Source organism: Tasmannia lanceolata, unplaced genomic scaffold (genome assembly GCF_043159265.1).
Source record: "Tasmannia lanceolata isolate RefF3 unplaced genomic scaffold, GAP_Taslan_0.1 ptg000007l, whole genome shotgun sequence".
NCBI classification, from domain to species: domain Eukaryota; kingdom Viridiplantae; phylum Streptophyta; class Magnoliopsida; order Canellales; family Winteraceae; genus Tasmannia; species Tasmannia lanceolata.
In genome coordinates this window covers 2,658,481-2,720,088 of record NW_027518684.1, presented here as the reverse complement: position 1 = coordinate 2,720,088, position 61,608 = coordinate 2,658,481, and the positions used below count along the sequence as shown (strand labels likewise).

General features: G+C 38.4%; 6 protein-coding genes and 1 pseudogene across 11 annotated transcripts in view; all 7 read right to left on the bottom strand.

Annotated features, from left to right (window-relative positions):
- Positions 1 to 875: 875 nt before the first annotated feature.
- On the bottom strand, positions 876 to 4,833 carry LOC143881249 (monoterpene synthase TPS4, chloroplastic-like; annotated as a pseudogene).
- Positions 4,834 to 9,517: 4,684 nt separating this feature from the next.
- Positions 9,518 to 15,500, bottom strand: LOC143880793 (putative terpene synthase 11). The gene is made up of 7 exons (XM_077383775.1): positions 15,339 to 15,500; positions 14,847 to 15,111; positions 12,548 to 12,917; positions 11,727 to 11,945; positions 10,915 to 11,053; positions 10,576 to 10,824; positions 9,518 to 10,231 (listed from the first exon to the last, which is right to left on the bottom strand). Exons 1-7 carry the CDS (start codon positions 15,474 to 15,476, stop codon positions 9,887 to 9,889), a joined length of 1,725 nt encoding a protein of 574 aa, XP_077239890.1. The 5' UTR covers positions 15,477 to 15,500; the 3' UTR covers positions 9,518 to 9,886.
- Positions 15,501 to 19,113: 3,613 nt separating this feature from the next.
- Positions 19,114 to 21,463, bottom strand: LOC143880792 (Nucleic acid-binding, OB-fold-like protein). The gene is made up of 2 exons (XM_077383774.1): positions 21,212 to 21,463; positions 19,114 to 20,038 (listed from the first exon to the last, which is right to left on the bottom strand). The coding sequence occupies exon 2, from the start codon at positions 20,021 to 20,023 to the stop codon at positions 19,610 to 19,612; it is 414 nt and encodes a 137-aa protein (XP_077239889.1). The 5' UTR covers positions 20,024 to 20,038; positions 21,212 to 21,463; the 3' UTR covers positions 19,114 to 19,609.
- A 746-nt stretch (positions 21,464 to 22,209) lies between these two features.
- Positions 22,210 to 30,086, bottom strand: LOC143881417 (NADH dehydrogenase [ubiquinone] 1 alpha subcomplex subunit 8-A-like). 2 transcript variants are annotated; one of them, XM_077384472.1, is made up of 3 exons: positions 29,930 to 30,086; positions 29,637 to 29,852; positions 22,210 to 22,624 (listed from the first exon to the last, which is right to left on the bottom strand). In XM_077384472.1, the coding sequence occupies exons 2-3, from the start codon at positions 29,825 to 29,827 to the stop codon at positions 22,489 to 22,491; spliced, it is 327 nt and encodes a 108-aa protein (XP_077240587.1). In that variant the 5' UTR covers positions 29,828 to 29,852; positions 29,930 to 30,086; the 3' UTR covers positions 22,210 to 22,488. The 2 variants fall into 2 exon arrangements, with proteins under 2 accessions (XP_077240587.1, XP_077240588.1); XM_077384473.1 differs by having other exon boundaries at positions 29,637 to 29,845; positions 29,930 to 30,073.
- A 685-nt stretch (positions 30,087 to 30,771) lies between these two features.
- Positions 30,772 to 37,543, bottom strand: LOC143881416 (NPL4-like protein 2). The gene is made up of 2 exons (XM_077384471.1): positions 36,394 to 37,543; positions 30,772 to 31,300 (listed from the first exon to the last, which is right to left on the bottom strand). Exons 1-2 carry the CDS (start codon positions 37,378 to 37,380, stop codon positions 31,046 to 31,048), a joined length of 1,242 nt encoding a protein of 413 aa, XP_077240586.1. The 5' UTR covers positions 37,381 to 37,543; the 3' UTR covers positions 30,772 to 31,045.
- Positions 37,544 to 39,999: 2,456 nt separating this feature from the next.
- On the bottom strand, positions 40,000 to 55,736 carry RBP-DR1 (RNA-binding protein-defense related 1). 5 transcript variants are annotated; one of them, XR_013251939.1, is made up of 14 exons: positions 55,434 to 55,736; positions 55,146 to 55,228; positions 52,363 to 52,414; positions 52,001 to 52,126; positions 51,775 to 51,857; positions 47,909 to 48,091; positions 44,391 to 44,736; positions 43,931 to 44,074; positions 43,607 to 43,849; positions 42,677 to 42,780; positions 42,460 to 42,529; positions 40,954 to 41,421; positions 40,719 to 40,854; positions 40,000 to 40,289 (listed from the first exon to the last, which is right to left on the bottom strand). XR_013251939.1 is itself a non-coding variant. In XM_077384468.1 (9 exons), exons 1-9 carry the CDS (start codon positions 55,600 to 55,602, stop codon positions 43,722 to 43,724), a joined length of 1,314 nt encoding a protein of 437 aa, XP_077240583.1. In that variant the 5' UTR covers positions 55,603 to 55,736; the 3' UTR covers positions 43,461 to 43,721. The 5 variants fall into 5 exon arrangements, 2 of the variants coding, with proteins under 2 accessions (XP_077240583.1, XP_077240585.1); XR_013251940.1 differs by having other exon boundaries at positions 42,701 to 42,780; XR_013251938.1 differs by having other exon boundaries at positions 42,460 to 42,780.
- Positions 55,737 to 61,362: 5,626 nt separating this feature from the next.
- LOC143881414 (Mitochondrial substrate carrier family protein) overlaps positions 61,363 to 61,608 on the bottom strand; it is a 14,925-nt gene continuing 14,679 nt past the window's right edge. Inside the window, exon 10 of the transcript XR_013251937.1 lies at positions 61,363 to 61,564. The gene's annotated coding sequence lies outside the window, so the exon portion shown is untranslated. The remainder of the gene's footprint in view (positions 61,565 to 61,608) is intronic.

The following is a 61,608-nucleotide window of genomic DNA, read 5'->3' as shown; positions in this document are numbered from 1 at the left end:
CTTCTATAGATCGGATGGTTGGGATCATCCTATGGAAATGATTTTTGGGGCACAACCTATTTATGTTGTGGCCCATCAAATGGACGGTTTGGATCATCCTATGGTGTACGTTGTACCGTCCATTTTGAAAAATAGAAGGTGAATTCATACATAGAAGGGGGTGAATTTATCACCGCCAAAAAAAAGTGGCAAAAAATGCAGGTAACCCACGGATAGACCCAACTCACCCGCACTGGGTGTGGGTCAACTAGTTGCTGACCCATAGGAATGCGTTCATTTTTTACCCAACCCGTTAGACCCGCACCCGCAGGCAACCCAACCCGCCCGTTTGCCAAGTCTATTCAAACCTCCTTGATAGCAAAATTTCACGGCCAACCCTGAAAGAGAGGGGCCACATGTGCCACGTGTAGGCCAATCTCGAAAAAGGAGGGCCACACGTGAGGGGGAATTAGGGGTGGCAAAATTGGCCGAACCGAACCAGAACCGAGCCGAAACCGAACCGAAAATTCTGTTTAGGTTTGGTTAAACCAAACCGATTCAAATTTCGGTTTGGGTATCAAACCGAACCGAAACCGAATATTTGCAATTATTATGAGTAAAGGGTGGCAAAATTGGCGGAACCGAACCGAAACCGAACCGAAAATTCAGTTTTGGTTCGGTTTTGGTTTGGTAAAACCAAACCGATTCAAATTTCGGTTCGGTTCGGTTTGGGGGTCAAACCGAACCGAAACCGAACCATTGCCACCCCTAGGGGGAATGTTAAAGTATAAAAAAATTAATAATACCTTCTCCAAAAGCTTTTGGAATTTGGAGTAAGTGGTTGTTTCACATGGGGTCAAGCAAATTATTCTATTATTTCCCACGATATAAGAGTGTCAATAAAATAACAATCCATAGATATCGAAGATATCATCAATGACCAGTAAAATAGCGATGGCTTCGGTCAATTCAATCCGGCACTGTGAGAAGAAAGGCTCCCAAAATATCCAAACCATCAACAAATGACACTCTAATGGCCGATCTCGAGCAAAGCTTAGCTTCTTAGCAAGACCCAATTCCTTCCGCCACCTAAATTGTCAAATACCGAAGCCAGAGTCATAAAATCAATGCAATTTTACAAGCAAAAGACACTCATGATATGCATTTAAAATATAATTTATTAAACCTTGCGATTATGGGATAAATATTAGGAGTGCATCTCGGGTTGCGTTGGGTGTGGTTGAGGCCAACCCAAACCCAAGCTGCCTCTAAATCTCTCAACCGTAATCCAACCATTCTAAACCAATATTTTCAAATTGCGTTGGGTTAGCCTAGGGAAAAAATAAAATAAAATACTAAAAAAAATCAGAACCTTTAGATTTTGGAAAGGGAAATGATATATTCGTCCGTTTTTTTTACTTGGGACACTATATTCTCCTTTTTTTACCTGCGGGAGCTCCCTCTTTTTAGGGTTGGCATCCCAACCCTAACCCAACCTGAGCTCCCTCTTTTTAGGGTTGGCATCCCAACCCTATCGTCAATTCTGGAGCCCTTCCTTCATCAATAACTTTCAAGCTGCTGCTTCTTGCTCTTCCACGATATAGAGCTATCTCCAATGACAATACAATATATTTCCAGTGATGGATTCCCCTTCCTCCGTTAATTCAATATCTGCCTCGCCCGTGAATCCTTATCCCTATCCCTTTGTTGATGAATCGCATCAGTTACTCCAAAAGCTTAAACTGTTGGAGAAGGTGTTATTTAATCTTTTATACTTTTAACACTCTCCCTCACGTATGGCCCCTTTTTTTAGGGTTGGCCTACACGTGACACACGTGGCCCCTCTTTTGGGTTGGCCATTCCATGTGGATTTTTAATATTGAGGATGTTTGAACTCAGTACCTTTGCTTTGATATATGTGAAACAACAATTACTTTAATAGCTTAAGCTGTTGGAGAAGGTGTTATTTAATCTTTTATACTTTTAACCCAACCCAACCCAACGCAACCTAACCTTAGGAAATGCCAGCCCAACTCAAGCCGAAATTGGATTGAACCCGACCCAAGTTGTGTAAATGGCTCACCTTAAAATCTCCACCATCTCTCTTTGGTAGAGGGATCGAACCATGTTAAAATCCAAGGTTGCTAGCTCTGGGAAAACAGAGCTTCTTGATTTTTCCTTGCCACACTCCTCTATGTAGTTCTTAGCTTCCAACCTCGCCATCCTCATGTACCTTGGAAGCTCTAGGGCACGGCTAATTTCTCTAGCAAGATGACCATAAGAACTTTGTATTAAAGTTTTATGGTGAATTCTGGAGAATTACATGGCTTGTGTTTGTATATCTTCCTTGGTTGCGTCCAAGGATGAAGCTTCATATAAACTTAGCATCCCCTATGCATATCTGCTCAAGGACTCCTTGAATTTTCCCTTCTTGTCCATGAATTTGTGGAATACGTCTGTTTAATAACCAAAAACCGATATAGTGGTTAGTATACTCACAAAGTGCTGATTGGGGACAAATTTGGCAAGGCAAATGTCAAGGGAATAATCGGTAAGTGCATGAAATGCTTGATGGTAAATTTAGATTTAGTTTGAAAATGCGAGATTTTTTAGTTATTTGGTAATCTTTATAAGGTGGTTTTTGGGAAAAAATTATGAAAAATCTGTTTTCCATAGGAAGTAATATTCCATGGAAAAATTGCAGGGGTCGAGTGCTTTTGCATTTTTCCTTGAAAACAGGGGGGAATTTTTAATTTGGAAAGTATTGCCCATGGAAAATAAGTTTACCAAACGCAGAAAAATTATTTTTTCTTTGAATTTTTTTTTCTTACCACCAAACAGCCCCTATGTTTAAAAAAGAGCTTAAAAGATCAATGGTATGGTCGTGGTTCCTGTGAATGCATTATGAAGCAAAAATCACATTGAGGCAAGCTGTTCTTCTAGTAAGTAATTAAGATTACTAGTGTTAAGATAAGTTTTGTATTTAGATAAATGCCAAGAACAAGTTTTCTACTAGGTAATTAAGATTATAAGTTTAAATGTTACTTTTGCCTTTAGATAAATCGCTCTGATTGGATGGCATGTACTGTTTATCACCTTGAAGGATTAAATATGTAACCCTTAAAAATTAACCTTTCTTATTGTAGTAATATTATAAAATGGAAGGGGAAATTATCACGTACCAGGCGGTACAGGGTAGCCATGTTGCCTGAGCAATCTAAACGAAGAGGGGTGAGGAAGAGGTCTTCGTCGTTATTGTCATCTTTTATTGTAGAAAACTGATCCAAAATATCATTAATCTCCTCTTCGAAATGATAAGCAATTCCCAGCCGTTGAAGGTTGTCTATCAGCTTCATGATATCAGTTGGATCATTTTCTCTAGTTAATTTCCCTTTGGCTTGTTCTTTTAGTTCTTCTACTCTTTTTGCGTAATAATCAGGTTCTGAAGCTAACATCTTAACAGTGAAAAAGGACCATAAGAGAGATAGAGAGAAAGATACCTAATTAAAAACTGGTGCGTCCATGTGTACAATATTGCGCCATGCTCGGTCCCTGTAACTGTTGCCTATCGAGAATTGCATTAGGCATCGTTGTGTGACAGCCACCTCGTTCCCCTTTTTAGCCACGCCAACTTGTACGGGCTGGGGTGTTTCTCAGTCTTCAAAGTAAGTTTGGTAACGGCCTATTTACCACATTCTCACATGAGCCACTATCAATCACCATCTGACAAGCCTTTCCTCCAATCATGCAAGTGATGTGGAAGATGTTGTTGCGGAGCCAGTCATCTCCAGACTCATTTCTCTGCTTCAAAAACAACTTTATGGTAACAAGTGCCTCCCCAACATCGCCGTGTAAGACATCCTCTTCAATGTCATCACCATAAGAATCAAACACTGGTGGCACCGAGTGATCAACAAGGTCGCCAATATCATCATCATATTTGGCTTCATCAATGAGCAATTGTTTCTCATCTTGGCCACCTTTTCTGCATTCATTGGCCCGATGCTCTGTCTCACCACATTTAAAACAATGAGGTCATGTTGCTCCTCCCTAGGTGGGATTTGCGGCTCGGAATGGTGGGGCTGTCTGGGTTGGTTGTGGTGGAGTCAGTTTGTATGCCGGAACGCCCACTTGTGGAGTTCGGGTAGGAGGTCGAGTGGTGGCAGTGGGAACGATCCCTCCATATTGCCTGTTGCGTCCTGCCTATTTCTCCAAGATGACCGCCCTCTAGTGTGCTTCAAAAACACTCCAACAATCAAATAGGTCTAGCGAATCCTGCAAATCCTGCCTCAGACCTCCAATATATTTAGAAACCAATTGCTCATCCTATTCTGCCAAATCATTCCGGGCAACTAGTTGATGGAATTTCTTCGTATACTCATCCACCGAATCAACCCCTTGTTTCAATTTCTGCAACTGTTTAAACAGTAGACGAGTATAATTATAAGGAAGAAACTCCGACATCATCTTCTTCTTCAATTTCTCCCACGCAGCAATCTTCTCCTTACCCTGCCTATGTAGCGGCTTTCCCATGAAGTCGAGCAGTGATCAAAGGAATCACCCGATCCTCTGGAACCTCCTTGAACTCAAGTATCTCTTTTATGGTGAAAACCCAGTCCATAAAATCTACGGGTGTTAACCCTCCATTGAACCTGATTCCCAACGCCTGGAATCACCTCCGGTAACCTCAGCCCTCGCTGGTCGCCGTGGTGGATATCCCTGACGCTGGCTCACGGTGTCTACGTCAAATCCGTCATCTCCTGCTTGAGAAGAAGCACGCATCGATGTCAACTGCTCTGTGAGTTCCTCCACTTGCCTCCTCAGCGCTAGGATCTCCTCTTGGGATTCCTCCATCGCATCATGGGCCGCCGCTCGAGTCATCTACCTCCTTCTTGGTGCCATCGATGAACGTCATGATCATGGAACGTAAGCTCTGATACCATATGTGGACCCCGATCCGAGAGAGATGAGGAAACGAGTCCCTACATCCTCTGGATCTCCACATGAAAGAGAGCTCTGCCAAGGAACTCTCGAAACGGATGCCACTATCATAGTATAGCACGAGTGGCGATATAAATGAGATACCTCTCGATTCGGGAGCAAGTCCAGATTCGAGACGTATCTAAATAAACTCAAAGTCGCCATCCATGGATAGGCTATGGAACCCAAAAACCAAATCCTCTGTGCAATGGATAACCAGAAATATATATGGGTTCGTGCCTGATTAAGAATGGAGAAGGTCCGAAGAGCACCCCAAATTTTCGTCCGAGTGCAAACACTTGGTCTCTTATGCCATTTATTATTAAATCCAAAGAGTTTTGGGCAAAATCATGTCAAATGAGAACAAATATTCCCGAGTGGACGTCTACCTAATCATGCATGACTCGGGGATGAAATAATAAACACATACAAAATAAAATAAAAGATGTGTCACCTAAGCACAGCTAGGTTATGAGTGACATGCCTAACTGGTGTCTAAGTTCTGATGGACAAATACACGCATGCTACAGCTAAAGGTATAAAGTCTGTACAAGAAAGTAAGAAAATACAACAAACATACAATATAATAACACAACAAATCCTAAACTCTAAACGATTTAACCCGAGTCTTTAAATGATCTGATATTCATCTAAAGAAGCCTACGTATCCCCGCCTCCACAAGAATCAGAGTCACGTAGTTCTTTGCACCTATTCTAAGCTATGATGCCTAAGACATCTAGACCTTTATCCTATACTTGATCTAAAAGACCAGACTGATTATTAAAGCTTCTTATGCAATTATTTAAATTCCAGTGGATTGTGGATTTTAGGACACCCTATATGTCCTAACTAGATGTAGGTTAGCCCTAAACTAATGCAGGTGGTTCTTACAACCTATGTGTAACTAGGCTGTGCGTCCTAAGAAAAACAAAGGGTAGACTAGCGCATCTTATTCTAGTCATCAGTCAGCAATGTGGATCGCCAACTGACCAGACGAAGGCGTTCATATAATTCTAGGACAAACCCCTAACTCTAAAGCAAACACACAACAAATCAAGGATAAATTCCTAACTCTCAAACTCTCTATCTAGAACACTCCTAACTCTAGAGGAAGAGCTTTTCGAAAACATGTTGTATAAAAGATTTTTATCTTTTTAAAATGTTTAAATGGTTTATTTTACAAAATTTGGCTAGACTTGGGATGTGGATCCCAAGCTGCACTACGTACCTCGTGGAAGATGATCAAGCCAACGTAGTTCGAATGAAACTTCCTAATTACGCCCACGAAAACTTAACTTCTCCAAATGATTTAAGGGTTTTAATATTTTTTAAATGTTTTTGATATTTTTAAAGTTTTCAAATGTTTTTGAGTTTCAAATTTCTAATGTTTTTGGATTTTAAAATATTCCAATGTTTTTGGATCTTTAGATGTTTTCACCCTTCAAGTGAACACTCAAGCATAACCACAAACTAGGGCAAAGCCCTAAATCTAAAGGGGAAACCCTGAACAAACAACAAGCGTCTCAAAAAGACGAACCACAACACGCAAACAAGTGCTCCAGGAGCAGCGAAAACAATCTAAGATCCCTAGCACTGAAGATTCTATATGACTAAGATAGTCTCTAACAAAGAAAAGTGCTAACAGCCCTAATGGATAAACTCCTATCTAACAGGCAAACCATAAAGCTACGAGACGAACCCCTAACATAAAGAATAACCAACTCTAAATGGGAAGCAAATGAGTCTAAGACTCTCTATTGCTCTATAAGAGAGGGCAAATGAGTCAAAGGCTCGCTCTAGAAAGGAGGGTTCTAACATGAGGCTAGGTAAGCCTCCTAAAGGGAAACTCTCTAAACGAGACAAGGCTTAGCTCCTATGGGCGGACTCCTGTAAATGAGGCCAGGCATGCCTCCTATGGGTAAACTCTCTACCAGACTAATACAGACTCTCAAAGGGGGAGGCTCTAAACAATAAGGCTTGGCCCCGAGGGAGAAACACCTTAATGAGACAAAGCATGTCTCCTAGTGGGGGCTCCAGATATCTCTTTCATTGCCCTTGCAATGAGGAAAAAATTCTATCTAAGGAAGTGTTTAAAAGACTACTTTAATCTACTATATAAAGGAGGGGAGCGCTACTTGGACTAAGCAAGTCCCCTAAGGATGAGCTTGGGCTAGCGCCTTCATCGTTTTTTCACAATGAATGGGGTTAAGGTCTAAAGGTATCTAAAATGCTAAGAAGGTTTCTTCCTAAAGAAAGAGAAAAGAAGAGGGAATAATGTACTACCATATCCAAGTAGGTCCCTCTAAGGATTGGCTTGGGCTAACGCCTTCATTGCCAACTAGGCTAAGCATGAATCAAGCATCAAAAGCACGCATTTGCATTCTATATGGAAGCTGAAAATTTCTATTTAAAATTACACTATCCAAATGGCAAACCTAGTAAAAGTGATACACATTAAAGTTGTATGGGACACATCGGGGAACATTTGATTAGTTATGCAATTCATCCGGTTTTCACCGTAAGGGGCCGAAAAACGACCATCTCCGGGCAAATTTCAGATTTCAATTCTGTAGTTTTGCTTTTCAGAAGTTCTGATTTGATTTTGCAAAACAGAGGATCAAAAATACATTTTCAAGAAAAGTGTTCAACTACAAAGTTTTATAACATTGATCAAATAAACTTTTCTCAGCTAAGATTTTGTCTGGATCTTGCCGGAAGTGAATAGAAAAGGGTCATCTTTGGGCTGATTTCAGATTTTATTTAGGCAGTTTTGCTTTTCAAAAGTTCTGATTTGGTTTTGCAAAACAAAGGATCAAAAATACATTTTTAAGAAAAGTGTTCAACTACAAAATTTTCGTAAATTGATCCAATAAACTTTTCTCTGTTGACAAAATCGGGTGGATCTTGCCGGAAGTGGCCGGGAAACGACTATCTCCGATCAAGTCCAAATCTGAAAATGTAGTGTTTTTGGCTGATATCTTAAAAGTAGCATAACTTTTTCATTTTTCATCATTACGAGGCTCAAAAGATGTCAAATCGAAGATCTCGGAAAAATCTACGACTTTCATGTGTATCACTTTTGCTATATCTAACCGAATTTTAGTGAAAAATTAAAAATAAAATCTGGACAGCATGTAATTCAACACAATTTCATGACATTTCAAATCAAAATTTCATTCAAACACAAGATCTATGGGAATTTGACACAAATATATGATAATACATGCTGATTAGGCTTAGATCTAACCATGTTAGTTTCAGTTTTGAAGATCTTTAAGGAATTTTCACAAAAACACACGTAGATTCACCATTTTGCAAAGATTTTGAGCTGAAATCTTAAAACAGCCATAACTTCTTCGTTTCTTGGCCAATTTTGGGCCTTTATACGCCAAATCGAAGATCTCAACGGGTACTACACCTTCGCGCGAGAAATTATCACGAATTGTAACAGAAAATTAACGAAAAATGGTAAAAATGAGCATGGACGACACTTTATTTTGCCATTTTCACATCAAAATTCAACTAGAACTCAAAATTTGAGGTTAATTGCTTTAGATCTTCAAATGAGAAATATTTTTAAATATATTTTGGTAAATTTTAGCCCTAGGTTGCTAGATCTAACCATTTTAAAGCATTTTCCACTTAGATTTTCCATTTTAGGCTCGATTTTCAAAGAAAACTCAAAATCAAACTTAAAATCTACTAACCTTGTGCTCTTCTTCTTGGATCTCTCATTGAAAGCTTCTTTCTCTCTCTAGATCTCCTTCTTTATCTCTCTAGATCTCCTTATTTATCTTTCTAGATCTCCTTTCTCTCTCTAGACTTCCTTCTTTTCCTTTCTAGATCTCATTTCTCTCTCTAGATGTCATTCTTTCTTTCTCTAGAAAGCTCTATCTCTCCCTCTCTCTAAAATTAGATTAAGAGCCATAATCCTTTTCAAATGAGAGCCAAAATGCTCTATTTATAGAGTTTTTCCTTAATTTTTGTCCCCCATTAGTTTATAGGACAACCCATTTTCAAAAAGTTTGCTTTGGTTTTTGTTGTAAAACGGTGGCCATTTGAAAAAAGTTTAATAAAAAATTAAGCAAATAAATTTCGGCCCTTTCCATTGCCCAGGAACACCCCTCACTATAAATTACACACGTTTTATTTCTCCCAGGCAACCCCCTGGCCGTGATAAAACACTCTCTTCTGCTACACTATACCACACAACGCTACAAACTACACTCGTCTTATTTGTCATTTCTTGGCGGATTTCGACAAAATTTTAAAGGGACCTAAATGGGATCCTAACCTACTATATGGACAATTTTAGGACTCTAATGCACCAATTTATTATGATTTTTATTCAAAATGACAGGTTAAGGGTTCGGTCAAAATGGGGTGTCTACACCATATAATGTAATCCGATATGGCGGTAAGCGAAAATTAATCACAAGAATATGAAATCGTAGTCCTATGTTAGCAAAATAGAGATAAAAGAAGAAAACTCCAAAAGTGGATGTCTTCTCTCTGAATTCATTAATTGATAATCAAAACAGAAGTGTCATTACATGTTTCATCCACCCTCTTTTATAGATTAGGAGGGATTCTAAAAATAGAATCTTATACAAGCAAAAAGAAACATTTAAAATTGGCACCTTCATATTAAAGGCAACCTAAATATAAAAAGTAAACTCAATCCTAAATGACCTTATTTAGCTATGCTTGGAATTGACATATTCCTTATTTGGCCATGCACAAAATAGAAATAAATCTATCCTAATTAGCATGCAGTAAAGTAGAAAGAAATATGTCCTAATTGATATGCAAGATAATGGAATAAATCGGTCTCCATTGGCAGGCATGGAAATGGAAAGTCTCAAGGTTGTTTGCCTTTGCGCCTAAGCTTGCTCCTTAGCGCTTTGGGGTGGGCCCACATCCTGTTCATGCCATCGTGGATGGCATGGGCCTCATCAGAAGGTGTGGAAGCCTCTCACTTTCATGGATGATGGGTTTGACGAGCAACGACTGCACATGATCATCAACCCCTGCAACCTTTTCATCATCTCCATGTTGATAAATGACTTGGACAGTTCTTGCAAGGTTCAAAGAAGCCTTGATGATAGCAGGAGGCAATGGAGATGAAAAAAGCATTTCACCATTGAGTTCTTTCCACAAGCTACGAATGAGTTGCTTTATATGGTGTTTTGCATCTTCCTCGGAAGAAGTTCCATTTTCTCTCATGCAGCATTCTATGCTTGAAGCTACATCTCCTCTTTCTATTTCTTCCTGCATCATTTTATCAAAACAAATTCATATTTGTTGTTTATTTCCTTTGAAAAACTGCAATGAATAAGCATGGGATCTGTTAGAATATATAGATCAGATCTCGAACGATATGACTGTTGGATCATTAGGGTGATAGATTAGGCAACTTAATGGTTATTTAATTTATAGTTATCTTTAGTTATGTTTTCGAATTTGAAATATCAGTAGTTTTGCCTACATGATTTTGCACATGTATTTCATTTCTTCCATGTAAAGCCTCTATAAATAAAATGCAAAGACACCCAGGACATTAATGGGTTCGCTTCATATTTTCCCTTCAATTTTAAACTCTTTGATCAACATACCTTGGATGTCCCTAAATCATCCCAGAGTCGAAGAATCCCTCCAGCGCAAGAGAAGAGCTTGGGATATGGCTCTAAGAATCCTATAGTTTCATTTGTGACTTTTTGTCCCATAAGAAAGAAAGCATGAACTAGAGCCATGTATGTTCCTCCCGAGGTAACCGCATTGCTGAGATATGTTTCCAGGCTCGGAACGTATCCTCGGCGAAACCATTTCGCTTCAACTAGATAGGATTCAATTAAATCTACCCACTGCAACCAAAATGAATTAAACCTTCCAGTTTTAGATTGCTTTTGCCTGGCCCAAACAAAATAAAGGGAAAGCATGAGAACTTGAGATACCGTTCTCCGTAGGTGGGGGATGATATTCCAACCATGTTCTTTGAGGAACTTGTAACTGATCTCATTGATGGTGTTGTATAAAGCCATGTAACATATCTTCATGTATTCAGGAAGCTGCTCCATTGGACCAAGGTCCCATCTGTAAATTGCGCCAAAGAAGTTGAGCATGGGAAAAATATTTGTAAAAGTTCCTACTATTTCTACACACTAAAATGGGATTTGCTAGCGTCCATCACAAAAGGCATTTTGCATATGGTCTGTTGTATGTCACAGCAGCCACAGAGGCTTACTTTCCAGCAGACTTTGTCATCATTCACGAGGTGGCTGCTCAGGCATGCGACAGGCCATCTGCGAAATGCCTTTTGCCATTGTCGCTAGCAAATCCCCACTAAAATAAATAATTTGAACCAAACCTATTCAATGTTTGCAAAATTTTGGAAAGGGAAAATATTTGTAAAAGTTCCTACTTTTTCTACACGCTAGAATAAATAATTTGAACCAAACCTATACAATGTTTATTGGGTGTGACATTCAACTTATGATAATATCCCTCTAAATTAACCATTATCCTATCATTTCCTTCTAAATGGTGGAAAGAAAGAAAAAAATTTCTGTCAGAAAAGTTTTTCTTGGAATCCAAACAGGTAAGAAAAACGGTTTACGTATCTAATCACCACAATTTTCTTCAATAGCCTGTCCAGGTGGTGGCCCACCACATCAAAAGTCACACATGCATGTACAAAGAAGACAAGGGGTCAACCAAATCATTCTATTATTTCCCATGACAAGAGACTGTCAGTAAAATAACATACCTATGAATTGCTTTGGTGAAGAGGACAAGTTCATCCAACGATCCATACTTATCAAAGATATCATCAATGGCAGTTAAAAGAGCAATGGCTTTGGTGAGTTCAATCCGGCACTGTGAGAAGCAAGGCTCCCAAAATATCCCAACCGTCCACAAGTGGCACTCTAATGGCTCATCTCGAGCAAAGCTTAGCTTTTCAGCAAGACCCAATTCCTTCCACCACCTAAATAGCCATATATCGTAGCCAATGTCATAAAATCAATGCAAATTTTCGAGCTAAAGACACTCAAGACATTTATTTGAAATATCATAGCTAAGAATTAAACCTTGTGATTACGGGATAAATACCGGGGATGCAACTCGGGCCTGGTTGGGTCAGGTTGAAGCCAACCCTAGCCCAACCCAAGACAGCATTCCCTCAGCCCTAACCCCACTCAACCCAAGCCTTGGACCGAGTTGGGTCGAGGATGGTCAATCCTAACCCAACCCCGTATACCCCACCTGTCTAACCTGATTTTTCCAAATGGGGTCGGGCTGGGCTTGAGTTAATGTAGGTAAAAACAGAAAAAAATACAAAAAAGAAAAGAAAAGAAAAGAAAAGAAAAGAAAAAGAAACATAAGCTTAAGATTTTAAAAATACAACAAAATTAGAGGACTGAGGGGTTGGATTCAGGTTGGGCCGGGTTGCCCAAGGCCTCAACCCTAATCCAACCCGAAATTAAATGGGGTTGGCTTTTCGCAGCCCTAACACAAGCCAACCCGAGCAGAAATTGGGTTGAACCTGATGCATGTTGCACGCCTAATAAATACTTATAAATGAATCACCTTAAAATCTCCACCATCTCTCTTTGGTGCAGGGATTGAACCATGTTAAAATCCAAGGTTGCTAGCTCTAGGAGAACAGAGCTACTTGATTCCTTGCCACATTCCTCGATGTACTTCTTAGCTTCCAACCTCACCATCCTCATGTGCCTTGGAAGCTCTAGGGCACGGCCTATATCTCGAACAAGATGACCATCAGAAATTTGTATTAATGTTTTAAGGTGATTTGTGGAGAATTCCATGGCGTGTGATAGTATATCTTCTCCAGCTGCCCCCAAGTAAGAAGCTTCATATAAACTTAGCATTCCCCAGGCGTCTCTGCTCAATGATTCCTTGAACTTCCCCTTCTTGTCCATGAATTTGTAGAATATGTCTGTTTAATACTCCAAAACTTTGTGACTACGTGAGCAAGGCAAATGTCTGGAAAATTTGGAAAACTTGGGGAAAATTAAACATTATTTTGGGTCCAATAATCAGTTTGGGACTCACAATCGGATATCGAAATCCAAAACAAACAGAGCCATCAAAAAGCACGGAACGATGGGTAAGTGCTTGCGATTTCTTGATTAGGATGTGACTGTCACTTCAGTTTTCACCACAGTATGATTTTTATTCATTTGAATTTCGAGGGAGATATACAAATACGTAAAAGAGAAAAATACACTTAGACCCCCTGTGGTTTCTGACACATTCAACTTAACTCCTAATGTTTAAAAAGTTACAAGTAGACCTCCCGTGGTTTCAATTTGTGTAAGGTAGACCCCCTCAGTTGATGGTTTGTCCACAGATTGGAGGGTTTGGATGATCCTATGGAGCTGATTTTTTGGGCACACCCTATCTATGTCAGGGCCCATCAAATGAACTCTTTGGATCATCCAAACAATGTGGGCCCACTGTGTTTTTGGTAGTGTTTGGATTCGGGTATGGGGTTTGGAGGGGTGTATGGGTCTTCATTAGCATTGATAGTGTTTCGAAAGAGGGGGCCTACGTTATACAAATTGAAACCACCGGGGGTCTACTTGTAACTTTTTAAACATTATGGGTTAAGTTGAATGTGTCAAAAACCACAGGGGTCTAAGTGTATTTTTTCCTACTTAAAATTGATGGATTACTTGCCAAATTCGCTTTTAATTCGGAAAATTTTGGTTATTTTATGTAATTCACTTTTGTTTTGAAAATGCCAAAATTTTCAGTTATTTGGTATTACAAGAAAAAAACTTCTAAATGGAAAAATTTGTCTCATCAAACAATTTATCTCTACGCAATTTAGAGGGAAATGATATGATTATGCTTAATTTAGAGGGATATTATCATAACTTAAAGGTCCCTCTAAGTAAAAAGTTGTAAGCAATAAAGAAATTTTAGATATATTTTTCCTTTCCAGACTTTCTTAGAAAATTCCTGCATTCCAAAACCGTGATGATGGAGGTAGATCTTATGGCCTTTATGTGACATGTGTTTCAGGTCTAATGAATTCTTATCTTCCCAATATTATTATTGGGTCCCATTTGTAAGCCAGGTTTCGATCCTAGGACCTGGCTTTGATACCACTTTGTTACAAACCTGATCCGGATCGTAACGTGATTGATCTTCTTAGAAGGAAGATAGGCCTCTTGATCCACTTTGAGGGAAGGATCAATCCTCCTTTGTGCACAAGACACGTTTAGAAACAATTTTCTTCATTCATCCCCTACTACAAGATTTAAATAATATTGTTTACAATCGTGATACTCCCATGAAAATAGGCGCAATCCCCCAAAATAAGCAATTCACCTATTAAATAGTTAACTCCCTTACCAAATCCCTATTAAATAGCAATTACTCCTATCAACTATCTTAACTTCTAATCAATATCCTAGCATAATAAAAAAAGATAAACACAAGGCAATCCACACACACCCAACCTTTCCTAATTATTAGTGATGATGTGGCCATATATGTGGGCCCATATTCAAGGACGTAACACTCTGATATGGACAGTCGATCAAGTGACTCCTGTGAATGCATTATGAAGCAAAAATCACATTGATCGGACAATCTGGGTCATCTAATCAGAATGATTTATCTAAATACAAAGCTAAGATTAACACTTGTAATCTTAATTATCTACTAGAACAACTTGCTCATACATTAATCTGAATATAAAGCTAATATCTTAATATACACTTTTAATTTTAATTATCTAATAGAAGAACAACTTGCTTCTATCCCCTTCAAGGATTAAGTGAATGACGCTTAAAAATTAACCTGTTTAATTGTTGCTAATTTTATAAAAAAAGAAGAAGGGAAAATTGTCACATACCAGGCCGTACATTGTAGCCATGTTGTCTGAGCAATCTAAATCGTAGAGAGGTGAGGAAGAGGTCGTTGTCATCTTTTCTGGTAGAAAACTGATCCAAAATAGCATCGATCTCCTCTTCGAAATGATAAGCAATTCCCAGCCGTTGAAGGTTGTCTATAAGCTTCATGATATCCGTTGGATCATTTCCTCTAGTCAATTTCCTTTTGGTTTGTTCTTTTAGTTCTTCTACCCTTTTTGTGTTGTATTCAGGTTCTGATGCTAACACCTTAAACAATGAAAAAGGGCCATGAGAGAGAGACCAAATCTATACTATTTGTAATTAAAAACAAGATTGCCATGACTAACCCCACAATATTTAAATTTTCACAATAATGATGGGCATCTGTTTGAAAATTCAACCCTCAGTTTTCATAGCGAGAGCAAAAGATAACGAGATAATTGTTGAGAGAGGTGTTTGGGTAAGTTGTAATCTTGGAACAAGGGGCTATATACCTGAGGCGAGCTATATGAACCCTCTTGAGCACGTATTGAGAGCTTTCTCCATGAAGTGGAAACACCTTTCCTTCCACAAACACCCAGTTGCTGTAACAGAGAGGGAGAAGAAATACAACATCCTGTCAACCCTGCCATTGTTTCCACTACTCACCAATCTAGTTTTTGAGTTTTTTTGTTGTTAGTAACTTAGTATAGGGTGGTATATATATGTTGGTGTGGTTCCCTCCCATTTGGGGGTACAGACACCTTCTTGTGGCAATGTGTGTGCCTTAAATGATAATGTTGAAAGTTTGAAAGTGATGGTGTGTGGTTGTAAAAGCTTTTGTTGAAAAAGCTTTGGACGGTGCATGACGAAAGTCAAAAGTAGGTGCAGAAAATGCATGAAGACTTGGCTTATTCGGCGATTGCATGTGAGAACTCGCCTTTACGTACCTATAAATATGGGCAAAGGCCGAGGAAGAAAAACACAACAAACACATCAGCAGAAGCACAAGTGAAGTGCACTGCACACACACACACACACACACACACACACACACACACACACACACACAGAGAAACAGTTCTCTGATAGCTGTGTAGTAAGAGCTAGTGTGTGAGAAGGTATTAGCTACTCATAGCCATACACTGAAGGCACAACTCTTGTATGCACTCTGTAAGATATCTCACCCTACATGTGATGTTGTAATCCATTATTTACTATAGTGGAAGTTTTCAAGTGGACTACGGTCCCGTGGTTTTTCCCTTAACCCCAGAGGGTTTTTCACGTAAAATTTCTGGTGTTATTTGTCATTTATTTTTCGCTTCCATATTTATTTCATCCCATTTAATTTCACAGTTCAGATTTGAAAAAAAACATTATCTGGGCCTGTAATTCTCTAATAGTAACCTTTTTTTCCAACAAAGTGGTATCAGAGCCCTGGTTGCTCTATATTATTTTTCTGTGCAGAATTAAATGGAGAAGAGCTCAGGCAACATGATTAAATTGACCGCATCTAATTATGCGATCTGGAAGCCAAAGATAGATGATCTTTTATACATTAAAGATATGTGGAAGCCTATTACAATCGTAAAACCGACAACCTCGACCGACGGCAAATCGACAACGCCGACAGGCGGTAAACCGGTGACCATGTCCGAAGGAGATTGGACAGTGCTCAGCCGGAAGTGTGCCGCTCAGATCCGACAGTGGATCGACAAAAGCATTTTCCAAAATTTTGCCAATCAGCACGATGCTTACGTTCTTCGGCAGAAATTGGAGAAAATATATGCGATGACAACCGCCCAAAAGAAAGCAAATCTGATACGCAGACTTGTAAATTTGAAGTATAAGGACGGGACTAGCGTCTCAGAACCCATGAGCGAGTTCCAAGGCAGGGTGGATCAACTCAATTCTATGAAGATGATATTAGAAGATGAGTTGCATGCATTGCTCCTATTAAGCTCATTGCAAAAGAGCTGGGACACACTAGTTGTGTCAGTCAATAACTCAGCACGTGACAGAACGCTGATCATGGAGATGGTAAAAGACCGAATGCTAAATGAAGAATCCGGACGAAAAGACGAGGGATATAATCCTGAGTCAGAGGCACTTGTCACTAATAGGCAAGAAAAGAAAAACAGGCGCGGGAGGAGCAAAATTTGAAATCCCTACAGCCAAAACCAGCAAAGAGGACGATCAAAGTTCAATTTCAGACGAGAAGAAAAGTGCCACCATTGTGGCTGATGAGCATATTTATGTGTGAATGATAAGAGTTAAAAGCATGTATTTTTCTCATTTAAAGCGGTGCTACTAAGGTATTTTTATTGTTTTTGGTGTTTCAGATTATTTTCTAGATGTCCACAAAAAATATAGCTAATGAGATGGTGTTCCACAGAAAATATCATTTTGCAGGTACAAGTAAAAATTCTGAGGATTCGACGCTAACCGAATGAGAGAAGGGTTCACCGAGTGAATGATTCAGATGATCCCAATTTAATTTTGAACTTTCCATTTGGCCCATTGCTAAGATTTCGAATTCGATGAGTAATACAACGGGCGAATCAGCTTATGAAGAAAGGATTAGAGAAATGATCAGTTGATATCTTGGCCATTAAAATGGATGATCCAAAGTAAGCATGTGATATGCTACAATTTTGATGAATTTGATCATCCTATGGTCTAATTATATGGATGGTCTGGATCGGTTCTAAATGAAGTAGCTTCCAAGACTATTTGTAATCTTGATTGGGATTTCCTTGTTAAACTAGGTAAATTTGAATTTATTTTGAAAATGTGAGATTTTTGAGTTATTTGGGATTTTTTAAGGGGGTGTTTAGGGAAAATTTATGAAAAATCTGTTTTCCGTAGCAAGTAATATTCCATGGACAAATTGCAGGGGTCTGGTAGGTTTGTAATTTGTTTTTCTAGAAAACACGGAAAAAAAAAATTATTTTGGAATTTTTTTCTGCATTTATCTAAAATCCAGAAAAAATTACTTTTTCTTCGAATTTTTTTCTTCTTACCACCAAACAGCACCTATGTTTAAAACAGGGCATAAAAGACTGTGGATCAGCCATCCAATCAGAGCGTTTAATCTAAATACAAAGCTAAAATTAACACTTCTAATCTTAATTATCTAGCTACTAGAAAAACTTGCTCATGGCATTTGTCTAAATACAAAGGTAATCTTAACACTTGTAATCTTAATTACTAGGGGTGCAACTCGGATCTGGCGGGTCGGGTTTTCCAAAACCCTACGCTACACGAGAAGTATCTCGGGTTGGGTCGGGTCTAATTTTTTACAAGGAAACCCGAGATTCCGAAACCCAACCCTACCCAAGATAGTTTCTCAGGTGTATAACCAATTTTAAAGATTGTAGAAAAAAAAAACAAATCTTCACACCAAAAATTTCAAAATTTATATCATCAAGTGTATAACTTTAAGAAGGACACTATATTTTCACATAACAAACATGATGACCTTAATCAAAACAATTGTATCAATATATTATTGGAAAATATAGTGTCCTTCTTAAAGTTATAACCCTCTTTTTAGAGTTTGATAACCCCATTTCATCCCTCTCTAATAATTTTTCAAAGGTGTGTCCCCCGTTGGCAATTCTCGTATTTTGATGTCCCCATTGGCAATTTTTCCAAAAAAAACAAAAAAGAAGAGAGCACGGGATCCTCAACTACATTTTCACCTGTTTTTTATTGGGTCTTGCTAATGACATTTTACCCATCTTTTGATAATAAAGTCACGGAATATGAGTATTTTTATCAAACAATGTGAAAAATGATGGTAAAACATCATTTCCAATGCACCCGTTTTGCCCTCACCCATTAGCCAAAAAAACATTAGCTTGATGTTGAGTTTATCTAGAATACTAGTTTGTTTTAGGGAAGTGATAAATGCGCCCCTATTTAGTACTTGGGACACCCAGCTACATTGTATTTGTGACTGCAGAGGGGCTGATGTACTTCACATGGGAAGGATTCAACCGACCTGATTGCCACGTACACTGCATCTGAGTGTCCGGAGTAATGAAAAGCGGCGCTTTTATCATTTCCCTTGTTTTATCTAGTCTAGACGAGTTTGTTTGTAGGAGAAACTAGAGTTTGATTTTATCTAAACTTGGTTGAAGTCATCCAACCGAGCTATCAGACTTGATGTATATAAGAAAGTCCATGTGAATAAAAAATTTATTATCCAAAATTAAAGTCTTAACCCCATAAATTCAAGAAAAAGAGAAATATAGTTTTAAAAAGAGAAGTAGATGTGGGAGAAGAAAAATACATAAGATCTTGCTTAAGATTTTCACCGAAATTTCCACCGAAACTGAAATTGCCACCGAAATTATGTTTTCAGCTGAAGCTGAAACCAAAACAGAAACCGAAATTTCAAACCTTGATCATGATATGATTTCAAAGTAACTAGTTATACATGAGCTCTACAATATCTTGTTTGTAACTGTAATATTGTTCTACTACTTGAGAAGAATTCCACTCCTTTATGTTCAGTGTTTTTGCATTAGTCTAAGCCACTCCCAGTCCATGCCTTTTCATTTTCTTCCCATATTAACATTCCACTTTCTAATAGACCGGCAGTACAGTTCACATTCAGTTTGAAATAAACTCCTTCCTCTGTTTTTTTTTTTTTGAAAGGTTAAACTCCTCCCTCTGTTACGACTTGCAAAAACTGAAACTGAACTATAGTGAGCAATTTGTATCTAAATGATGAGAATGAGACAAGCAAAGAAACATGCCATAGCAATACATGATATGCTCAAGGCATTGGTGGGAATAGACGGGAGTAGGGTGCAATGACGGCCTCTTGCACAAGTTTCTTAGAGTTATTAGGATCAGGAGCCCAACGGATCTCGCTCATGTTAGGTGTCTCAACAAATGACATGGTGAACTCTCCCACCTTCTCAGCTTTCCCTCTCTTTCCTGCTCTTAGAATAAGATTATTCCTATGATAAGAGAAAATACCATTACTAAGACGAATTATGTCACCCGGCTCAAAGGCATTGCATTCACTCCCCCAGAGTTGGAAGTGAACAGCCGCAGTTTCATCCGCAACCAGTGCGAAGCAAGTTCTTTCTTGCCCTTCTTTGCTTGCAACCTCTTTGTCCAACAATATGAATTGCGTGTTTACAGTGTTTACAGCCGCCGGGACTATATCTTTTAAGGAGATCATTTTTGCTAGATACGGCTGAAAAGCGAGCAAAGAAAAGAGCAATGACATGAATATTCTAAGCTTCAAGCATTTGAATTGAACTATCGAGAAAATTTTCAACTCGAAAACTCATGACTTCAGCTAATGGAGTGTGCTATAGTGATCAAACCTTCATCTTTTGACAATTTATTTGAAAACACAGATAAGAAATACCATGAAGCATGAGGATCTTTAGGCTATGTTTGGGTGTAGGTTTTGATAAAACTACAATTTATCACCTTTAGTATCCTTAAAAAGGTTTCAATTTAATACACTTTCGCTACTGGGTTGTTTGTCTGGCCTCAATTCAATCACGGTTTGAGTTCATCAAACTTGTGCATGTGTGGTTGGTGCTTCAAACATTGTAATTTGACAAAAAAAATATCAAAATCAAACTGTGAATAAGCACCATGTCCATTTTCTCCATAGTGTTAAACGAATGAACTTGATTAGCTCTTTAAGAGCGTGGTTTTGGTTTCAAAAGCAGAGGCAAAGTGTGGGTTATGTTCATGTGGGCTGTTGATATGTCACAGACTGGGTTTGCCTCTCCTCACTTTGTTGTTTCCAAAATATCTACTAAGAGCAAACTTGTTTCTGTTGCAATGGCAATCTCCCCTCTCCATATTTGCACTTTTCTAACTAGCTGTTGAAGGCTGTTACAAAATTCCAAATCAAACTAACAACAGCCAATCACTGAAGTGTTTAAACTTTAATGAGAGTGCCATTATCAAACTAAAAACTAGTTGTTAATTGAACTATAACATACAATTGAATGTTTCATGATTCATGGTTCAATCAAAGGTTACATTTGCATTAACTACGCACAAACAGGGGAGAAAACACACTTCCATGATGAGTAAAATCGTTGAAACAGTGAGAGCAAGCTTTCGAGTAATTTAACTAATTATAAAGAAGAATAATCTGAAGACACCCATGATGTTAAAATCGTTTCATGTTTATCAAGGCGTAGTGTTTCAGCATATAAACCAGATTAGTCTAATGTAAACGGGATTTGAAGTCCAATGACGAATTAAAAACTAGTAGGACTCGTTGAGTCATTTCGTCGAACATGTGGTGGGGTGCATGAAGAAAGCAGTTAAAGATAAACAGAGCAAAAAGAAACGAATAGAAAAGGAATAATAACCTAGAGAACCCTGAATTTATTCTTACCTACTGTCTAATGATGAGACACGCTAGGGTTTTGGAGCGGAAGTAGTTAAATGGAAAACGATAAAGACACATTTGCGTCAGGGTCGTCGTCTCGTAAACAGCTAATGTTGTCCCACTTATCAAAATTGATTTTATATGGTGGACGGCCGTGCACGCCCAAAATAGGCCCACATTTTCATTTGTTAGGCGCTGATGTAGAAAGGGTGTGCCCAGAAAATCTTCTCATTAGAATGATCATGAGTTCATAACCCTCCGATGTGTGTAGGTTTAAAGTTTATGGCACAGTATAGAAAGCTCATGGGATCAGAGGGTTCGGATCATCCTGTTGAGAAGATTTTCCGGGCACACCCTCCATCTACGTCAGGGCCCAACAGATGAATGGTTTGGATCAGCCCAACAAGCTGGGTCCCACTGTATTTTTTGGGCATGAGAAGTCAATTTTTCGACATATAAAGTGTACTTTTTAAAGAAGACCACCTTGTTCGAAGATCCAAACCGTTCATTTGTTGGGTCCCAACCCAAAAAATCATCACCGTAGGATGATCCGCATTGAAAGTATTATCATTATCCCATTCATTTTCCCAACAATTTGGCCGCTGATATTTGCAGGCCATGATCAAGCATACAGGACCTTAGACCACTGCGGGGCAAACATAGCATGTTAAATATAGACTCTAAACACAGCACATTAATATCTGCAGTCTGCCGTTTTGATATTGGCACCCATCTCTTCAGTTTACTTTTTCTCTAATTGGATGCTGACGATGATTAGATTATAGGAATTACAATGGCCTCATTAGACACCTAATAAATTATTTGCATGCAACCTAAGAATATGCGAATGATTTTGAAGTTGCATGTAATTATTTTCAAATAACATTAGATCAATGTGATTTTATTTGCAAATAAAGACTGATTTCGTTGGCATCTTAAGCTTGAGACCATTATTTACATTATGGCTCTCTGCAATTAAAAAGACAGCACCATGACAATGATCATGCTACAGTACAGCATCAACACCTAATAGGAAATTAAGGGCTTTCAAGGTTAGAATCACCTTTGGAACAGAGTGATATTGGGTAGCTCAGAATTTTATGTATTGACAGCTACATTAATAAGAACAATGGCAGTAAATGGTCAGAAACAAATTCTCCACAATATGAATCCTACAAAATGTATTTCAACATCACAAACAGTTGAGACAAGAGTGCAAGGAGGGTTCCCTCACCGCAGGATTTTCAGGATTTATTCATAAGAGTAAGAGCATTCTCCACAATTCATTCCGACAATGGGCACGCGCTTTCAAATTCCCGTTGCTCCTTGCGGCACAGTTCAAACTCATTAGTGTGATAATACATACAACCTGCATAAGAATCCATCTCTTTTGAGCACCTTTGGTGAAGCCCTTTCAGCCTGCAGTGAGAAAGAAAGTAATTTGTAAATGTAATGACAGATGAGTTCCAAAACTTCTTGGAAGGGATTCATTCTAGAAGATTTAGGATCATCTAGGGAGCTTTATTTTTTACATACGACTGGTGAGAGAACACCATGAAAAGATGATGAACTTCCATGGATGGGAAGGCAGATTCTTTAAGTGGAAGCTTAATTAATTAAGCAACTCTGAGTCCCTAAATTGGATAGTATTTATCCAACAAAACCAATAAGCACGAGAAACTGATAATCGACATAGAGCATGAAAAGAACTAACAAAGGATCTGCAGGTTAGAGAAAATAATGTAAGAAGAAAAATGAAAGATTGCAGTTTATCAATGATCATAAAATGCTACATGCACAGTGGGCCAGGGCGTGTTACCTGAAAATGGGTAACATGGTTGTCTTCCTAGCATAGCACTCCACTAATAAAGGAAAAGGGGAAACAAGACGAGAAATTGAACACTGACAATTCAGAAGGCAAAAATAACTTTGACGCAAATCAAAGCGGTTAAACCAATCTGCATTGGAGTTGGCTTAGCAACGATGACCAAGGATGCAAGATCACACTTTGTTCACAATAATGTTAGTCGCAAAAAAAAATGATGCACTTACACAATCAACTTCTGTGCATGGGGTTTGTGAAAAAAACCACAACGGACTGGCTTTGTGGTTTCATATAGAAATATGAAACACAACTCCAATTTATTGGGCATTGGTTCCATCTAAGAAATAGCAAAACCGCCCAATAAGAGAAAATGAAAAGCTGATTTATAATAGGCAATTGTAGGCTTGTAGCAGTGAAAACTCTAAGGCTAATATCTGCTGTATGTTTTGACCGTCCGATCAATACCCCTTCTACAGTTGAGATCTAAAAGATTATCACAAAGCGAGTTAACTCTAGGCAAGCTAATCCCCTTGATACTGTTCAATGAATTCCAATGATCTGAAGAGGGCCACATCTCCACCCTTCGCTCAAAATCGGGATCAACTGCTGCCACATCATCATCTTCAACCTCAGGTAGTTCGAGAGGAGTTCGCTTTGCACCGCCTGTGAACCGCATAGCTCCGTCCACATTGCCATTTGAGTGAAGGGCCATGGAAACTGATCAAAGGTCGGATTTGATCTGACTACTGACAGGCATGAATCGTCCTTCATCCTTGGTTTATCTAACCTACAACCTTCAATGGAGTCGAATCATTCAAAAAAAAAAAGCCATCAATGGAGTCGACATCCAACTCTACCACCTTTCCCGAAAATTGATCCAATGGCCGCAAGTCTCTTCAAACCAGGCATGTAAAGGGATCCCTGAGATGTAAGCCCAGATCGACTTCACTTCTGAACAACACGCTGGTTACCAGGGAAACAAGCTATACAAAACCCCTCCCTTAGCATCTCCTCCTATCCGAGAGACGCCTACAGCCTCCTCCTCCTCCTCCGGCAACTTGAAAAGATATGTTCCCGATCCTTGGAATTTTACCTACTCTAGAAATGCCCCAGCTCCTTTTAGCCCATTCCTCCAGAACCTCTATTTCAAGCTTGTAAGCAAAAATCTCCGCTATCAGGCAGTGCCTTAAATTCCTTTTTTCGTCTCCATTGATTTTTTATCAACCACAATGATCGACTCGTTGTTATACAAAGCCATCAAAGCCATGAGACTTCTATCGTCTCTGAAACTATTGTCTTCTACTATTGTCCCATAGTTTATCTCCATCTTGCTACTATTCACGATCTTCAATTGTTCATTATGTGTTTCTGTTGATCCTAAAAACTTATCACCAGTTGGAAAATCTTTATCGATCCTAGACCAGATATTTAAACACAGTTAGCAACTGCTTTGAAAATAGAAATTAAGGTATCTGCATATCGAGCATTGCCACCCTACTTCTCTTTGATTCTAACCTTCTTTGTCCTCTCTTCTTTGCCCATGATAGTCGCCTTTTTAAACTGTAAGTAACGTGGGCCAATGTTTCAAATTTCGATTTCGATTTCGGTCGCTACAGAAACAGAAACGTTTTGGTTTCAGTTGAAAATTTCGGTGGAAATCCTGTAAAATCATGGAAACATATGTAAATAATAGAGTTTAAAGATGGGACTTCAGGAATTGCTAGAATAAGCACAAATACACACTTAGAAAGCATCACATAAGGAAGACAACCATCCATCCATAATGGTTTTAAAACATCGAACACCAAGTGACTTGCACTGTCGCGCGTGTCTAATAATTTAGCATATACTAAATTTAACATGTAATTCATATAAATATTTACATATAATATGTGCACCGCATTTCACATGCAATTCATATAAATATAATTATGCAACATATACTGATATAGTATACTACTAATACACTTACGATTTAAGTTTATCAATTTCAGTCGTTTCAATTTATGTTTTGGTGGGGATGGAAACAGAAACATTTAGGTCGTTTCGTGTTGGTTTCGGTAGAAATTTAAAACCATGACATAAGCGGCCCAAGTACTATCAGAATCGACTATGGATGACGAATGCAGCAGTCGTCTATCGCTTGAAGTCAATTCTCGCACAAAGCCTGGATCTAAATGGCTGAAGTAATTTGTCTCTTGTATACTTGTTTGAACCGGTACATTCACCAAGTTGTCTGGATTCTGGATGACTGGATCATTGTTTTGAAAATCTTACGATTCAAATCAAATCTTATGGATTTCGATTTGATTCCCATGATTGAATCTTAATTGGCATAAATCTTGAGGTAGATAACGGAGGGCTCAAGCAATTGGTTGATGGTTTTGTTTAAAGGCAAAGGCTATGGGCTGTTATGGAAAATTGGGGATGGTGATAGTTGCAAGTTTATGGAGATAAAGAAAATAAATAAAAAAATGGAGAAGAAGAAGAATGAAGGAAAGAAAAAGGTTTAGAGATAAAAAAAAATGACATGGAATCACATCACATGTCTCCTAGGCATCACACCATAGGACAAGAGCATCACACCTTAGGACAAGAACATCATACCGAAGCACATAAAGAAAACTTCAATTTTCATTTATAATTATCTGCTTTAAAGGCCAAAAAGCCTTACATATTTATAGGCTATGCAAGCCATATGAAAATTGAAAAGGACACCGAATCCTATTAGGAGGTTGCAAATAAAACCAGTAGAAATATGCCACATAGCATAGACCAACTCAAAGAGAACTCACCGTACAACTAGGATTCCTAACATTACATGAACACCTTATCTTCCTACTATTAGGACTCCTAAATAAACATGGAACTAACCCACTAAATCACTTTAAGTCCCACAAATACAAGGATTCCTTTATGTTGCAATGTGGGTCATATTAATCACGCGACATGATGTCACCTTATGTCATGTAGGCCCTTTTTGTCACTTAAAGCTTAAGTGAAATAACAAAATAAATGACTTGCGTATCCTTTTAGCTTAAGAAAATAGTAATAAATTTATGTGAGGCCCATTTAAAACACTAATAAACTTAAACTAAAGTCGTTTTGATGAAAAAATACCCTACTACCCCTCCACCCACCCTGGGACTTGAAACGTAATTGATACTTAAAAAATAAATAAGGACCGAAGGATGGTCCCCATCAGAACGTCCATGGTAAACTTGCTAAGATTCACCAAACTTCAACAATCTTAGAAGATCAAAATTGCTTTGAACGACTCTCAAATAGGGGCAGAGATTGGTCTGACGTCAACTCGTGGAGGCATTTGTAGAAGGACGGCGACCAGACATCAATCATGAGGTTAAGATGCATCGACCCCGCACTATGACTGCGACAATTTCATCTGTGCGATTACAAGAGGAGAGACTCACTGAAGATGGTCGGAGAACCTACAAAACACGACCAAAAGACCAGGTGAGTTATCTTGGAAGGACCAACAAAAACAATTTCTCTAGTCCAAAATACACCCGTCAAGAGGCTTACACAGGAGAAACAAAAGGAGCGGACATCAAAAGGCTTTTGTTGGCATTGGAAGAGAAGTTTCAAAGAGGTCACAACTGCAGACAAGAGACTTTTGATGATTAATCAAGTTCAAGAAAAATTGGACGCTTCTGACGAACACGGCCAAGAAGGTATGGATGAAGAAACTAATCCCACCAGTGATACAAAGGCAAAATCTGTCCATGTCATAGACACAAAAGTTGCAAAAAGGCTCGCTTGACATACTGATCATGCAGACCAGTTCGAGGTGAAGGCAGCAGATGAGAATTGTTTGATAAGAACAGGAATGTGCTCTAACATGAAATATTGGTACAAAATCATGATGTTTTTACTAATTTATTCATATTGCCTTCGGATGATTGTGACATAGTTTTGGGGCCACAATGGCTTCGTACTTTGGGAGATATCACTTGGAACTTTCAAATCTAATTGTGAAGCTTATGATAAACGGGAATTGGATAACTTTCGAGGGCAAAGGTGGGAGTATGACTGTTGTTAGTAAACATCGCACAAAACACTTGCAACGAAAAGAAGACAGTTTTTTTTTCGTACAACTATGTCAAGCTTGAATTCTTGTTACACGGAAATTGTTGAATTATGATAACTACTATCAAAATTTTCTGAAATCTTTGCTGAATCAAAAGGGTTACCACTTACCACCTAAATGCTCCCACGACCATCACATACCCTTGTTTCTAGGAAGCAGTCCTGTAAATGTAAGTCCTACTGCTAGCCACACATAAAGAAGATAGAAATTGAAAGGATAGTCCGTGAAGTGATAGATAAATGGATCATTGAACGAAGTATTGGACCATAATCCTCACATGTATTGTAGGTGCAGAAAAAAGATGGGACCGGGAGGATGTGTGTTGACTATAGGGAACTGAATCAGACTACGATTAAGAATAAATACCCTATTCCCGTGGTCGGTGAACTACTTGATGAATTAGGAGGTGCCAAATATTTTTTGAAGCTGGATTTATGCACAGGATATCACCAAAGCTGTGTCCACAACGCTTATGAGAAAAAAGAAGAAGGGGGCTTTCAAAACCCATGGTGACCACTAGGAATTTCTAGTAATGCCATTCGAGTTGACAAATGCACCACACACCTTTTAAAGCTTGACGAATGACATCTTTCAACCATATCGATTTAAATTTATTTTAGTCTTTACGACATCCTTGTATTTAGCCCAAGGAAGCAGGATTCTTCCCTGGAGCCTTCGATTCCCGCTTTCAATTCCCGCTTCAATTCCCGCTTTCGATTCCCGCTCTAGCAACCTTGAGCAGGATTCTTTCCTGGGAGCCTTCGATTCCCGCTTTTGATTCCCGCTCTAGCAACCTTGATTTAGCCCCTCTAGACTGCTCATTTGGAACATTTAAAGCTCACTCTTAACCATCTACGGGAACATCACTTGTTTGTTAAATAGTCTAAATGCAGTTTTGGAAGAACGGAAGCAGAATACCTTGGTCATATTACCTCTAAAGAAGGGATGGCAACAGATCAATCAAAAGTTAAGGCTACGATCAAATGGAAACCTCCAACAGCTTTAAGGCATTGAGGGGTTTCTCGGATTGACAGGTTATTATTGGAAATTTGTACGGAATTATAGAAAGATAAGTGCTCCTTTAACAATATTATTATATAAGGATGCCTTCAACTGGAGTCTGGATGCTGATGAAGCTTTCATGAATCTAAAGAATGCTATGTCAATTACATCAGTCCCTGTGTTACCTGATTTCAACATATCTTTTGTGGTGGAATGTGATGCTTCAGGCAATGGAACCAAGGGTTTGTTGATGCAAGAGGGCAGACCAATAGCATTTTCAAATAAGGCTTTATCGCAACAACAACAAACCCTATTAGTATACGACAAGGAGATGATGGCAATTGTCCATGTAATTACAAAGTGAACTGTAAGAACCAATAGATTGGCATTTTCAAATCAAAACTGACATAGAAGCTAGAAGTACATATGCAAGAAAGATTTCTACAAAAAAAAGGAGTAGGGAATGTAGAGGCTAATGCATTATCACAATTACCCAAGTATGCAAAGATTGCAGCCAAATCAATACCACTGTACAATGGCATTGACAAGATTCGTAAGAAATCTGCCACTGAAAATGCCACATAAACCGTCATTCAGTGTTTACAACAAGACCCAGACGATGTTCCTTATTACACATGAAACATGCGGAACCTAAGATACAAGGGGCGAATTGTATTAGTGGACAATTCTTCACAAAAGTCAATAATACTTCATGAACTTCATGATTCACCGGCAACAGGTCGGGTTCTCATATAGATACAACAAACATGTTTTTTGAGCCTTCTATTGTGTGAAACTACCAATTACTCCAAAAGCTTAAGCCTTCTTTATAGGCTTTTTTTTTTTGAATGGTAATGTTATCTTTATAGTTGTGAACCAACTCACAAAATATGCACATCTGTCTACTATCACATCCATATATGACAGCACTTGTAGCCCTCTTTATAGATTATATCTTCAAACTACAAGGGATGCCACAATCATTTGTTGCTGAAAGGGACACTGTGTTCACTGGCAACATTGGAAGGAAAGTTACAAGGGACATAATTAAACATGAGTACCTCTTACCACCCCCAAACTGATGGACATACCTGGTTAATCAATATTTGGAGAATTATTTGAGATGTTTTATGGGCGATTCAGCAAAGGAATGAATACAGTGGTCAACGTGTGTGAAATGGCGGTGCGATATTACTTATGATTCGGAAACCAAACAAACACCATTTGAGGCAGAATATGGGCGGCTACCACCTTTACAAATCATGGGTCTGGATCATGACTTACGAGATAGGGACCATCTCTTGGAATTTTTAAAAGAAAACTTGCATGGTGTTACAAGACACATAGTTAATAACTAACACCCACAACCCTAAAACAAATAACTCATAACCACATAACAAGTACATTCTAACTAACCCCATATACACCACTAACATGGACATATCAAAACAACACTAAATTCAACAAATCAAAGAGAGAAATTTGGATATCCTTACAAGCTTAGAACACAGCGTGTCACTTCTTGGCCTTTGTCAAGGCATTTCTCAGGGTTGGGATCTTTTCGTTTGCAATTGATGAAAGCCATGTTCTCTGCTTTGCAATTCGTAGAGATGTGCTTTGAAGAAGCCATGAGAAGGGCCGATGTAGGGATGGGCTCTCCCACGGTGTCCACAGTACTACTGGCCATGCCTATCGATCAATGTCTCTGCAACCTAAACAAAAACCATATTAGGGCTAGGGTTAGGGTTAAGAATCCGATTTCTGAAATTAGGGTTTGCTATTTTCTCACCTTTTCGGTTCTAAGATAACCACAGAGAGTGCGTCTGAGTACAGAGGTTGCCGGCTGAGAAAAGTGGAAAAAGGATGATGATAAATGAGTCTCTCCTGGGAAAAACAATCTTGGAAAAAGAATTCCGTGGAAAGATATATCAGGGAAAATTTTAGGTTCTCAAAAAATATTTCCATAAAAAATTCCAGCAATGCAAACAGTTCCTAAAGTGAGATCAATGGTGACAATCAATTCTAGGATCCCGATACACGTGCATGCAATCAAGACCGTCTGTAATAATCAACGGTTAAGCTTTTGTTGGAGTCCTAAAAGAGGTTTGAATCATCCAATCAACGTGTTCCCAATAGCACGTTCCGATAATCAGTTTTGGACTCACAATCAGTTCTCAAAATCCAAAACAATCAGAGCCTTTAACATCTATCATTTTCCTATCACATTTTAACATCTCAGGTTTGGAGAATTCTTCAGGGTGATAATGTCCTGGTGGGGGCTAATTGCCTAAATGCAGCTTGTAGGATCACAAGCCAACCAATTGGGCCATGGTTGCCATATGCCATTCATATTACAGAGAGTGTTCCACATTCTCGGGCAAACCAGAAGGGCGCTTGAGAAAATGCTCACAGGAAACAAATGGGATGGAGGAGCTTTTTCCCCAAACAATAGATAAAATAAAGTCAGGGTGAAGCTTTTCCCCAACACTGTAAAAACCAAATCAGCCTGCAAAATGTGTAGTTATTTCATCATCTCAACCGAATTCTGCTTCACTGAACCGCATATAAAATACAAATCCAATATACTCACAATCGCATTACAAAAGAATTATATATAACCCAAGAATCATATAAATGAAAGGGTTTTTATATTCAATGGCTGAGGAACCCACATACAGAATGCATACTGTTTTAGTCTCTTATGCCATATTGCCATATTGGGTTATAAACATTACATATAAATAAAACATAATCTTTAAACATCAAAACAGATTGACGCAACCCACAAACTTGCTTCTATGAAAGGTAATGTAGGTTGATTTCTTGAAACTATAAGCATCCATCATGCCCAATATAATTATCTGGTTCTCCAAAAGGGCACAGTCAAAAGGGCACAGTGTCAGTCTCAAGATGCATTGGCCAGGGATTCAATTAGTAGCTGGTAACCTTCAGGAACTGCTGTCTGCAATTGCACACACACTGCCAATGCAGGCACATCCGCATTGACATCTAGATACCTAGCCAATAAGAGTAGCAAGTGAAAATCAGATATCCGCTTTACGAATGGAAGTTTTTTCGACTGATCAAGGTGGGTTTTCAGCGCCCTCATTGTCACCAGAGTAATTCTGTTCTCCACCGGAAACGTTGTTGAAAGTGGACCCTGCAAAATAAGCATCATAAATTTTGTGTCAGCAATATCATGGAAATGAACAAAACAGAGTGCAAAGAGTATGAAACCAAGGTAAGACTAATAACGTTCAGGTCTTATCAATGGTACAAGTAAAAGATAATATGAAACTGGAATTGCAGGATTATGTATTCTTGTTAACAAGTTATAACTAAACATAACGGACCAAGGGAACCATCAGCCTAATCCTGAAGTTCTAGCTTATATTTCCAATTTGAAAAAAAAAATGACTGCATCTATGAATACGTTAAATAAACCAACATGGATATTAGCTCCTAAAAAATAGCCTATGCAAGCTTGGAGACCTCACACAAATCAGTTAAAGATACTTTCTTGATCCATGTCCCAACCATTAGCCCCAACATTACCCGGCTCCCCCTCCCCCTTCTTTCTTTCCAGTACTTTGATTCGAAAAGGTCTCTCGAATGCCTACTTCATATGAGCTAATTAAGGAAGGAGTTCTTTCTTTCAATTGACTTTTCATGAATGACTTTAATGAATCCCCCGGGCAATAAGCGGGTCTCCAGTCTCGCACCAGCCAACCATTCCAGCAGAATCTCAACTCAACTCAACAAAGCCTTTGTCCCAAACTAGTTGGGGTTGGCTAAAATGAATCCTTTAGAAAAATTTCATGAAGAAGGTGAAAGGAATCTACCCGGCTCTAATCCCGGCTCTAGTTGGGTTCTTCTACGTGGATCATTTTCTTCCATTCACCATGCCAGCAGAATAAATAAATAAATAATTGTAGATTGTTTTAGCATCCTTAAGGTTCACAGAGGCATTTCTTTAGAGGCATTTCTTTAGGTAACTGTAAAAGATTTATTATGAAGAAAAGAGGAATTATATTGAGGAAGTTGCGTGTGTCTGTAAAAGATTTATTGAGAGAGTTGTTTGCAGGCTCAGTTTTTAATGTGTTGAGCTTGAAATGTGTGGCGTCTAGATAATAGCTCAGAGCTGGGTAAGAAGAAAAGGGGAGGTGATGAGAACTTTGGAAATGAGATGACTATCAAGATCTAGTCCAGGCAAAAGGGAAAACTAATATGTGTAGAGAGAGAGAGAGAGAGAGAGAGAGTAGGTTCCATCACCAGTATAGGAAAGCAATGATGTAAAAATAGGGGGTGCTGATATCAGCCACTAAACAAGAAAGTATTGAAAACCACAAGTTTAGGAATGTTCAACCATTGTCGTACCCCCTGAATTTGGAGTATCCTACTTTCACGTGATTCACAGGGTTCAACAAGCAATCGATATTTCACAATCAAAGGTGTAGTACTGCTTGTAGTAGTGGTCCTGATTTGTTTTTACTTGTCAACAAAAAGGGCAAAGCGACATTGGTGCCATGCCTAATTTTAAGGGTGTATGAACCAACCCAAAATTGACATCCTATTTAAAGGGGGGCATGAAAAAAGTTGGCAGCAGGCACTATTCATGAGGTTGAACATGCCAGTGTCCCGTGGCATTTTAGCAGTGATGGCATGGCCAACAAGGGTGCAAACATGATGGACAACAGATTTCATGCTGGCAGGCACAGTTTTTTTTTATGAAAACAAACTGTGATTGGCGATAGAGAGGGCAAGGAGGTCGAGGGTGGTGGCATCAAGATCAGCAGCTGGCACTTGTAGCCAACGCACCAAATGATTGCCTGCAAAATGCAAATTGCAATGGCCTGTGAATTGTTTTGGTAGGATAATTGGCAAACAAGGAGGCTTGGGGAGGGGCTGGGGAGATAGCTGCATGGGTGTAAGTAAGCAATGCCTCTTGTTTTTTGGTCTGGCGAAGTGTTAGGACTTAGGAGTGCTTCTGCATCATCATTCATCAGAGGGTGTGACGGTAGTGGCGATAGATGCTTGCGCCCTCAGTTTTTTAGTGTTTTGAGCTTGGATATTCATTGGGTATAAGTCAGCCATGTTTCCTACATCTTGCATTGGTAGGATTGTTTTCCCTTTTCTGATCTGATAAAGAAGTGTTAGGAGTGCTTCTATATCTCAGAGGGTGTGGAGGTAGTGATGAGGGAGTTATTTCCAGGCTCAGTTTTTTAATGTTTTGAGCTTTAAGTGCGTGGGGTCTAGTTAATAATAGCTTACAGTGGGGTGAGAAGAAAAGGGGACGTGATGTGAGCTTTGGAAATGGGATTGACTATCAAGATCTAATCCAAGGCAAATCTAGTGTGTGTGTGTGTGTATGTGTGTGGAGAGAGAGAGAGAGAGAGAGAGAGAGAGAGAGAGAGAGAGAGAGAGAGAGAGATGCCCACGACTAGTTAAGGAGAGCAATGATGTTAAAATAGGGGGTGCTGATATTAGCTGCTATATAGGAAAGTATGGAAACCCGCAAGGTTGGGAATCTTCAACCATTGTCTTTGATTTATTTTTACTTTTCAACATATAGGACAGTGACATTGGTGACATGCCTAATTTTAGGGTGTATAACCAACCCACACATGACATTCATACTAGTTAAAGGATGGCGATATAAAAATTAATAAAACCAAGCACAACCCAGTCAGAAATTTGAAATTTCACTCCATGATAGAATCAATGAAGAGCTTCTCAAATAGCAAAATCGCATGAGTGTAGGGGGCTGAGATTGTCACTCCTTTTCAGCCGTTCCATCTAGCTTCGTTCTTCCTTAAAATTAGGCATAAATAGAGATTTGAGACCACAAAGGGTAGGTAAGAATGGTTTATTTTGGACCAGTAGGTGAGAAGGATTCCAGTGAATTAGAGGCTTTGATGCTTAGAAATTGAATTGAGCTGATTACATCTTCATTTGAGGGGCCTTCTAACATTGAGAAGAATTCCCCAATGTCATAATATCGTCAGATGGATGAAATCTGGTCATGACTATCAATGGAGGCAAGCTAATGTTATTAGCATGATGGGCAACTTTTAGCCATGTGGGAAGAGATGACAACTCAGATATAGACCTAGTGCAACACAGTGGCAGGTGAAGGGTTTATCAATGGAGGCATGCTCCGTGACTATTTTGGTCATGAAATAACCAACAAAATTGTAGATTCCGACCATAGAGGGACAATGATAGTTCTGATGGGAGGGAATGGAAAATAACATCAAAAGGGAGTCAAACGTGACACCTCTCAAAGACGAGAACCAATTTCTTGAGTCTAGGTACACCATTCCCTGGGATGTGAAAAGCCTAAATAGGCATAGTCGAATCCTTACAACATACTTCTCCTCAGGATCTAGAATGGAATGGAATCATCTTGTTTTGAATTTAGACATATAATCACATTCGTAGAACTTTCCAATCCATAATAGTAAGAAGGAAGATTGTCGTAAGAATAATTTCAAAACTCTCCCGTGTGATCATTGACACGCCCGAGTCAACGACCTTTTATCTTGCTGAGTTCTTGTCCAATTCTGTGCTTCCCCTACATGGTCAATCAAAACTCCATTGCCTCGCTCGAGTTATGAACGCATCAACTGAGTACTCGATCAAGTTAACCGAGTAATCGATCATACCGTGCAGAGTCAACTAGGATTTGCTTTACCTGTGTTTTGGCCTGCATCTATGTTTCGAAGCAGCAGCCACCTCAGCCATCATTGCTTCAAAATAACCAAGGGAAGTTGTATACCATGCACGAGATATACCACTCAACTCCGAAAACAGCCCTTGCCAATTCCACACTGGTGTTTTTCCTACCAGTACAATCAGACTTTGAACTTTTTTCCAAATCACCATCAAGAAGGATATCAAAATCACAAGTTCTATCTTTATTTCTCTATTATCCACTCAAAATTCAATAAATGAAGAGGTGCAAGAAAATCGAGAATGGGAGAAAACAGAGGCAACCCAAGTCCAACATCAAGCAATTGCCAAGGTCCAAATACTCAAGAAAAGGTAGGTAGACATCATTTAAGGGATTATTTACGACATTCAAGAGACACCAACGTAAATACTTTTCAAAAGGTTACTAGCAATGCTGTCAGGGATGCTAAAACTAAGTGTGTTCAGTTCGAGTTGAATTGTTCTTGAGGAATTTCAGATGAGCGTTAGCCGTTATGCATGTTCAATTCGGGTCAGGAAGGAAAGAAACGAGTGTTTATTTGATAATAAATAAAAGCATCTTAGAAGGATTATCTTAGAAATCAAGGTGGATCTTGTAGAGTGGGTAAGACAATGAAACTTACTCACTTTCTACGACACGGGTGACATTCTGCGTAATTGGAAAACGATCGTCCATGAGAAGAGGATGAAGATTATGGTTGTGCCTAGTTGGTCTCCGCCACCACTGGGCATGATAGAGTTCAACTTTGATGGTAGCTCAAAAAGAACTCCCGGAAAGGCCGAAATCGGTGGTGTTTTTCGTGATAATATGGAGACTATTATCCAATCTTTCTTGGGTCCAGCAGGGATTTGTTATTCAAATGAGGTGGAGGCCAAAACTCTCCTCTGCGGTCTCAAATGGTTCGCTAAAGGTGGTTCAGGTTCCTTGATTATCGAATGTGATTCCTCAAATACCCTTGGGCATCTTTTAAAGCTCCTGGACCATGGAATTTAGCTAGCACTATATCGGAGAACCATGATCTTTGTCGGATAGTGCGAACAAAGTTTAATTATATGACGCAGACAGCAAACTCTACTGCGGATAGTTTGGCCAAAGACGGTTTAGAAAGAGATGAATAGTGGTTCTTAAGGCTGTAGTTGGGTTCCGAGGCTTTTTGTGTATGGCTGTAGGCTGCTGTTTTTCATCGTGAGGGACACCTTGTCCCCTGCCTCTGCAATCGTATTTTCAGTTTCTCAATAAGTATTACCGTATTGTTTGAATTCCATCTGGGTCAGTCTTATTAGCATTTATTATCATAAATGCCAATTGTTAAGCTTGTGTTTGACATTCACAAAATGAAGAGAAGAAATATCACATTATCATACTACATACTAAAGCATTATATCTAAATCACATGCGACGATTGAATAAACCAAATAACATAATTACAAATATTCAGAGAGGAAATATCACATTATCATACTAACATAGTAAAGCATTATATATATAAATAATATGCAATGATTGAATAAACCAAATAACAAAATATTGCAAATATTCACCTGGTGATCCAATATCTTCACAAGCACCAAGAAGAAATCGTTATCCACTTCCCGCGTATCCTTCGCCCCAATAACAACATCCTTCTTCATGCGAGACAGCTTCGGATCAACATCCCCACTAATCTCCGTTTCGAACCATCCTTCCTTAAATAACCTAACACACATATCACTCATCTGAAACGCCTCAAAATGCACATCAGCACCCCCATCCTCATTCACCTCTAACTTCACCACCGCCGTCACCCACTCCTTAAGCTCACTCTCCGCGTGTAACTCAGCCGCCTGCAAAATCTCCGCATTCGACAATGTATAATCCCTCTTATTCTGTCCTACACTTTGCGTAAAAATAAACCCTACTTTCCTCATCCCTAACCCTAGCGCAATCGCCTCAACTAGTTTTTCCTCATCTGGGTCTCTAAAAAATACTAAATTCTCTTCACTCCCCTGTTGGGGCGGCTCATAGATGAAATCAACCCTGACCCTACCATCAGATTCTAGGGTTCCATACATGAACCCGCCCCGTTTCACAGCAAAAGCTAGGGTTTCATTCACATAGTGTTGGAATTGATTGGCAGCATCGCGATCGAACGAGACGGAATCGCAATGGGGTGATTCTTGGCGGGTTACACGCATTTGGCGGGCAATTAGGTCATCCATAGTCATTTTTCTACCGAAAGATCCTGCGGGGGAAACCCTAGGAGCGCCTTGGATTGAGCGCTCGCCCTCGTAAGAGAGGAAGATCATGGAGCCGTGGGAGATGCCGAGAGATGAAATTAGGGTTTCGGGATCGGACATGTCTGAGAATTGAAGGAGCTGATCAGGGTTTTTGGCGAGGAGGAGGTTTTGGTTTGTGGAGAGGGTTTGGTTGAGGACTGGGACTCGGAGTTGGGTTTCGATTAGGGTTTTTACGTCTGAGACTGTGGGGGTTTTGGAGTCCGGGACGGTGATTCGCTCGGACCCATCTCGGCTTCGGACTCGGATCATCATCTTGGTGAGATTTTGCAGTGAATTTGTCTGTCAATTTGTGGGATATTGGAGAGAGCTTGGTATGAGAGTGGGAGAAGAGGAATATGAGAAAGCTTGATTTGTTGGAGTAGGAGAGGGACTCTAGATTTTATACTCTGGGTTGCTTTTTTAATTTTTACAGAGACCTTCACGGTTTGGGAAAGTGGGTAACGGTTAGAATTCTAAACTCGGATCTTGTTTTCTGGATTAGGGACCCTTGAAACTTGGAATGCACAATTAGCTATTGATTTGGGTCTTGCTGGGCCATAGGATCTGACACTTAAGTTTCAACGTGCGGCCTAGATTTAGAGAGTAGTGGAATATGGATGGAGATATGCATTGGATTTATCTGGAATTACCTCGAAGAATGGTGCTAAAGTAGTGACATTGCAATCCATAGACTCCGGAGAGTAAAAGAACAAGTAGGCGATGTCATTATTATATGGGAGAGAGGCAAGCAAAGTTCTACTCTTTTGTGAAATTTGGTTCAAAAGTTACGAGGCGACAAAATTTTATCTAATTCTCTTCAATTCAATATTTGCAACCAAAGGAAGAATGGCATCCCAAATCCAAACAAAATCCCAACAACTGCCGGGATTTTGTGCAATCTAATACAGGAGGTGTCTCAAAGAGTAGTGGAATATGTTTTCAAAAGTAGTCAAAAGGAAGGAGAGGAGCATTTTGATTTCTCTAGAATTACCTCGGACAATAGTGTAAGTAGTTTTTGGTTGCACGGCATATACTCGGAGAGCAGAAGAATAAGTAAGTGTGTCATTACCAATATATGGAGAGAAGAGAGAGAGAGAGATCATCATTCCCTAGAAAATTCAACCAAAAGTTCTTGTTTTCGGTTAATTTAGTTTAAAAGTCATAAAGAGGGGCCAAGGACATGTCACCGGACAAACAATTATTACATGAGAGACATTCAAAGGAGTAAAAGGGGAGTCTAATGAATGCTATTTTGGCAACCATACAAGGAATTTGTCCTACGTGGCAGCTATTCTCCAACAAACTACTTCCTGTAAAATAAAAACCCAATGGCAACCAAACGGAGCATATTATGCTAATTGGGATTTGGTAAACTTTTGCAGAAAGGCGTTTCGTGGCCGGTTGTTGCATGAGAGAGCAGCCACACTGGCTCACTGTTCAACAGATTTGGTCTTATTCATTTGATTCATCTGAGCTGGCTGCTCTCTCGTGGCAACAGCAAGCTCGGAAATGCCTTTCTGTGAAAGTCCCTAGCAAATACCATGCTATTCAGATGATTACTTGACTTTTTTTAATTTTAAGGATCTATTTGCAGACCTCTAATTAGATGAATTATGATGGATGTGATTTTTGGGGCATGGTTCCTATTTTATAGAGGGAAAATCATAGTGAAAGGATACATCTTCCATTTCCTAGCTTCGTTTGGCTGCAATTTACTGTTCACATGCAGTCCTTGCTATAAATTTTCCAAATGTAAGCCATTTTGTACTCTCTGACTTTCCTCTCATATCACAAGAAAAGGTAGATCGTGTGCATCCAAACATACCCTCATTCAAAAAGTTCCGTTGGCCATATCTGGAAACTAAGAATTTTTTTTTCCATGATAAATTGGTTTCTCCAAATGGTGAGAGAGGGGTAGTTCGGGTGGGAGGAGGAGAGACTTGAGAGGACACGGATGATTAGAGAGTGAGAAGTGGATCACATTTTGGATAGAGTTTTTTGTTTCTTGGGTTTCCAAGCTTTTCTTACCGTCTCCTCACTCACACATTCTTGGGTTTTCACAATTTTTAGCCACATCTCATCACTGGAGACGCTAGTTTCTTGGATTTTGTTTTTTTTATCTTTAGCTACTTCATCCTCATCGGAGACGCCTATTTATCATGGCATTAGGCTCAGTTTCTTTCTACATAAAATGGCCCCATAACAGATTTCTCGCCTATTATTAAGTGAAAAAATGGGCATAAAATTGGTTGGGAAGTGATAAATCGACCCCAAATATCTTAAATCGACCCCTTTTAATGGAAAACGTTAGGGTGTGTGAGTTGTACACTTGTACGGTGTTTAACGGCGGACGAAATCTTTATTCACATGCCCTAACATTTTTAGGTTAAGAGGGGTCGATTTTAGATATATGGGGGTCGATTTAAGGTCTCAGAATTTCTCCTGTTTTATGCCCACTTTAGGTTTTAAAATTCCCCATACAATGTGGATCTCACTTCTTTGTTCGATAAAAGATATGTTGACTCTACATAATTCTCACCAAGGTGTCAATGGATCCATTTAAGATCGAACCAACGGACCTATGTCTTGGTCATGATTCATTCAAATTCCTTATTGGTGGGATCTTTTTCACAGTGCTTTTCGAATCTAGGACGCTCCATCAGATTTATGTCTAGGCCATGATCCAAAACAATTTCAGACCTCAGGATATGGATCCAACAGACAGTCGAATCTAGCTGCTGTGCTCAAATCCTGTTTGGATCCATTGACACCCTAATTTTCACAGCCAAATATCTCTCTCTCTCTCTCTCTCTCTCTCTCTCTCTCTCTGTCTCATTTCAAAATCCTGGAGATTATTTAAAGAGAAAAACTTGTAGCATTAGTACATCATCATTACTGGTAACATAATTTGAGCTAAATTTAATAGAATTTAATTAAATCTTGCTGTTGATGTTACACAGACATAACTTACTCAACATACAAATCAACAACAAATAATCCTACTTAAGAATTTATGACATTCCACTCCTTCCCTCCAATCTTTTCCATGGAATTAGAGAAGTGGCGAATCTAATGAAGAAATTTCGCCTTTTCCATTGAAGGATCCATGACGTCTTTTCCAATAAAATTGAAGAGCCTCCTCAGGAAAGCAACACAAAGTAAATCTCCAATGGTATGTACACCTGCAAGGAAACGCATTCATGAACTGATATGATAGGTACATACATTAAAACAAGGGATTTGCTAGCGTCCATTGCAGAAGGCATTTCACAGATGGGCTGTTACATGTGAGTGCAGCCACCTCATGAATGAAGACAAAATCTGTTGAAAAGTGAGCCTATGTGGCTGCTCTCAAATGCAACAGACCCATCCGCGAAATGCCTTCTCATCTAGCAAATCCCTTAAAACAAACACAAGTATAACCATCTATGCTTGTGTGGATGCATACAATGCTTGTTCTCAAGTTGCTTGGGAAGGCTAAAAAATTTGCAAGCTACTATTTAAAAACTACTGAAGTCAATGGTCGACTTGCCGGAATCAACCTTTTTTTTTTAAAGGCGAAATGGGCAAAACAGAATCGCTTGGAGCAGCCACCAGAGTCAACTTTTTACCTTGGTTGAATTTTGGTCTAAGCCCGAGATTTGCCCTACCAAGTTGATCAAAAACTCCTTCGCCTCACACCAATTATTGAGAAGTGAGATTGCATCAATCATTAACACACCCAAGTCGACTCCTCTTTACCTTGACCTAGTTATTAGAGTTGAAGTTTTTAATTAGTAATGCAAACAATGCATCAGACATGTATACATGTTCGTTAATGATGTACATATGTCTTCATATCAATACCTGGTAATCCCACTTGATAGTTACCATTGAGTCCTTTACTCGCAAAGTGTTGCTGTTGGTGAAGTTTAAAACTGGAGATGGCAATCGCCGGAGACAGTGCCGTCCCTCCTCCCAGTAAACACATTCCAGATAGTCTTTTGAAAATGTGAAATTGCAAGGTGACACCAGAGGAACATGAGAAAATTTGTTCCAACAGTCTCTAAACTGTGATAGTTTTCTAAGTAGGTTCAATGAAGAGAAACCCGAACAAGATCTCAAGCGTGAATGGTGTTATAATTCTCCTCGACTTACGGGAAAGAAAATGACATCTCGCGCAGCCAAAGCAACATGTTCCTGGGCATTAATGATCGATTTGAGTCTTGATGTCTCTGATAACATTAAAAAAAACCCCAAGGAAAGATTTGGCCTCGCTTGCTTCTCGGCCGGATCAGTCCCCGTCGATTCGAGTAGTATGGACGCATAGCAACCCTGAAAAATGGTAGATACCAAAATCCACAATATCAAGAAGTCTACTAATGCAAGAATCAGTCATGTTTTACGGAGTATACACATGGTGATGTTTGTGTAGACAAACAGGCATGCAAATTTACCAATATATGTATATGGCAGATGATATTCACCCCCTTTCCCAGCTTTTTTAACTTCTATGGTGATAATAACTCAACAGAACTCCATGTCTAGGTGGGAAAAAGGGATACATCAAAACCCTACAAATATCATTCAAATGGGACAATTGTGGTTGGTGCATGAACAGACCGCTGCTGCTGCAAAGGCCACTTCTAAACAAGGGTGTGAGATAAATAACCCTCCTAAATAGGCTTAATAAGTCTCTGGTCTCTCAACTAGCTCCTCTAATAGGGTTTCAATGGATGATTAGTATCCATTGGCTTTCCTCCAAGTCACTCCTAATATATTTGGTGCATATTCCTTGAGAAATAAAGACACCTTGTTGTCATCTACGAGACTATCAGCTACATGTACCAAAAGTAGAGTGGTCCTTCCTTCAACCCTTCCAACAAATACAATAGGTAAGCACTTTAACATTAACCTTGAGAAGAAATTATTTGATGGTGAACACTGTAGACATATTAACTATGCAATAGTTAGTTGATCTTTGGTAAATATGCCAGTGAAGTGCTTGTATCATCCAAATGTTCTTCAAAAGAATGGGAGATCCATCAAGAATGTCAGCACAGTGCAATTAATAAGTACTAAAGATGTAGATATATTCATTTATTCAAGACACATTGTATTAGTTATACACATATATACACGTGTTGGAGTATAATAAACATATATACTGAACAAAGCATAGTACCATTAAAAAAAGCATAGTTGAATAAAGATACATTAAACATACTTCCTTTGTCTACTAAAATTTTATATAAGTAATTATTATAACCATCTAATTCATAACCTTATTAAATATCCCATACATCTGGAACCTTTGGCTTTCACCAGAAGATAAAGAACTTGTAGTCGTTGAGCTTGATTTAGAATCATTACCTGCGAATTCCTGACAGCTCAGAGAAATTGGCATGCTCTCGATCCAAAACAATCAGTGAAGGGACACCATCTGCAATATTAAACGGAACAAATTCAATGTTTCCACGCTATGACAAAGAGTTACATTTCTCCAAATCATGGGTTTTATATACACAAGACGGACGAATGTCTAACATGCAACTTACATTGTAGAAACAATATTTAGTAAGTAGATTACCGAAGTGATATGGATCAAAAATACCATTGAATCATTAGACCGGTGAAGTGTAAAGAAGAGATACTTCTGAGTGTCCTCAAATGGGAAATGCACCTTCAAGAACCCTGTAGTGGGCAACAGAAAGAGCGTGAGACCAGGACGCAGTACACTATAAAATAAATCAGTCATGGTAAGCTGTCAATTTCCATTCAGAAGAGAGTTAAAGTCCATTCAAAATGAAGCAAGACTGCAAGACTGGGTTAACACCGCACTAGACATTTGCAAAACACTGCCCTGGACTCATGCATCACCTGAAAGGTCATACTGAATCTTTGGGCGTGACTAAGAAACAAAAACAGAAAAAAGTACAAAATCCTCACGAGCATGCACAAAAGAACCACAATACCTGAAAGTGTCACTGCACACTGAAATGTGTCTTCGATAGAAACAACACCATGAACAAAGCACTTCACATAACGTTGGACTGTGGAACACCCATTTAAAGACATTGCTTGGACAGGAACACCTGTGTCTACTAAACACCTCCAATACAGAGGGGGGAACAAGGCTTACAACAAGGGATAACAGGGAACAACAATGAAAAAGAATGCACTGTGAACTATCAACACACAAACACAGTAAAAGACAGTTCAACACAGTTAAAAACTAGTGTTGGTCAGTTAAATGCACAAACTAGTCTTCTTTTCAAAGTAAAATGCACAAACTACGTGAAATTTCTGAAGGACTTCAAGAACCATTTCAAAATATGACTTTTATGCCCTTCATGCTACCACCAAGAGATACCTTTGGAGAAAAATCAATAAATAAATATTCAAATGTCTAAGAGAAACCTCCAGAATACATAAGTTACAAATTATACTGGTGGGAAAAAGAACCAATAACAACAAGTTTCAGGGATTTCAATCTGGTACGACAACTACCAGTTCCCACCTTTATATAACCCTTAATTGTCTTCCATCCCACCTCCCATACCATCCCAACTACCAAGGCTGCATGGGTCCATGTATAGAATGCGGCTTCCTTCCGTGTAACGTTACTTCCAAAATCAATAAGGTTTACTCTGTTTGTTGTCTCTCTTAAGCTGTACCTTCAACTTCTTACCACCCAATTGATACCCATTCATAACATTAATGGCAGATTGGGCAGCTGCCGGTGAGTCATAACTGACAAAACCTGCAAACAGAGGCAAATGTAATAAAGAAAACTTCATATAAATTCCTCTAAGATCTTAGAGACTACCGAGGCACTGCTTACCAAAGCATTTGCTAACACCGGTAGCTTTGTCAACAAAAACTTTAGCACTCAACACCCTGCCAAATGCCTGAAAAGCATTGGAGAGCTCCTGATCACCAAATTCTTGAGGGATGTGATAAATAAACAAATTAGCTCCAGCAGGACCTATGTCAACAGCAGTTCCGCAGAAACAGTTAATGGTTCAATAATTATTAAGAAAGTGACAACCATATCCATTGCTTTAAATTTCAGCCAAAATCCAAAATTTCAGATTTCGGTCTGAAATTTCGGATTTCGGTTGGGTCCAAAATCAATAAATTTCGGATTTTGGTTTCAATTTTGCCCGAAATTAGGTCATTTTGACCGAAATTGTAATAATTTGGCCAAGATGACCGAAATTTGCAAAAAATTTACCAAAACCGAAACCGAAATTTAAATCCATGACGATATCAACATATCCATATGAAATCTTATCACCAACCTTCCATCTGAACCCCAGAACTTGTATTGTTGCTTGAAGATGTTGCTGGGTTACTATTCACCATAGGCTGAACCAAACCATGGGACCCACCCAAAGGACGGTGACCCATCATGCCACCAGGATAGGCCATAGGATACTGAAGACCTGGCAAAGCAGGATATCCTGAGCCTAAATAGCCGGCAGATTGCATGGTAGCAAAATTTCTTGGTGTCATACTGTGTGCAAGATCAGGCGTAATTCCGCGCAATGGATTTCCCTGATTGACAGGTGGTATCATATTATGGAAGCCCGGTTGGTTTTGCATTGTTGGTAATGGGTAATGCATAAGCCCGTAAGTTCCAGGTGCCTACAAACAAAGCAAAAAAAATTGACCAATGTTCCAATTAATCAACGTGGACCAACATTGAAACCAGAAAGCCTAAAGATCAGCACTAGACTTCCAGACAAGAATTTGGTGGGATCTAAATACTAGAGAGGATATCATAATTTATGATCAAATATACACAAGAAAGTTCCAAGAACAAGAAATTTCACAAAAATGGGCTCCAAGGGACTAAAAAGTAACTCTAGAAATATATGAAACAGACAAGAATGCTAATGATTCTCGAACCCTGATATTTCAGGAACAATCCACAGAATGAATAAAATAACAAATGAGTATAAAAATATCTAAATCTCCCTTGGCAATGGATCTTTTGAAGCTCTCATATTATAAATTTGAACAAAACAATAAAGGGCGGCAAAATTTTCAAACCTTTTCCAGAATTGACCAAAATATTCCCGGTTCACTCAACAGAAAAAGGGGAGCAATATGTCGAGTGATTCCAACTTGAGGCAGTTATTAGAGCAATTAGATGTCAATTGAGTGATTTCAACTTCCAACGTATATTGGAGCAGTTTGACCTAAACCCAATATTAAATTTGTTTCCATGCAACTGAAAGTGCACTTTCAGACAGTTTCCATCCAGTTGGCAAGAACTAATTGATCTAGATTTGACCAAATTACAAAGGAAACTAACAAGAACTGGAATTGGATAAAAAAACTAAATGGTTATCCTCAGAGCCTTCTTTTTCCAATGCCTAAGAGCCTTCTTTTTCCAATGCCTAAGAGCCCTCTTTTTCCAGTGCCTCTCTGTTTTGTCAGTTTTCCTTGGGACCTTTATCACAAACTTTGGAGTTCTACCAATACATGGTAGAATTATTTAGAAGTTTAAAAAATTAAACCACATTATATGATGTTTAATGGTGCTACAAATAAAAATTAGTCACATCAGAACAATGAGGTAAGAAGATTTATTGCACTCTGATCCCCTGTATCTCTCGCATTCCTGGATAATGTAACTCTTAAATTAGTCAAGCCATCAATCAGCATTCCGAAAAACATGACTGACCAAACTTGACGTTGCTTGCCAAAATGATGAGCCGACACAATCCCAAGACTTGAGGCTCTGTTCACTTGTTTTCCCGGGAAAGGAAAAGAAAATGTTTCCCGGGAATCTGACGTGGCATTAGGAAAAGAAATCCAGGGAATCTGTGCAGGAAAAGGTTTCCCTGGACTGTTTCGGACTGTTCACTTGCGCAGGAAAAGGTTTCCAGGGAAACTGCTTGCCCTTCTTTTTGCACTAGTTTTCCCGAGAAACGAAATCCGAGTGTTTTTGGTCGGAAATGAAATCCCTAAAGGGGGGGAATGGGCTTTTCCATGTCATTTTTTGACTTATTGTAGAAATTCCACATGTGTAATTCTATTTTCCCTGGAAAGCAAGTGAACACCAGAATTCTGTCTTGTCAAGGTCTTGTCAAGGAAAAAAGAGGTTGTTTTCCAGGGATTTGCTTTCCCGGGAATGCAAGTGAACAGAGCCTAAAAGTTAAACTTAGGCATTTAGAACCGGAATGACTTATCCATTTTCCAATTTTCCACACTTCATATTAAAATATTTATGGGAATCAGGACTTTGGATACATGACCCAACAAACCGAATTGGGTCAACTATCACCAACTGACATAAATTTCTTACATATCAGAAAGGGTGTGTCATAGACAATCAACGACTGAATCTTGAAACCATAAACAAAACGACTAACCAAAAAGGCTCATCGCGATCGCAAGTGTGGGGATCTTGATCCCCAAATCGCTATTCAAGACAGAAATCAGAAATAAGAAATATATGAATGATTGCCTTCCAAAAAAAAAAATAGATGAATGATGAATCACAGGAATCCTTAATTTTCTTAACCTTTGAAAAGCACACATTCATATCAGATCCATCAGCTATACCACACACCAGATAAGTACTTTTTAAATCCTTTACTTCACTACGAAAAATATTATGAAAAAAATTAAAAAATAAATTAATGAGTCAAATGTGAAAAAGAATCCAAAAAAGATAAGATGCTTCTTAACCATTTATTTCCCAAAACATATCCACCATTCATTATCATACATAAATGATTGAGCCAATCAACCCATGAATCATGGATCTGGGTTTACAAGGACTCACAAATTTCAAAATACCCACCAACAAAACCTCACAAGTTACATCATAATAATCGTTCCAGAATGTTGAATACCAATAGCAGTGATAGAAGATATGTGTGGCATGCTGAGATTTATCCTAGAGTTGCTGCCTTCGTATGACTGCCTTATCTAAAAGCATTCACTTTAGGCATACTGAGAAAAAGAAAAGATCAGATTGGCCAAAAGGAGTGTTCTTTGCAAGAATGAGAAAGAATCTACCAATTACATCTTCTTACTGAGAAAATGATAACCTGTTTGTCTTCCTTGATTGACAATAAAGAATAGGTTACCACTACTATTTATGATGGGCATGCCTTCTCCACCCACCAAATGATAGGCACACTGAAGTAGCCATCTTTATTTTCCAAATCTAGTAGTAAATTTTATGGGCCACAGGCTTCACAGACCCCCAGTTGTCTTGGAAAATGGTAATATTGAAAGTAAATGCTTCCAAATGGTACCTCTACGGCATCATTACTGACTTGGGTATATCTGTAGCTGACTTCTAATATATTTCTAGAATCCTACAGTCAGGGCAATCTATTCCATGGTTTGTTATAAGCTTGTAACAAGAACACTTGCATAAATGGCATGGTAACTGTACATATTTTATTATGTCTCTCAAAATCCTTCTATGTTTTCTTTCAGTATCTCCTTATTCTTTTTTGCATTAAAAATCCAATGAGAATAATTCAAAAGTTGCAAAAAAAGGGCTGATATGAATCCCTTTGGTATGAAGTGAAGAGATGAAAACAAGATAATGGACAGAATAGAGATAAATATTGTACAGCAACCGCATCAACTCAATACAGATACAGGGTTTTGTTTCTTTCCTTCGGCTGGTAAGAAACAAAAAGTTGCCACAGTACGTTTAAGATATTAGAGTATATATTTTAAACTATGATATCATCAGCTTCTCACCTTAGAGGGATCTACGGAAGAAAGTGTATGCGCCTAACAGTTGAATCATAATAAGAATAAAAAATAAAACAACGAGACAGACCTGATAGCCAAATCTATTATATTGAGGAATGTATCCCATGGGCAGGGCTCCAAATAATGAAGGTTGCTGTGTTGAATCAGTGCTTGTCACATTAGAAGGTTGAGATTGAGCTTTCTGAGCCCTCCGAGCTTGCCTTTCTTTTTCTGTATCTGCCCACTTAACAACTAAAGGCACACTTGAACCCTACAACATTAAAAACAATATGTGGATCACAGGATCAAGTTCATAATTTTTTTTCTAAACCAGTACTAAATGTATAGAGAATATGATTCTTTTCTACAATTAATGAAAATTTTGAAACAAAACTAACAACAATTGGAGAATAAATATAGACATTGAACTATTAGAGACAGGTTAGATTTTGCTAATATAATTCTTTTCTAGGCAGAGTCAAGTGCTTGCATCAAAATCACCCAACAATGATGAAGTTATAAATGGCCAGAAATGCAAGGGATGAACCATCACCTGTATACACTTGCACTTACCTTGAGAGGGAACTAGGTTCTTAAACTGCTCAGGGCTATTGGCAACATGATTTGAAGCCCCAGTGTCAGGATACTAGCGACGGTCTGACAGAGACGCGAGACCTCTCTTCTCTGTCATGGCATATACCCATCCGTCAGTCACAATAGCAACTGAAGATGAAGTAGGTTTACGGATGATTGTCGCCTGAGCCGATAATGCCTATATAAATATAAATATAAATATATATATATATACATATATATATATATATATATATATATATATATATATATATATATATATATGTTTGTGTTGATATTTTTCATATGGCTGTAAAATCCCTGTCCTGTAAATGGGAGACGAAGAATCTATGGAGGAAGAGATGTTTGGTATCTCCCCAATAAGTTCATGTTCGATGACAAAAGGAATAAATGGCCTTCATCAAATGCAACGTGACGTGAGATTAGTATCTTCCTGTAAGAGAGATAGCATCGACACCTATTCATTGTACTCCATTAAAATACATGTGACTGCCTTAGGTAATAGTTATTTTGCCAGTATGTGGACATTAGGGATGACCGTGAATGGACTGATGGATCCTCACGGTCTGATAAGATTGACAGTAATTTTATTCTGATGGATCCTTTACGGATCCATATTTAAGGATTCAATTAGGGTCCCAAAAATTATGAACCCATATTCAAGATTTGCGGACATATTCAAATCCGATTAGGGGTCTAACAAATTACAAAAATGACCTCACATGTTTTGTAGGGATTAGTATCATTCAAAAAAAAGTTTGTATGGATTAGTATACATTATTAGGGTATCTTAGTAATTTTTTATAACATGATTTAGATAAATTGTAAGTGTACTCATTGAGCTAGATAATAACATACATTGCATAATTATTTAATGGTAGCAAAATGGTATTTTAATTCACAAGATCTGAATCCGAATGGACTTGGATTCAAATACCGAGGGTAGGATCCAAGGAATTTTCCGATTAGGATCTGAGCAGATCCTAACCTAGGCATGGGTGGATCTGATCTGAATCCTGCCCATTGACACCCCTAGTGGACATAAATACACCCCCACGAGCAATGTAGAGTAGTCTAATTTCCAACTAATAAGAGTACACATAGGAGTCCGATATTCCAAAGTAGATGATGAAAAGTTGGAAGATGGAATGTGTGGTTGTATGAAAGGCCTCCATCCATAAATGCTTAGGAGCCCTAGAGTGAAACATTATGGGCAATCCAACATCAGTGATGCGACAATACTTTCCCCCACTAATACCATTATGAGACAGTGTATGTGGGAATAAGAGTTGCAGCTAAATCTTGTAAGTAGCAAAATAGTCCTTGGAAGGCTTGGGGTGTTTTCACTTGGCAGATGATTGATTCAAGTGTTGTATTTAAAAAAAAAACAAATTAAAATGAGAAAAGAGATGTAAAACATATGACTTGTGTTCCGTGAAGAGCATCCCACACATCGGAATGGAACACTTCCAATGGAAAGGAAATATGAATACCACTAGCAAGGAACTTCCCTGATTAAAGATCCTTAATAAATACACGAGGCAGCGTAAAGATAAAGTAACATGAGAACTAAGATGAGAACTTAGAAACGAGGAATAACTTACACTCAAGAGTAGGAACAATATAGACATCAGAAATGGACAAAGTCTTTTAGGAACTGTTAAAGTATAAAAGATTAAATAACACCTTCTCCAACAGCTTAAGCTTTTGTAGTAAATGGTAGTTTCACATGGTATCAGAGCAAATGTACTGAGTTCAAACCTCCTTGATGTCAAAAATCCACATGCAATGATCAACCCAAAATTGGGGCCACGTGTGCCACGTGTAGGCCAACCCTAAAAGAGGGGCCACACATGAGGGGGAGTGTTAAAGTGTAAAAGATTAAATAACACCTTCTCCAACAGCTTAAGCTTTTGGAGTAACTGGCAGTTTCACAGGACGAAAGAATGGAAGCACTATCAACGTATGTGATTGATTGAGATGACTAATCTCCTAGGAAAATGAGAGAACAGAAGAAGTGAAACAACTTGTTATTTGAATCATCCGAAAGATGGTGAGGGGCTCCTTGATAGAGGTGAGAGTAAGATATCCCATCTGATGAGTGAGAGTTGTTGCCGATGACTACTGGTACCCCGAATCGTACCTGTAATAAAATGTAGCAGTTCTGTAGTTGATGCAACCACAAATTTGACGTCCCAAAGATGGTGGCCTGTACTATGTGATTGATCCAGGACTCCAAGAGGTCCCACAAATTGTGACTAGATGAAAATTTTGGAGACCAAAATATGAGATTTTTCTTGCCGGACTTTCAGGGTTTAATAGTGTTTAGTATAATAAAATTTATGAACAATTTATGAACCTTTAAAATTGGAAAGATAATACGCTGGCATTTAAAAAATAAGAATTTGAGCCAACCCAAAAGGATCAGATTTAGTATTAGAATTAGAATTGGAAAGTTGGCTGTTTATTCTCTTGGAATTTGGATTTAAGAGCATTTTTATTGGATTCAAATGGGGAATGCTCTCTTATCTACATGTAATATGTAAATAGTAAAATATTAAGGCAAAAGGATATTCATCTAAACTTAAAAATTTACAAAGGCTTTTTGGGTAAAAAAATAATTTTTGACATACCTTCTTCCACCAACTTACCTTTCATACAACTAAATCAAAACACTACCTTCATCAGAGAAAAGAAAGGAGAGAAGATAAGAGAGGAATGAAGGAAGCAAAGGGAGATAAGGGAGGAACAAAGGAAGCAAAGGGAAATTTCTAAGGTTTCGTCTGTAAATAACAGTACCATGGCATCTGGAGAAGCAATTCGAGGCAAGGTAAGTTTAGTGAATCCATGCCTCCTCCATTCCTCAAAGAATAATTATAAATTTTCTAGCCTGTGCCACTACAGTTGAAATCCAACATATAGACATCAAGTCAGAGAATTTCCTTGTCAAATAACCAGCTCCATCAAAGTTCAATGAATCCTAGACAAACCTCAGTTTCAAGGCTATCCTCATGTAATGGATCTATTGTAATAGAAAACGCATGTACAAATGAGACTGCAATCCTGTATTCAAATTTCCCACAAACCAATCTGTAGACAACAGATTGGTGCTTTGGAAATGAACAAAGAAAATGATCTGGAGGCATAAAAAAATTTAGACAAAATTGATTTAGAAGAAAGTCAATCATTTTTAAGAGCCAAGCAAGATCTCGCCCAATAAAAACCTGCAACCATCATATTTCACTTGCTTTTATGTCGGCCACAGCAAGACAATCAATAAGAACTGATGGCTAAAGAATTTTTTAAATTGTAAAAAAATATATTGAAGGCCCTATGCCAATTTGGCACATATATACAGACCTCCATCTTATGCTTCCCATTGATGGCCTCCAGGGCTGCAAGAGCTTGTTCTTTTGTCTCATACTTCAAAAAGGCACAACCTGCTACTTGAAACGAAATGAAGAGCATAAGAAATAATACCTATAAAACAAATCCAGTTTATAACTAACTTTAAATAGTGAGTGCCCAACATAAGTTGAACTGCATGAAGAAGTTAAAATTATACACGTTGAAAGAGAAAGTGTACCTTTGCTTGTTTGTTGAGAACCTCTTAAAATTTGTAAGTCTTTTATATTTCCATATTTAGAAAACAAAATGGAAACTTCAGCATCAGTGACATTCTTTGGGAGCATGCCAACAAAAAGCTTGTGCTCTGGAGATCAGAAGATCATAGAGAGAGTTGAGAAGCTTTAATTTGAACAGAAATACTTCAAACAGATTCTAAAAGAAAATAAAAACATGAAACATGAAATATGGAAAAACAAACTGCACTAATGCAGGAACCACCACAAGTCGCATCAACAAAGGACCAAAATGAAAAGAATACGTCAAGTGACTAAGAGGTAAAATAGAGGAAAAGAGTATTGAAAAGGGCAACATATCTCACACCTAATCTTTCCAACTCGCCATCTGCATACTTCACTTGCAATGGACTGGAAGCCTGATTTAAACAAAAAGAGTATAAAACATTCAAATCAGAACAGAGAAATATATTCAAACATCAAATATGTTAATCAAAACCCGCATGTTATTGCATGTGGCATGGAGTACGATTAAACATCAACTCCCCAAAGAGCTTGTGACATACTGACGTGTGCATCGGGGCATGTGGCATGGAGAGGATACTAATATAATTAAACATCAACACCACCAAAGAGCTTGTGACATATGCATCGCACAGTAAAGGAACACAAAAAATAAAATAAAAAGATAAACGGAATGGAGGACAGAATTATTATTGAACAATGCTAATCATTATTGTTCATTTCTCTATTACTATTGAACAATGCTTATCATTATCAAAGAAAGAACAGAAGAACGCTAAATGCCTAAATGTTTTTTTAATGATAATTGCCTAAATGTTACACCAAAACAAATATAACATCATACAGTAGGGATAAAATTTAATCATTTCTCTCATGAGCTCACGAAACAAATTGAGGTGAATTGCAATTTTATTCATTAGCTTCAGTCCAAATATCTGATTATGCTAGCATACATTTAGCCTCAATCAGTTAGTGGAAATCCTCACAAAAGCCATGACTTGGACTCAATATGATCTTTTGGTTGGCAAATTCATGCTCCATGACCTTGTGCATTAATTTGAAAGGGAGAGGGGGTGGAAAGCAGCTTATAGAGTTTGTATGTGGGTGTATAGGTATAGTTTTTAGATCTATATGTCATGGCTTAGGATTAGGATAAGATTGTGCATATACATTTTATGAGTGAATCAACCATTGATCATAGATTGAGTGAATCAACCATGGTCATAGATTGAGTGAATCAATGGTTGATTCACTTAACATGGATCATAGAACCTTTTAAAAGAGTCCTCCTAAAAAACTCTTCGGTTGACATGTCATCAAGGGAAAATGCTTTGGTTCACATACCTTTGACCTTAGAACCTTTCAAAAGAATTCTTCTAAAATAAGAATTCTCCAGCCTAGAGAACTTTGATCAAAGAACCTTTCTAGAAGAAACCGGCCAAAGGAAGGAATCTTTTTTTCTCATTATTTTGATCTTAGAACCTTTTAGAAGACTCCCACCCACAGTTGTAAATTTCGTTTCGTTTCGTCCGAAATGGACGAAACGTTTCGGTTTCGGCCAAAAACCGGAACGAAATGACGAAAATTTCGTTTCGTTTCGTCCGAAATGGACGAAACGTTTCGGTTTCGGCCAAAAACCGGAACGAAATGACGAAAATTTCGTTTCGTTCCGGATTTCGGCCGAAATTTACTGAAATTTACCAAAAAGTTTTGTCCGAAATTTTCCGAAATTTCGTTTCAGTGGCCAAAACGAAATGGCCACCGAAACGAAATTTACAACTATGCTCCCACCTAAAAGGGAACTCTTTGATTCACATAACTTTGATCATAGAACCTTTTAGAAGAGTCCTCCAAGAAGAATGGTTCTTCACCTATAAATTTGATCAAAGAACCTTTTAAAAGAGTCCCTGAGAAAGAGGGACTCTTTGGCCAATATAAATTTGATTGAAGAACCTTTGGACCCCGTAAATTTGATCGAAGAACCTTTACGAAAGATTACTCCAGAAAAAGAAAATATTCAACTGAAGCTCGGGATGGAAGTCTTTGTTAAGATAGAGCTTTTCCTTGAATTTAAGCTTTAAAATAGTCCATCTAAAGGGAACTTCTTTGCATATTTTTGTGTTCAGATAGAGCTTCTAATGTTACTCATAAGTCATCCATTTTACATATTTTTACGCTCATTAAAGTTGGTAATCTTTCTAATCTTTCCAGTTCATCATTATATTCATTTGTTATTAATTATTATGCTCTAGTACACAAATAACTAAACCTGCGCAACTTTGATTCTCTTAACATAATTCAAGTATCATGTGAGTGTCAGAGGTTTGCAATACCATGTCATGATCTATGTATATAAAGCATAATTCAAATAAATGGTGCAATGAAAAGACCCATCCCCCAAATTTCTCCTACATGGGCATCATAGAAACCGACATCCATCCACTCAATAAATGTTTGATACCTAACCAATACGCCAAAAGCTCAAGAGCTGATGGAATGCATTACGCTAGGCCCATTAAACATGTCCCGTACCAAACTGGGTCCCACCTAGTCTCATGCCTAGGAAGGCCCCTCAGTCCCTCACTTAAGACCGTAGCATTCCACCACACTTCTGCATCCACCGTCCTCAGCATCCCATTCTATGGTGGCTTTCACTCCAATATTTTTATTTTTATTTCAAGTAGCCCTTTCCATAGGTCACCACTTTCGTGGCGACCCACTCTATAGTAACTTCACTCTAATGACTTTCACTCCGACTTTTTTTACACGGTTGCCATTTGCAGGTAGCCCTCTCCACAAGCCACCTTTTCCATGACTCAAACACACAATGTGATCCCTACTTTGATACCAAATGTTAGGTACCTAACCAATACGCCAAAAGCCGCAGAGCTGATGGAACGCATTAGCCTAGGCAATTTAGACCTGTCCCATACCAGGATGGGTCCCACCTAGACCCATACCTAGGCAAGCCCTCACTTAGGACCATAACAATAAACCACCAGAACAATAACATGATAACATTTCAACGGGAATTTGACCCACCAGACTTATGAATTATGAAAAGTTCAAATCAAGCTCAATTAAAAAACTAAATCACACCAAAAAGGAGATCAATCACCAACTTACACCGGGCAGTGTTCGCTTATTGTGACATGCACTAACCGCCTTATCAGCTTCCTGTCTGGACGGGCAAATTAGGAAACAGCACCCTACAAAACAAATCAACCAAATCAACAACAAAAAAATGAGAAACCCTAGGGTTTAATTGCACCAACCACTACAAAAATTCACAAACTCCACACTAAAAAACAGATCAAATCAATCTAGTACCATGCATTTACAACCAAACAAAAGACCAAATTCAACAACAAAAAAAACATGTGAAATTTAGAGTGAAATTGAGAATTAAAAAACCTCTAGAAGTTCTTGTGGTTTTGTCTTTGATAATGTTGACCTCGTCTACTAGGGCAACTTCTTTGAACATGGCGAGAAGCTGAGCGTCGGTCATGTGTTTTGGAACCTGACCTACGAACAGCTTTACCCCTTCCCCGCCTGAGTTTAGGGTTTTTTGCTCTTCCGCCATTAATGCCGCCTCTTTCTCTCTTGATTCTCTCTGCAATTCCCTTTTTTTTTTTCTCTCTTCCTCGAACTTCTCCTCTCTCTCTCTCTCTCTCTCACCCCCTCTTATTTTTTCTCTGAGGAAATAAATAGTTTGGACAAGTTGGGGTGAGATTGAAGGTTTTAGCCATTATTAAAATTGTGAAGTTACGTAATTGCCCTGGAGTTGTCATAAAAACTACCAAAATAGTAAAAAATGGGTGTAATTAACAGAGTATTGAATATGATTAGTGCAATTAATGGGCTTATGCTGAACATTGAACATTGTCACAATGCAAAAATAGGACTACGAAGGCCTTTTTATTTTATGGTGATGTTAAATTCGCACCCCTTGTATGATGATTCGCAACTCTTATAACGTGAATTGTGGCAGACTTTTAATGCTTTTTTACGTCAAATCAAGTTATCAGGGGTACGAATAATCCTAGAGGGGATGTGAATGTATCATTTCCCTTTTTTTTTCCTTTAAATGTAGGTTGTGAGCAATTTTTTAGAGGGATTCTCTGATTCTGTGGAGTAGCAGAAAATGTTGAAAGGGATTTGCTAGGGAATTTCGTGGCTTACTTGTGCATGAGAGGAGCAGCCACGCAGGCTCACTTTACAACAAATTTTGTCTTATTCATTTAATTATCTGTGGTTGCTGTTCTCACATGCAAAAGTCAGCTGAAAAGCGTTTTTTATTTTACCGTAAACATGATTAGTACAAGGAATGGGGTACAGCTAACATGACATCTCAAAAATAGGACAATGAATTTTTTTTGGAATGTGATGTATTTGCTCCCCTTTTTTCCCTAGCCAGCCCCTTCTAGTGTATTTATGACTACCGTTTTACAATACGAGTAGGTGGCCCAAGGACGAAAAAGGTACTAATATTTTATGATACTGATATTGGCACTGTCATGTTTTGATAATTGCATTAACTCACCCCCTCTTTTCTTTTTTAATCAGCTTTTTGGTAAATGTAATAACCATTGACAGCTGGTTAGATAATAAAAGACATGGTAAGTTACGTGCAATTATTAAAACATGGCAGTGCCAATATCACTAGAATATATTGTTTCCCTCTTTTATGTAAGGGTTTTGCTAACTAGTGCCGGTAAGGTGTATTGGAAATGATATTTTACAATCATTTTACACATTGTTTGATAAAAATACTCGCATTCTGACCGATAAAAAAAATTAAAAATAAAATACTCACATTCTGTGAATTTGTTATTAAAATATGTGTAAAATATCATTTCCAATGCACCTTACCGGAGACCCGTTAGCAAAACCCAGTGGATTGATTTGGTAATCATTTTTTAGAGTGATTGGAGTTTGAGCTAATGAAATACCAGGCAGCATGAAGTTACATAATTGCCGCGGAGTAACGATAGAAACTACAAAAACAGCAACAAAAAAATGTGTGCATCTCACGAAGTGTGATTACACTAACGGGAACATGATTAGTGCAATTAATGGGCTCACTATGTCAAAAATAGGACTGAAGATTTTTATCCGAAAAAGGAAATGATATATTTGGCCCCTTTGTTTTATTCGGGACAGCCCCATCTTGTGAAAAAGAGTACTCATAAATACAATAGAGGGGTCTATCCCAAGTAAAAATAGGGGCGAATATATCACTTCACATGTTTAGTGCTATTAATGAGGTCAATGTTAAAGGGAAATGTTATCAGCACTACTGTATTTTGATGAGGGCAATCCTCACTTTATTAATAGTACAATATGGACGGCACCGTAGGATGATCCAAACCATCCATTAGATGGGCCACAGCCTAAATAGGTTGTGCCCAAAAAATCATTTCAATAGGTTGATGTGGGGGGGGGGGGGTAGGATCAACCTATTGAAATGATTTTCGGGGCACGACCTATTTAGGTTGTGGCCCATCTAATTGACAGTTTGGATCATCGTATGGTGCGGGCCATACCATACTTTTAATAAAGTGAGGAGTTTCCTCATCAAAATACAGTAGTGCGGATAACATTTCCCATGTTAAATTATGACATGTTAAAAATAGGAATGGAGATTTTTTCCTGTAAGGGAAATGATATCTTCACCCCTTTTTTCAATTTGGGACAACCCATCTAGTGTAGAAGAGTAATCATAAATACAGTAAAGAGGGCTGTCCCTAAGTTAAAAAAGGGACCAATTTATCACTTCCCTTCCAATAATTGTAGGTTGATCTGGTAACCACTTTTTAGAGTGATTATCGTAGAGAATGAAATATTTAAGAAAAGGCTACTAATATTCCCACTGTTTTGATAATGGGACGAGCTTACCTTGTCTTTCCTTCTTTAATTGGCTTCTTAGAGCTGCTCTTTTGGGAATTGTAAATTTGTAATAGCCTTTGGTAAGGTGAGTTCGTCCAATAAAGGGGGAAAGTGATATATCAGCCCCTTTTTAGTACTTGGGACACCCAGCAGCAGTGTGTGTGGCAATTGGGGCTGATTGCCAGACACAGTGCTGGGTGTCCCTAGTAATAAAAGAGGTGGATACACGTACACTGTTGCTGGGTGTCCCAAGTAATCAAAAGGGGCGGATTCTCTATTTAAAAAATTATTTTTTTAGACTGATTCTTTAATTTTTGCCTTATAAGTGTATTTCACGTGAATATGATTGGTGCAATTAGTGTGCTCACTCTTAAGTCTTAACATTATGATATGTCAAAAACAGTACATAATATATATTTTTTCTATAATTGTATGCTTTGTTTGGTAACCATTTCTTGTAGTGAATGTTTAATTCTGGAATCCGAATGAATAAAATATTTAAAAATAATATTTTGTAAATTTAAAAAAAGAAGAATGATTCTCTAAATTTTAGCCTCCTTTGAGGACATGTGTTGGCAGCCATGAAAAAAATATTTAAGGAATATTGTTATACCCAAGGTCAGAGAAGGGTAAAGAGGAGTAGTAGGAGAGGGATTTGAGAAGGAGGGCATGGCAAAAGAGGTCGGTAAACAGGGAAGGGGAAGTTGTTGGAAAATTGTGTTACCTTGGATAAATGACTGGAATGGCACCATTTTGACATTTTCGTTAAAATTATGTTGTACAGTGAGAAGACCAAAATGCCTTCTTCTTCTTTAATTTTTATTGTTTTTTCATCTTCTCCGTCGCCGATGACCATTGCTGCAACTTGAAAAAGGGGGGAGAGGAGGAAGAAACAGATGAGGAAGAGGAAGACAAGAGGAGGACGGAGAAGGGAAAAAAGAATCAATGCCGGAAAAAATGGAAAAGGCTAGAAAAAACGGAAAAAATGATGATGAAGAAGAAGGAAAAATTAAGAATCGACGTCGGAAAAAAATGAAAGATGTCAGGAAAAAAAACAGAGAAAGAAGAAGGGAGATTTAATGTCTTGTCGATGAGATTTGAGGATTACTCAGTGAGATTTGGGAATGACTCGGTGAGATTTTTTTCATAGTGCCAAACATGCCCTAAGGCCACGTTTGGATACCCACAAGATTTAGATTTCTCACATTTGTAGTTGAGATTTGGACCTGGATTAGATCCTTAGATTTCCGAATCAGCTACAACAGTACAAAATCTCTTGAATATGTCAAGTGAAGATGTTAGACGCCATATAAAATCTCTTGTATCTAGCAAGTCAAGATGTTAGAAGTAAATAAATAAAAAAGATGTGGGAAGTACCGCTTTTGGTCGTGGCAATTTGATGGGGTGGTTGTGTATTTTCAGTAAAAGAGAAAGGTAAGATGGTAAATATAAGGACGAGACTCGAGAGGGATAGATTCGTAGATATTGTATTAGAATGAGGACAAAATGTAAGTAAGACAGACTGTCCCGCCAAGCTTCTTAACTGGACTCCAAACCGCACGTGACAAGCAAGTAAACTCGCGTGCCGACCGACAGGTAGCGAGGGTAAATCACCCTCATTCAAACCCTCCTTGTTTTGATATTGGCACCCCTCTTTACATTAAACTTGTCAAAAAACGTCAAAAGAATTTTGGCGCATCACTGTTCGTCTCTGTTCACACTCGTCGGCTGCCATATAAGTGGGCCATGTCGTGAAAATCATGCCGGGATAAAAATAGAGGCGTTGTTAGGCTCCTTCCTAAAAGACAATTATTGGGCCCCACTTGTAACTTTGTCTACATGATCAGAACCGATGATACCTTGATCGGATGATCGTAGGCCCTTGATCCATCAATCCACATTTTTCGGTTGCACCAAAAAAATCTATACCATTGATTTTTATAGTAACGGGTATATTCACCCCTTTGTCCCCTGGGTCGCCCCTTGTAGTGTAAAATGACTAAATGAGGAGTCAGCGGTGGGGTGGCCTGGGGAAGAAAAGGGGGCGAACATATCTGTTCCCTTGTTCCCTCTTTTGTAATCCTTGTGGGGGCCCAAATATTGTCTTTACCTTTGCTCCAGAGTGTCTTTCTGAGTAAAAATGAACGGTAAAAAATCATACTAAAATTCTTTTAACCATCAGATTTTTTGTAGGGCCCGTACATCTCACTACTGGGGCGACGGCCATGCTAGATCAATTTAATCAATGGCATGAAAAGGCGGTTAAAAACAAGGTGTGCCAAGTGTACGGTCTAGATTAATGAACACCAATTTTATAGAATAGATTTTATATTATAGAATTATTAATTTTAATTTATATTGGGGGTTAGAAGCATGCATGGTTTCAAATTTCGGTTTCGTAATGCATTTCAGTCGTTAACAAAACCAAAATTTCAAAATAACGTTTCGGGTATACCCGATTTCTGTTTCGGTCTCGACCAAAACCCGAAATCTCAGATCTCGGTCGAAATTTAAAACCATGCTTCTAACATGTTAGAACACAGTAGCTCTTCTCCATAGCAGTTCATGTAAATTATGTTTTTCTAATCATTATACTTCAAGGGAGATGATATTTTCACCCCCTGCAGTACTTGCACACCCCGTTATAAGTTACAACCTTATTTGAAATGAAAAGTGGGCAATTTTATGTCAAATCACGTTATAAGAAGGGTGTGCACGTAATGCAGGGGGAGGGGAATATCATCACGCTACTTTAAATAAAAACCGGAAGTGATATTTACGCCCCTTTTCATCACCGGGGACACCCGGCGGCAGTGTATCAATGACTAAAAGGGTGATAGTGTAGTTGACGTCAGAAGAATCCAGTGGGCTTGATTGCCACATACACTGGCGTTGGGTGTCCCTGGTGATGAAAAGGGGCATAAATATCACTTCCCTAAAAAAATTGATCTTAGAAGTCTTATTCTAATCACCATCTTTTATGGCTAAATTTTAAGAGAAATGATATTTAACACCGCTCCCCACCTCCCTCTCTGTTCTACATTTTTTCCCCCAAAAATTGCCTATATTTCCATCACTTTTTATTTTTTGTTCCACATTTTAATGATCTGTTTATTTTGACGTAAAATGGGCGTAAAACAAATTTTACACTCTGAGAATTAAAGCAGGTGTAAAATTTATTTAGCACCCATTTTAAGTCAAAAGAAATGGAGCCAAAAAGACAAACAAAGGAATAGAGCATCTAGGATGAAAATTGAAATTACATTATCTTTGAAAAAATTGTTATTAAAAGTCTTATCCCAATCACTCTCTTTTAGGGCTAAATTTTCCAGTATATAATTTAATGTAGCTGCCTAATCTAGCTATGTTATCTCATTTAACCCACTTGCCTAATCTACCGCTCAGATGGTCCAACGATTTATTTCAACCCAATCCAATGGTGAAATTTCACATATTCTAACATGCCACCTCAAACATAAATGGATTGGAAATCAACATCCGTTTGATTACAAATAAAAGTCCCTTGTTATGAAAATAAAATCTTTTGATTTGAAGCACACTGCTGAGTTTTGATTCCCAATGTCCGTTGAAGAAGCTGTATGATTTACGTAGCTAATATTGGTGAAGATGGTGACTGCTTCCTTTTCCGGCGAAATCTGTCGCATAAAAAATTAGCCGCGAAATGCTTCAATGGGTTGAT

Excerpts from the sequence above, each read along its gene's own strand:
- LOC143881416 (XM_077384471.1), bottom strand. The coding sequence starts at position 37,380 with ATGATGATCCGAGTCCGAAGCCGAGATGGGTCCGAGCGAATCACCGTC. Across the intron at positions 31,301-36,393 it reads TGAAGATATTGGATCACCAG|GGTCCACTTTCAACAACGTT; the intron begins GTGAATATTTGC and ends CTTATTTTGCAG.
- LOC143881417 (XM_077384472.1), bottom strand. The coding sequence starts at position 29,827 with ATGGCCAGTAGTACTGTGGACACCGTGGGAGAGCCCATCCCTACATCG. Across the intron at positions 22,625-29,636 it reads ACACGCTGTGTTCTAAGCTT|GCTGAAAGGGCTTCACCAAA; the intron begins GTAAGGATATCC and ends TTCTCACTGCAG.
- RBP-DR1 (XM_077384468.1), bottom strand. The coding sequence starts at position 55,602 with ATGGCGGAAGAGCAAAAAACCCTAAACTCAGGCGGGGAAGGGGTAAAG. Across the intron at positions 52,127-52,362 it reads TGGCGAGTTGGAAAGATTAG|AGCACAAGCTTTTTGTTGGC; the intron begins GTGTGAGATATG and ends TCTGATCTCCAG. Across the intron at positions 43,850-43,930 it reads CGGTGTTAGCAAATGCTTTG|GTTTTGTCAGTTATGACTCA; the intron begins GTAAGCAGTGCC and ends CTCTGTTTGCAG.
- LOC143880792 (XM_077383774.1), bottom strand. The coding sequence starts at position 20,023 with ATGATCTCCTTAAAAGATATAGTCCCGGCGGCTGTAAACACTGTAAAC.
- LOC143880793 (XM_077383775.1), bottom strand. The coding sequence starts at position 15,476 with ATGGCAGGGTTGACAGGATGTTGTATTTCTTCTCCCTCTCTGTTACAG. Across the intron at positions 15,112-15,338 it reads GTTCATATAGCTCGCCTCAG|GTGTTAGCATCAGAACCTGA; the intron begins GTATATAGCCCC and ends TCATTGTTTAAG. Across the intron at positions 10,232-10,575 it reads ATGATTTAGGGACATCCAAG|GAAGAAATAGAAAGAGGAGA; the intron begins GTATGTTGATCA and ends AAAATGATGCAG.